Here is a 72,089-nt window from a genome sequence, read left to right as displayed (position 1 = left end):
CAGTTCTCGGTACCACAGTTTAAGAAGGCTGGAATGTGTGGAGTGGAGGGCAACCAAGATGATCAAGGACCTGGAAACAAAGACTTATGATGAACGGTTGAAGGAGCTGGGAAAAGAGGAGACTGAGAGGAGATATGAGAGCCAGTGTGGTGTAGTAGTTAAGAGCGGTAGACTCGTAATCTGGTGAACCAGGTTTGCTTCCCCGCTTCTCCACATGCAGCTGCTGGGTGACCTTGGGCCAGTCACACTTCTTCGAAGTCTCTCAGCCTCACTCACCTCACAGAGTGTTTGTTGTGGGGGAGGAAGGGAAAGGAGAATGTTAGCCGCTTGGAGACTCCTTTGGGTAGTGATAAAGCGGGATATCAAATCCAAACGCGTCTTCTTCTTCTTCTTCTTCTTCTTCTTCTTCTTCTTCTTCTTCTTCTTCTTCTTCAAATACCTAAAGTGCTGTCACATGCAAAATGGATCAAGCTTGTTTTCTCCTGCTCTGCAGGCTGGGACCTGAACCAATGTCTACAAGTGACAAGAAAGGAGATTCTCACTCAAACATCAGGAAGAACAGTCCGGTGGTAAGAGCTGATTGACAGTGGAATGGACTCCCTTGGAAGGTGGTGGACTCTCCTTCTTTGGAGGTTTTTAAGATGGATGGCCATTTGTCATTGATGTGCATGCTGAGATTACAGAGAACTAGATGATGCCTGGGGTCCTTCCAACTCTACAGTTCTACGATTCTATTCTTCCCTGCCCCTCCCACCAAGCTTTTAAAGACTAGGCATGTCTTGCAAGGCTCTCTCGCCTGGTGGGAATGTCAAGATTTCAAGGACATGCTCTGTCAGGTTGGTGGGTCTGCTCCCATCTGAAAAGGTTCTAGGTGATCAGACTGCACCCTCCTGCTCAGTCTCCCTCTTTGGCTGCCCAAAGCCTTCTCCAACCTCCACTAAGACTTCTTCTTCTTCTTCTTCTTCATCATCATCATCATCATCATCATCACTTTTAATTTCTATACCGTATTTCTATCTTACAATACCCACGGCGGTTTACAAGCTGAAGAAACAAAGAATGTACGCCTTATAACAATCGAATGCAATACAAAAATGTGATAATAAAACATAACTTTAAAATAAGCAACCTACATCAAATAGAGTAACATTCAACAATCATTGGAATAGTATAGAATAATAATATCAGCATATTAAAAGTAAACAGAAATCCACTCTTAACAATTACAATAAATAATTTCTAAACTACAATCAATAAAACAACGGCAAGCCGCAGAGCATAAAATAATAATAAAATAATACCTTCCCACTCCACAGGAAGGTTTATGAGGACAGCCCCTTTCTTCCAACCCAAATTCCCATAATTTAGCCCCTGGTCCCTTGATTTTTTTCTTTCTCCTCCATCAGAGCCTGCCACTGCTCGCCCAAGCCCAATAGCTGTGGACTTCATGACAACCTGCATCACCAAAAAAGAAGAAACACATCATGAAAGGAGAGGAGAAAAGAGGAGACAGATTTGCATTGCAAATGTATATAAGTACCGATGCAAAATGAGAAATGATTGCTAAAATGTAAATAGAAATACAATAACTCTCACCATAGTGGTGAAGACTGTGGCTTTTCAGTCTGCTGGCCTGTTGTGCCACTGTATTCTGCTCTGGTCAGACCTCACCTGGAGTACTGTTTCCAGTTCTGGGCAGTTCAAGAAGGACACTGACAAACTGGAACGTGTCCAGAGGAGGGCAACCAAAATGGTCAAAGGCCTGGAAACGATGCCCTATGAGGAACGGCTAAGGGAGCTGGGCATGTTTAGCCTGGAGAAGAGGAGGTTAAGGGGTGATATGATAGCCATGTTCAAATATATAAAAGGATGTCACATAGAGGAGGGAGAAAGGTTGTTTTCTGCTGCTCCAGAGAAGCGGACACGGAGCAATGGATCCAAACTACAAGAAAGAAGATTCCACCTAAACATTAGGAAGAACTTCCTGAGAGTAAGAGCTGTTCGACAGTGGAATTTGCTGCCAAGGAGTGTGGTGGAGTCTCCTTCTTTGGAGGTCTTTAAGCAGAGGCTTGACAACCATATGTCAGGAGTGCTCTGATGGTGTTTCTTGCTTGGCAGGGGGTTGGACTCGATGGCCCTTGTGGTCTCTTCCAACTCTATGATTCTATGATTCTATGATGGGCACCTTGAAGGGCTATGCTCTTCCTTCTTCGGGGTTATATTATTAATTATTTTTATTAATTTCATGAGATTTATTTATTTTTTAGTAATAATACTTTGCCAAATGGTCCCAAGGCAGGTTGCAACATACCACAATTAAAAAGCAAGATGTACCATCATTAAATCTATAAAGTAAAAATTACAGAAGCAACCAGTAACAAAATTAACAACACAGCGGACTAAGCTATGGACTGCATATTTCGGGGATTTCCCCCTCATTTTATTATTGTCATTATTCCCCCAGAGCCTATATGATCAGGTGGGCTATAACACCCGATAGATTCATAAATTAATCCCCCAAATAGCGATTGCCATTTTCAGGCATGCAAATCAGATGCACAAACAGATTTCTTTTTTCAAACACACCCTAGCAAATGTTCCCATCACCATCTCTTTCAAAGTCATTGTCACTTTATTTCCATTCCGTCGCGTGAACTTTTCCAGTAAGCCTGGCACCTGTCCCTTTAATATAGCACACAGGGTTCTTTCCTCCATACTGTACATTATCCTCATTAACACATATCAGTCAAAAGCACTGTTAATTAAACTGGCAAGATGATTGCGCACGCCTCCATGTGCCCCCTCAAAGCATTCGTTTGCCAAGATATATATTTTCCCCTCCCTCGTCTACAGTGGGTGGAGAAGGCCTTAAGTAAACCAGATTTGCTATATATGCCGCAAATAATCTCAAAGTGCATTGTTTTCTTTGGGGGAGGGCAGGCACAGAGAAGCCCTACACATCATTACCACTTGCCCCAAATAAATAAATGCAACATTGACACCAATCTGTAAAACTAACACATACATATTTGATCTAGGCAAACAGTGCCTAGAAGATGACATTTCCTTTCATTCTTCCTTGCAGATGCAACATTCAAATTAGGACACACCACCCTTTGACTGTGTACTAATGAGCGTGTCATAAATAATTGATTAAAGCTGGGCGAAACCCTCAAGTTTTGTACTTTTCAAAATTTTCATGGCACGGAAACTCAAATATTTCCCAAATTTCTCTCCCACGGAACATGTGTGTGCTCCTCTTTCATTCTGAAACTTGGGGCACCTCGTTGGCTTTCTCCTAACTTTTCAAGCTTGCAGAGTCAGGATCTGTCATTTCATTTGGTGAACCGTCGATGGACACCAATGACTTGCTTATCTAAAGCACAACATTCCAGGCCATCTTTCTGTGCATCTTCTGCTGTGAATTATAGTGAGAATCTCTATAATAGAGTGGGAATCTCCAATGTGATAGATCTCTTAGTTCAGCCTTTGAGGACTGATATCTAGGTTTGGGTTTCGCCATCTACCCCACCCCAACCCCATACCCCAAACTAAGAACCAGCAATCCTTTTCCCTATGACAGCTTTGCAAATGACCTACCCACAAGTTTCTTAATTTAATCCCACAGAGCTATTTCCAGGATTCTGAGCAAGGTACCCTTACAGTGCAGTCTGTGCCAACTTGGCCCCTTCCTAATGTTTTGGACTACAATGCCCTAACTACTGTTAGGACTGCAGCCATTCCCCGCCTACCCCAAACAAGGTCCTGTGGCCTTTGACCAATGGTTCAAAGAGAAAATCAATAGCCACAGTTTCTGCTACTGTGGCATCTTCATTTCAGGATTCCCGCTATTGCTGGATTTCTGCATATTGTGCAGCTGTTGGGGACAAGCAGAACTGACAGAAAAAGGTAGCTCCTCTACCTACCAGAGGAGAGAAACCTGGGATGTTTTCCATCATATTGGTTCATGGTTTCTAGAGTTATATGACTGGAGACAGATACAAGCAGCCTCAGGTCTCCCTCCTTGGCGTTTTTCCTCTTTCCACTCATCATTGCAGTTCCGTCTTCTATGTGTTCTTGGGAAAGGGGAGAGGACAACAGTTGGGCAAAGGGGGCTTATTGTAGCACACAGATTCATAAAGACACAAGGTCACGGGAAGCGGGTGTAGGACGAAAAGATGGGGATAGCGAAAGACTGGAGGGAGGTTAGTTGCTGTGTTGCTAACAAATGAATAAATGTCTCCACACAGAGAGAGAAGGGTGCTAAGGAGGCATCAGGTGCACAAATTACTAAATGGGGGGAGAAGGGGGCTGAGTTTCAGATATTGATAAGAAATCACTTGCCATACCTTTGACTACAGACCTCTAGATAGTCATCGTTATTCTTGCATTGTTCAGAAACGTCAGGGACTGGTTGGATGCAGAAGAATGGTGGAAGGAAGCAGCTGGGAAACCATCAAAGGAAGAAGGCTCAGAGCCCAGGAAGTGGTGATGGGATGTCGATGACTGGTCAGAGGGAGAAGACTGGGAAGAGGAGGTGTCGGAAGAAGTAACAGAGCTTAGTGAGCTGGGAGAGTCTGTGGCAGAGAGGAGTCCACAAACAGAAGCTGAAGCAGGAGAGGAGGAAGGCCAAGAAGCAGAGATGGCTCAGGCTTGTGAACAGGCACAGGTGTCTCCTCCTCCTTTCAGATCTCCCAGAACCAAGAGAGGCATGAAACGGGAGGAGACAGGAACAATGCAGGCACCATCTCTGATTCCTTGGAAAAGACCCTGAAGAGGAGGAGGCATAGCTGACTGTAGGGAGGCAGGGACTTTTAGTCCTGGCAACTGCTTCATGGGGGCAAGACCTGAGTTGCTGTGCTCATGAGGCCTGACACTCCGGTACAGAACCTGTTTTGCTAATAAAGAGTTAACTCCAGCTTGCTCAGCGTGATTTACTGCTGGCTTGCTCCTGTCAGAAAGTCATCTAGCAAAAAACTTGGTAATGTTAAAACCATCCAAACCCACCTTCAGATGTGACTAGTGAATACCAGGAATGCTGCTGCATTTTGCTGAACACTTTTTCATGAAAAGCAAATGCATTAATATTCCAGGCTAGAAACTGGGAAATAACCAAAATAGTTTTTGCCTCTCTTGAACCTGATCTCCAATTCCAGTGTGTGTGTGTGTGTGTGTGTGTGTGTGTGTGTACACACCACACAGTCAAAAATTTCCAACCCTCATTTCCGGGCACCTTCTTAGACCCCGAGGAAATTACACTGGAACTGCTTCAATCTGTCCGTGTGGTCTAGAAATTTAGTAAACTGTTGTCATTTTTTCCCCTCAGACCTTGAGCAAAAGGGCTTGAATCCCTCCCACCCCCAATTAAAACTAATAGGCTGTGTGATATCATCACTTTGAATTAATTTCTACACCCCTCTGCAATTTGAGCGGCTGATCTACAGCTGGTACATTGCTTGAGCACATTCGTGCCTTACAAAACCTGCCAAGTCTCAGTCTTCCACAATTATCTGTTATAAAGATAGAGGCACCTATAGAAACAGATTTTCTCTCTCTCCATTGTATGCACACAGCCAGTTTTACTATAGAGTGACTAATATCTTTGGATCATTAATATATTTTTCACTCGGTATATTCATAACTGTAACTAAATTTGCGCATTAAATTACATTGGGCTGCTCCAGAAAGCAGCCTAGCCGTTTTCATGACAGACAGAAATAAAAGGCAATGAAATTATGCTGATTTTTAAACATAATTTTCCAGTAGTTTAAAGAAGAATAAGTTTTTCATTTTAAAAAGCCAGCAGGATCAGCAGGCAACTAAGTTGTGTTTTAGTTGAAAATCAGTGGGAGGGAAATATGAAGCTGCCCCCCCCCCCCCGCAATAGAACTGGAACAGCAGCAAAGCTAACAAGTTATAATAAGCCTTGATTCTTGTCCCCCGCCACCTAAAAAAAAAATGTATCATAGCAAAGACATACTTTAGAAGAAATCTGTTTACAACATGACCATTGCAAAATACATTTGCTTCATCTGTGATTATTGGGAGCGGGTATTTGGGTGGTGGTGGTGTTTTTTTGCAATACAAAAAAAAACACGCAAGGAAGGCCCATAGTCCTAACCAGCATGCCTTTTTTTGTCTCTTTGTCTCTCCAGCTTCCCAGTTGAGAAGAATTCGCTCAGGTTTGTTTGATCCCAGTTTTCCCAGTTTGGCACTCCTGGTGATGTAATGAAATGCAATGGGGTTTGACTGCCACACCCTAATTCAGGGGTGGGGGAACCTTCTGGGTTCCCACAATTGAAGGAGTTGGATAGGTTTGAACAGTTGGGTATGTTTAGCCTGTATAAGAGGAGACCGAGAAGAGATATGAGAGCCATCTTCCAATATCTGAAGGTCTGTCCCATGGAAGATGGAGCAAGCTTGTCTTCTCCTGCTCCAGAGGTTAGGACCCGAACCAATGGCTTCAAGTTGCAAGAAAGGAGATTCCGTCTAGATATCAGAAAGAACTTTTTGATAGTAAGAGCTGTTTGACAGTGGAGCGATCTCCCTTGGAAGGTAATGGACTCTCCCTCCTTGGAGGTTTTTTAACAGGTTGGGTGGTCATCTGTCATGGATGCTTTAGCTAAGATTGCAGGGGGTTAGACTAGATGATCCTCCGGGTCCCTTCCAACTCAACAATTCTATGATTCTAGCAGGCATCTCCTTATGTCATTACACTGACAAAGTGGGTGGGTTTTTTCTATTTCACTTACTATATGTAGGGTTTGGTGTCAGTGTTGCTTGTGCAGGTTCTTTGCTGTTCACTTGTGTTCCTTTGGTGGTGAGAGAGGTTGAGGTTGGCCTAGGGTGTGGTTATTTGTTTGTGGTTGGCTGTGGTGGTCTTTGTTTTCGTGTGTGAGAGGGGTGGGTGGGTGTTTTGTATTGATTTGTATGCTGTTGGTGGATTTTTGTCGTTGTCTTGTTGGGCTGTGTATGTGATAAAGGGGAGCCATACCGGGGTGAAGATGTCTTCTTCTATTTGTCCCCATGTCAGTTTCAGTTTATTGGTTAATTTTTCTAGTAGGGCTGTTTCCTATACTATTTGGTACCAATGGTCCATGCTTACTCCTGACAGGTCTCTCCAGTGTCTGGCTATGATGCTTCTGGCTGCTGAAAGTAGGTGGGTTATAAACATTGCCACCCAACCCCACTCCCACCCATCTCTCCCCCCCCCTCCACCTCTTTCCCCCTTTTCTTCCTAATGTCACAACAAAAGAAACTGGTTTATAAAAATGTTACATGGGGGAAAAACACGAGAGATACATTGCACACTTTTGTAAATCAACAAAACCTTTAATAATAAAAAATGATAATAAAAATAGGTAAAACTTGTCGAGAAACCTGGTCAAGATACCCTCCACAAAACAGATGACCAGCCTTCCCCTGCAATCTTGGCTCCCTTTACCAAGTGCAATAAATGGACTTCCTACTGCTGTCTTTGAAGTTAGCACCAGATTCATACCCAGTCATGAAAAAAAAAAAAAAAAATGGAGAGCAGCATTTCATTCGGAAGTTATCCATTGCTTTTGACCTGTTCAGAAAATACTTTTCTGTTGCTGAAGCCGAAGCTGCGTTGGCAACCTCTACATTTGACATTTATAATTCAGCCGCAGCTGTTTCAAGGTGCTGGGGATAACCTCTCCCGTGGAAAGGCACTGATATAACCAAAAGAGCCACGAATCTTGTGTTATATACTGGGCAATAGCATTTGACATCATTAAGCTTTGAGAATGTCCTGCATGGCTAACCAAACCAAGCCTTTGGCCGCTTTAATAATTTACGAAAGAAATGAGCAAAATCAATATTGCGAGGCTGTAGTGGTTTACACAGTGCATATTTCATGCATGCAAGTGCGGAGGAAGGGGGGTGCAGTGGGAGTGGCCCACCCAGTGCTGGATTTACGTATAAGCTAAACAAACTATAGCTTAGGGCCCCGCTCTCTTGGCCCCCCCCCAAAAAAATTCACTATTCATATACTTCTTCTTAATTGTATTTCAGTTCAACAATTACTTTGATGAAATACATATTTTGTTATGTGCAAATGGCTTTAGATAACTATTAGGTCCATAAAATACCATATAGTATATATTCAACAGAAAAAAGTGACAATTTGTTGTTGACAAAGGACAGCTGGACATATAAAGGGCCCCCATTACCTTCAGTAGCTTAGGGCCTCATCAAACCTAAATCCGGCCCTGGGCCCAGCCCAGGTGTCATCGCTGAGGGGGGTGACAAAATGTCAGATGGCACTCACCATGGGGCCTGTAGCACGCCCGAGCCACACATCTCTCCTGGGAGAGACGCGGTGGCTTGGGCACGTGCAGGCTCCGCTATGCCAAAGGTCCGCCCACTGCCTCCACCCCCAGCTGTAGGGCAGCTGAGTGGGAGGAGGCAGGCAGACTCCAGACACCCCATGGTGTGCCCCACCCCTATGGGCAGCTCACCCCGCCTCTGCCCCACCCCTGGCCATGCCGCCCCAGGCGCCCAAGCAGCTTCCTCCGCCGCTACATGCATGGTCATGCATACTCCTTGTGCTTCTCAATTTTGGAGAAATAAATGATTTGGGGTTTTGGGGGGGGGCAGAGAGAAGGAAAAGTTTCACTAGAATCATTGGGTCCAACACTCATCCCCAAATGTATCCCAGATGAATATTATGTATATTATGTATTAGTGATGATAGGGTTTTAAGACCCATGGGCAGACAGGGAGTAGGGCAGAGGGCAGCCTCCAAGACTCAGGAAAAGGCTGTACTGCAATAGAAGAAAAGAGCTTTGCTAGAATGGAAATAATGTGGAACTGTAATAGGGACCACCTTAGTCCCATAATAATAATAATAATAATAATAATATAACCCACCTATCTGGCTGGGTTTCTCCAACCACTCTGGGCATCTTCCAGCACACATAAAAACAAAATAAAACATCAAACATTAAAAACTTCCTTAAACAGGGCTGCCTTCAGTTGGATAGTTGTTTATTTCCTTGACATCTGATGGGAAGGCATTCCACAGGGTGGGCGCCACTACCGAGAAGGCCCTCTGCCTGGTTCCCTATAATCTCACTTCTCGCAGTGAGGGAACCGCCAAAAGGCCCTCAGCACTGGGCTGAGCGATGGGGGTGGAGACGCTCCTTCAGGTATACTGGGCCGAAGCCATTTAGGGCTTTAAAGGTCAGCTCTGACACTTTGGATTGGGCTTGGAAACATACCCTGACTAGCCCATGCAGTCCACTGATTAAGCCTTGCTGGTGGGTGCACCAGCTTTGGAGTTAATGGCAACAAGACCTTCAGTGTGGTTCCACTAGCATTGTGGAAGTCTGTCTCCTTGGGAATTAGATGGGCACCTATCAGGAGCAGCCAGCAAGAAGGGGGCAGCACTGCAGACCTAGTCTCCCTACCGCGGCATCCCTGCTGTGTACTAGGATGTTGATAAACAGGGTGGAGGGCAAGCTTTGGGTGGTTCGGATACACTGACAAAACCAATCCAGTACCCCATAACTAAGCTAAAATAATATTTCATTTGCAGTGAGTTGGCATTGGCTTAGGGTAGTAGCAGACAACACATGTGAAGGAGGGGAGAAACACATATTGAATTCTTCCTGGGATGTACCATTCAATAATGCAGATAGAAATTTATTTAATTTACTTGAATATTTTCCTTCCTATACCGCTGGTACCACACTGCATCATTTCTTCTGTGAGGAACATATTTATATTTTTCTATGCATGTGAAGGACATCCAGTTCTTTAGATTCTCTAATTCTAAAAATGCCCAATGAACTGCACTATTTTATGCCAGTTGAGAACAAGAGGTCACTCAGGTGCCCAGGGCCAGGGGTTATTGCAAAACACAACGAACTGATTATTTTCCAATATATCCCACCTGCTACGCAGCAATTGGAGCACTCGGGTACAGCTTGTAAAAGTTGTAGTGGCTCTAACCTATTGCCATCAATTTAAACAGAGCTTTAAAGTTACTTGTTCTTGAGTAGAGTGTTGTTGCAGTTCCGTAAATGATACTCTTCAATCCCTAGCCTTTGTTAGCTCCCAGGCCTCTTAAAGACTATACCACACACACAAAAAGTGCATTGAGATTAGAGAGCTAAGCTGTTGATAACTTCCTGTGATATCATCTTAATAAACCTCCTGTTCTTGATTAGCCAGGATAAACATGATATAGATTATGTGTGATAGCCGGCAATGTACTGCTGAACTGCCTGGTCATCACTTTTGAGATAAAACTGTCCATCTGTTTTGAGATAGCCATCAAGAACTCTAAGCTGCTTTTTCAGCCTCTTCTTCCCTGTACTCAATTAAGTTCTGAATGGAAATTTTAAAGAGCATGCCCTCGTTCCTTTAAATGTCTCTCTTGTAGCCATTGTTTATTGCAGAAATTATGGAAAGTCAGAACATGCTTGTCAGGACCGAGAGGTTTCTTAGAACTAAGGACCCAATCAGAGTTCAGGGAGAAAGCTCACGCAGTTAACATTTTAAGGCAAACCTACCTTTCTTGAGCTTTCCAAAACAACATGCAAACAAAACAGGCAGTCATCCTTCGACATGTCCACTTCTCTGAATTTTACAATAAAGTTCCCCAGTTGAGGAATATGGGTAAAAATTCTTCCAAGGCCTTCTTCCACCTGCCTTGCTCCACCCTCTAGTCTCTGCTTCTCAATTTGTATTGTATTATTTTATGTACTGTGGCTTGCCATTGTTTTATTGATTATAGTTTAGAGATTATTTATTGTAACTGTTGAGTGGAATTCTGTTTAACTTTTATATGCTGATATTATTTTATACTATCCTAATGATTCTTGAATGTTCCTTTTGTGATGTAGGTTGCTTATTTTAAAGTTATGTTTTGTGTTGTTTTTATGATGTTAACCACTCTGAGCCCGGCCTTGGCCGGGGAGGCAGGATACGAATAAAAAATTATTATTATTATTATTATTATTATTATTATTATTATTATTATACATTTCCATTCCATTCAACTCCATAAAGTTTACATTTGCCCTGGGTGTAAAGTGGGCACTTCATATGGAAAATGCTTCATGAATCTGGTACCTCTACTTACATACTTTTCAGATAATGTGGGCATGCAGCAATTGTTTGGTGCTTATTCAGCTGTTCAGATGGATCTGGCAATAAATAGCAGTTGGTACCTCCAAAACAAGGTGAGAGGGATAGAAGTCCTCTCTACCTTGCCAAATCAACCCTATCACATCTCTTAACCCTGGAGCCAGTGTGGTGTAGTAGTTAAGAGCACTAGACTCGTAATCTGGGGAACCGGGTTCGCGTCTCTGCTCCTCCACATGCAGCTGCTGGGTGACCTCGGGCTAGTCACACTTCTTTGAAGTCTCTCAGCCCCACTCACCTCACAGAGTGTTTGTTGTGGGGGAGGAAGGGAAAGGAGAATGTTAGCAGCTTTGAGACTCCTTCGGGTAGTGATAAAACGGGATATCAAATCCAAATCCAAACTCTTAACCCTGTCCAACCTAAAAGATTCTCCTATCTTCTCCCACCAGATCTGCTTCCATTTATTTCTCAGATATTGAATTTAGGTTCCCTTGCATTTCACCACTACAGTCCAAGGCAGGCATACTTAAAAACAACAGAATGTATGTAAGAGCCCGACATGACTGGTAAATGTAATTGCTCTTGGTAATTTTGACAGAAGCCAGAAAGATATTGGCAGGGGTCCTTGTGTGCCCTAGTTTTTCTGCTCTAGGAGGTACAACCTCTCCTGAGAGGGACAAGTTCCCTGCCAGGTCAAGGCAACAGTGCTGGGAAATGCAGGCCGCTCAACACCTCCCACTGTCCCTTGTGTGCTGAAAATTTTAAAAAAGCACCAATATTAAATGGTATAAACACTTCTTCTTTTTTGACACGGTATATTTGTATTCAGAGAGTGCTCTTAAGATTCCCAGTGCCTACCCAACAGGAAAAACAAAATAACAAACCGTCTTATAAAGTTTCCCTTTTACAGACAAGGGTCTATTACTGGATTATTAATACTCTTAAAGTTAATTGTATGAGTAAGTGCTGGATTGGAGGCGAGAGTACGTGGATTGGAGGCGAGAGTACGTGGATTGGAGGCGAGAGTACGTGGCTGCATCCTTCAGTCTTGTGGTTCAAGTGTCTGCAAACGCTAACTCACTTGGAACTAACTTGTGGTATTGAGCTACTGGCTAAGCAATGAGTGGACCTGAAAGTCAACCCCATGGAAAATGTTTCTGTAGAGATGGGTTTATAAATAACACATCTTTTTAAACATGAAGACTGATGACTGGGGGAAATGAAAAGCCAACTTGGTGTTGTGTCACTAAGAGCCAATCTACACATTCAGGGTAATCCGTTCAGGTGATACTTCTCTGTTGGGACTGTTACTACTTCAGATGGCAAGTAGAGGTTGCATGCTTGAATGTGCCATTCCTCAAATGGAGGAATCCCTACATGCAGAAAATAAGCATATTAGGACCCAAAACAATAGCTTCAAGTTACAAGAAAGCAAATTCCGACTCAGCACCAGGCAGAACTTTCTATTGGTAGGAGCTATTTGACAGTGGAATGGACTTGCTTGGAAGGGGGTGGACTTTCCCTCTTGGAGGTTTTTAAAGCAGAGGTTGGATGGTCACCTGTCATGGATGCTTTAGTTGAGATTCCTGCATTGCAGAGGGTTGGACTAGATGACCCACAGGGTCCCTTCCAACTCTATAGTTCTTTGATTCTATTAGCTCAATAGAAGAGGGACAAATTTGAAGCTGTCTGGATGCCTTTTATTTGGATTTCTAATGTAGTGGAACATAGATGCACAGCACCTCCCGCATACGCCCATCTTTGAACTTTTCGATTAGGGTATTCACCCGTGTTGTCGACGGGCTACCACTGTGCTTGCAGGTTCTTTTGGACTCCAACCCTGCCTGTCTGTTGTACTTCTTCTTGATCTACTTTATGGTCCATCATAGATTATGCCTATCATTTTCTCTGGCCAGGTTTAATTCAAACCCATCGAACCTCCTTTGGGGAGGGTTCTCAGGCAGGGTGGAAGGAGAAAGAACTTGCCCATGTGAAGACCACCTGGTGGAAACCATTACACATATGGTTCTCAGTTGTAAACTATATGCTGATATCCATCAGCAATTTCTAGATCAACTCTGTATCCCCAAATGGAAACCAGAGTCGGAGGTCATACATTTTCTGTTACTGGGGAATGATCAGGAGCTCACCAAGTTAGTGGTTAAATATATCTATTTGGTTTTTTGTCATTGAAATACTGGAGACCAAGAGATGTGACGATAGACTGCTCTGCCTCCTTTCTTTTAGCAAATGTTTTGTGCCACTGGGGAAGTGGTAATTTTGTATTGATTTGTTTTGGATATTTATATGTGATGCCAATGAAAGGTTTGATGATGATGATGATGATGATGATGATGATGATGATGATGATGATGCCTATGCAGACAATTTCTACTGCAGCCTGCAACCTTGCAACCTTTGGTGGTTGGTATTTACATGTTTGTCTTTTGCTAGCTGTATTTAAAATTTAATAAATAGATAAGTAAAACAAAGCAAAGCAGGACCCACTCTGTGGACCACAGCACTGGGAATGGGGTATAGCGGGGGGGAGGCAGCCTGTCAGGCAACATGGTCCTGAGCTGCATAGGACCTTATAGGCCAACAATAAAATGTTGAACTTGGCCCAATGATACATTGACAGCTAGTGCAACTCCTTCAGCAAAGGTGTTGCGTGGAGATCAGATGGGGGGGAGGGGAGAGAAGGTATACTCTGCAGTCATTAATATCTTCTCTGACTGACTGCAATTATTTTATTGCCTCCGAATACATAGCTGTTAAAATGTTATTAGTGACCATAAAATTAAGCTGCCCTTGTTTAATCCCAGTAACGTGTTTGTCTTGATTATCTCCTGCAGTGCCGCGTTCTGCCAATCGGCTCCATGTTGCTGCACTGAAACTTGTCTGATATTTCATGGTCATCAAAGAGGCTCTTTTTTCCCCCCTTTCACAAACATGGCAAGTACTTACAGCCTAATACAGTGGATTTGCATGCATCCAGTCTCTTGGTTTATATCACTTGTCTGTGTTAGGGGTACGGTTGGAAGGACTTCTTCATTTCAGTTCTCCCATATAAGCATACAAACATATAGCTCAGTTGGTAGAGAATGAGACTCTCAATCTCAGGGTCATTGGTTTGAATCCTACATTGGGCAAAGAGATTCCTGCATTGCAGGGGGTTCGACTGGATGACCCTTGGGATCCCTCTATGATTCTGTGATTTTCTCCTTTCTTTACAATTGTAAATTCAGCCCTCCACATTTCTGCAGAAAATCATGGTTGTTGTTTTTAATCCTCATGAAAAAAATCAGCATTTTAGTGCTAATTTCTCCTAAGGAACACATTTTTATTTGCCTTTTTTTTACGACTGTGCACATTTTTGCAAGCAATTTCCCCTAATAGAATGTATTTTGAATTGTTACTTTTACTAACATAGTCATGCACCCTTTTCTCTAGCATACGTATTTTTGTAAACGTCGTTCGGTTGGAGAACTGCGTCACAAAATCCAGCTAATTACAAATTTGCAAAGGGTGGCTGGGTTTTAGTTCTCGTACGGTTCCGGAAAGCACAGATTTGATAGATTCAGCTTTAAATATGAACTGAGTCAAATTTCTGCCCCAGCCCTAGTTAGGTGCAAGAAAGGGGCTGATGAATATTAATTTACTATGTGTAATTACTATTCAAAGACTTAATATATGGGGAGGGGAGTGTAAAACATTTGCTAGGAGAGAAAGAGTTAACTTTAGCTCCAGACCAAAATTGGTGGATGGGGGTCAAAGGGCAAAAGAGAGAGAGAGAGCACTAAGAGGCCAATACCCCGCTGGGCATAAACTTGACCTGCTTCTGACCTGTAGCTGTCACGAAGTCCTAAGAGTCATGGTCAGGTCCAAAGTGAGGCAATATGACCCTAGAGCTTAGCGTCACCATGACAATGACCTCCAGCTATTATTTATTGACTGGCTTCTCTGCATGCCTGACTAGACCTCTGGTCACCGGTAAAAGATGTATTGATTATACATTAGTCTGCTCGAACTGGCTGGTATCATATGTTTGGAGAAACACATGCCGAACTGTCATACATTATTAGGTTTGGCATAATTCTAAAAGGACACAGAGAATAGTTTTCTTTTTACCTTGTGGCCGTGACGTTCACTAACTCAAAGGACACAATCACAGAATGGGAGTCTTGATGCTTTATGTGGGATTTTGTACCAGTAAAATCCGAAGAGTTCTACACTTTTAAATAAAAAGTGCAACCTTATAGGGCCTTCTTCTCCAACATTCTTTCTGCACTTAGTTTCCCTGTTTATACATGCCCTCCAACATTTCTCCAGTGAATTTTGTTGTTGTTGTTGTTTAGTTGTGTTCGACTCTCTGTGACCCCGTGAACAAGAGCATGCCTTGGAAACTCTCACTTTCTTCTCAAAGCTTCTCCTTTTTTATGACCATGGAGTTTTCTTGGCAAAATACTGGAGTGGTTTGCCAGTTTCTTCACCAGGTGGATCACATTTAGTCTAAACTCTCAGCTATGACCTGCCCATCTTGGGTGGCCCTGCACGGCATAGTTCATAGCTTCTTTGAGTTATTCGACACCCTTCACCACGACAAGGCAGTGATCCATGAAGGGGCCAGTGAAAATAAGGGCATCCTATTCCATACCCTCCAACATTCCTCCAATGAACATAGAGACATCCCCTCCAACATTTCTCTGATGAAAATAGGGACATCCTAAGGAAAAGAGGGACATTCCATGATCAAATCAGAAACTAGGATGGCTTCTCTAAATCAGGGAAGACCCTGGAAAATAGGGGTCCTTGGAGGGTCTGTTATGTCATCACAAACTCTGAAAGTATACAATTCTATTTTTTTATTTTAATTTTTTTTTTTTTTTTGAAGAAGAAGAAGAAGAAAAGTGTGACTCTGATTTTTGAAGGAAACGTGAGATTTGGACACCACCTGCACTATGCATTTAAAATAGTATCATACCACTTTAAATAGTCACAGCTTTTCCCAAAGAATCCTGGGAGCTGTAGTTTGTTAAGGGTGCTGAGAATTGTTAGGGTGCTCCTATTCCCCTCACAGAGCTACAATTTCCAGAGTGGTTTAACAATCAATTTCTCTTCCCGGGGAACTCAAGGAACTGCAGCTGAGGGGAACAATGGTCCTCCACCAACTCTTAGGACTCTTAACAAACTACATTTCCCAGGAATGTCTGGGGGGGGGGGACATGTCTCTATCAAAAGGCATGGTACTGTTTTTAAACCTACAGCACAGATCAGACCAAAACTGCACACATCCCTTCAATAATTACAATAATGTTCTTCTTCTTTACTGCTTTAAATGTACCATGCAGATAGGGGCCATGGTTATCAGAAATAGCGTATGACAGTGGTTTTCAAGCAGTGTGCTGCAAATTTGGGATGTGTACACACTTCACATTGAAAGCATACACACACTCCGAAAGCCCTCAGGAACTGTAGTTTAAGGGTGCTGGGAATTGTAGTTCCTGTGATTTGATTTTTTTTGGGGGGGGGGAAGGAATGTGCTTTAAATATATGGTGTGTAAGCAACCTAAATCTCAACAGTGGTACTTGAGGAGAATTTTCACTTTTTCGTTATCAAAATTGCACCTCCCCAACGCCTTTTCCGCTCATAGTCTGTGGGGGGTGGAAGTGGTTGTTCTTTTCAGTGTGCGAAGTGCTTTACAATTTGTATCTCATTTGCAGCAGATTAAGTAGGAGAAAGGGAGGGGAAATCCACGAATATCTGGCAGTTCTGATTATGGGCTTGTTTTCCCTCACCATCTCCCACAGTGATTTAATGGGAGACATTAAAAGGAGGGCTTGCTTTACAGAGAGCCTGAATTACAGATGATTTTGTTAAATTAATTTTAGTCTTACTGAGCCCAAAGTAAGTTTTATTGATTCTTAACTGAATACATTTAAGCCAAACCATAAAAACCTCAAGCTCAGAGGAAGAAATATTACACGTGAGTGTCCAAGCAATATTTTATCCACTCCTATTAAAGTAAACAAGCAAGAAAACAAGAGTTATTACTACCATATGAAAACTCAGAAGGTGCCGATAGTGGTCATGGATGCTCAAGTCCAGACCATGTTGCACTTGCAACTTGTGCCCCAACAGAAGTGAATCGCCAAGGAAGTGTTGCAGATATTAATATTGTGCAGTTTGAAGCAACTGGATGCATGAAAACTGACTCAAGACCTGTAAGTTAAATTGAAACTTTGCTTGTAGAACTTTCCTCAAAACGTAACAGAAAAAAGAAGCTGTTCAACAGATACACCCAAACAGTTTCATAAGGCCTATGCCAGTCCAAGGCTCAGCACCTTCTTAGAAACAAAATAACCAGAGCTGACAAACATAGTTCTCTTTCACACAGGCTCCATTTTGCCTGCATTCCAGCCCCCAGGCTGTGTGCTCCGGGAGAGCCATTTTCATGCCCTTACTCCATGGAGCCTGGGAACAAAGAACCAATGGCAACTCCCTTCAAAATGGTGATTTGCCATTCAATACCTCTCATAAAGGGACATCCTAGGTGGCGCTGTGGCCTAAACCACTGAGCCTCTTGGGCTTGCTGATCAGAAGGTTGGTGGTTTGAATCCCCACAACGCGGTGAGCTCCCGTTGCTCGGTCCCTGCTCCTGCCAACCTAGCAGTTCAAAAGCACGCCAAAAATGCAAGTAGATAAATAGGTACCACTCCGGTGGGAAGGTAAACGGCGTTTCCGTGCGCTGCTCTGGTTTCGCCAGAAGCGGCTTAGTCATGCTGGCCACATGACCCAGAAAAACTGTCTGCGGACAAATGCTGGCTCCCTCAGCCTGTAAAGGGAGATGAGTTCCGCAACCCCACAGTCATCCACGACTGGACTTAACTGTCAGGGGTCCTTTACCTTTACCTTTTTACCTCTCATAAAATCTAAGGTTAAACACTCACATGTAAGCTAGCAGAAAACAACAAGAGTTTATTATGAATTCAGTTAGAGCTCAGAGAGCCCATTCTTGACTTCAGTATAGCCCCATGGAAAATCCCCATCTTAAAGCTTTTCACCAAACACACAGCCATTCCTATGTCAGTGTCAATTAAACTATTATACTCAACAGGAAGGAGGTTTAAGAACAACAGCCAAGGAAGTTGCCATGCCTGCCCCCTAGCATGTGCGACTTGAGGAGGTCACCTTCCTTTGCTACATGGGAGATATTGCTGGAAACCTCTTGCCCCACCCACCTGCCTGGGACCCTTATAAGATGCCGCTTAAGTATTCATGTATTTTCTGAACATTTTTTGTAGAGAATATTCTTTGCTTTGGAACACAGATGTGTTTGGTTTTTAATACTGATGAAAGGTTTTGAATTTGTATCATCTGTGTTCTCGGTAGTGGCGCCCACCCTGTGAAGTGCCCTCCCATCAGATGTCAAGGAGATAAATAACTATACAACTTTTAGAAGACATCTAAAGGCAGCCCTGTATAGGGAAGTTTTTAATGGCTGATGTTTTATTATGCTGTTATATTTGTTGGAAGATGCCTAGAGTGGCTGGGTCAACCTAGCCAGATGGGTAGGGTACTGTTGTTGTTGTTGTTGTTGTTGTTGTTGTCATCGTTGTCGTTGTCGTCATACCTTGGAAGTCGAACGGAATCCATTCCGGAAGTCCGTTCGACTTCCAAAACGTTCGAAAACCAAATTGTGGCTTCTGATTGGCTTCAGGAAGTTCCTGCAGCCAATCAGAAGCTGCAGAAGCCCCGTCGGACGTTCAGGTTCCAAAAGAACGTTCACAAACTGGAACAATCACTTCTGGGTTTGCGGCGTTCGGGAGCCAAAACATCCAAGTTCCAGGGCATTCAGGATCCAAGGTATGACTGTATGATGATGATGATGATGATATTTTTGCATTATTGTATTTGTATGCATCTTTTTATTCTTGAGAGCCACCTTGAGAACTTTCTCAGCTGAAAAGTGGCATAAAAATTAGTTACATAACATAATGGTAGGGCTGGTCCCGTCTGCTCCCAAACATATTCCAGGCTGGCCAGGCTACTGCTTGAAGTGTAAGAACATGCAGGGTGCTGAGCTACCACTTGAACTACATCATCTGTATACGAGCAAGAAATGTCACAGTCTCTAAAACATCTGGATCCCTCTCCACTTTTACTATGCTGTTGTTTGCTTAGTGTGCTTTAGTCAGTACTAGCTTGATATGGTATGGCAAGGCACCGATTCAAAAAGGCTCCAGGTTTGGGATGAGCATCCTGGTCAGTACAAAAATAGCCTTGCAGTGCATGAACCTGGCCCTTGGGTGTTCCAAGGGTTACATAAGAATCTTCCTGTGAAGTTTAGTGGACTAGGTGACTGGATCAAACCTAATTCGGCAGAGTGCAACATTTCCTAAATCAGGCAATGCTTAAAACAAGCCAGATGAGGTGCAATACTTTTGGGGGTCAAAATATGACAGCATCTTTAGGCTTGAGTTGTCTGCATACCTCATTTGACTTTGTTTAAATGCGCTGAAATGTTCCCAGTTTTCCCCCCAACTTAACCTGAGACCCAAAGACCAGTCCGAATAGGTTACTCATGCAACACTTCTGAAAGGTGCTGGGGCTCTCGCAATAATTCTTTATTTGTGGCCATTCATAGCAACACATAAAAATGAAGTGGGTTTTTATGATACCATTAGAACACATTTATATGGAGCCCACCCTTCTGTTCTGCTTGCACTAATTTTTCATCATCATCTTCTGTGTCGGAAAGGTAAAGAAAGATTATGTCTCCCTGTAGATTCCAACGAGAGCAATACACTTTCTGCACTGCACTTAAGGAAAAGTACAAAGGTGGTTTCTTAGTACTGGTCCTGGAAAGAAATGGAAGTCCGCTGTTGTGTGCAGCCCAAAAACAATGGGTGAGTGATCAATAAAATATCAAGTGTGCTTCAACTAAGTTTAACTAAGTGCTGTGCTTTGGGGCAAATACAGTGCTATTTTTCTAGAAAAAGAGGTGCCAGAACTCACCATGGACACCTCCCTTGTTCTCTTATAATGGCAATAGCGCCCACCAAAGAGGTGCTGGAACTGAGTACCATTGAGTTCTGGCTGGGGGAAAATCCACATATCTCCTAACTCAACCAGAAGAAGCTGTCTCTTTCCCAACCATAAGTTTTGCTGTGGTGTACCAAACCATGAAGAACTGGAGCTCTCATGTGCGTGGATATTACACATTTTGGGCAACTTTCTTGAGAAGTAACTGGAGTAGGAGGGGGGACCTGGTTGGTTTGGTGAGATGATGAAGCAGGGAACTTGAGTCGAGAAGCAGAATGAACCACCTCACCTGAGGCATACCTGCTCAAAGCATCCATGCAGAGAAATCTCACACCACCCTAAATCTAAATATTTTAATATCCCTTTGATTAAACACAGCTGCAGTTGTGATTACAAATATAGGGAATCTACATGAGAAGGAAGAACTTACATCTCACTCTCTTGGCTTACCAAATATGTGTGAGGCATGTGCGGTGTAGCTTTACATTGTCATTATTCTACAATCATTAATATATCTATTATTTTGTGTGTGTGTGTGTGTGAGAGAGAGAGAGAGAGAGAGAGAGAGAGAGAGAGCGCAGAAGAGGAAAGAAACAATTTAGAAAAGTTTTCTTCAATGAATTGCATTTTGAGTCTCACAATGAATTATCCAGGGAGATGGAAAATGCATTCAAAATCACTATAATATTTTCAAGGGTACTAGTCTTGTTTCTTTACAGTAGATCAGTGTTTCCCAACCTTGTGCCTCCAGCTGTTTTTGAACTACAATTCCCATCATCCCTTCCACTGGTCTTGCTAGTCAGGGATGATGGGAGTTGTAGTTCAAAAACAGCTGGAGGCACAAGGTTGGGAAACACTGCAGTAGATGCCAAGAATGTGAAATAAAAGGGGAATGGGAGTGGGGAGCGGGGAGCAAAATACCACCGTAGTAAGTAATTACACAATGTAATGGAATTTCAGTTTGCAACTTCCAGGGGTAGGCCGTTTTATAGGGCTGTAATCGGGGCAATCTGTATATTAACTCTTTCCCTTGTTAAGTACTGCTGCTGTCATTTCAAATATAAACACTAGCTAGCAGCTATCCGGAAGGCTTGCTATAAATCAAGCCTTCACTGAGGGGTGTGTGCATGTGTGTGTGTAGGGGGAAGCAGGAGGGGGGAACCTCTGTTATTTGTGTCCTAATGGGTCAAAGAGAAAAGATGCCCTCTCTGAAAGCTGGAGACCAGCTTCCCCTTTCATTGATCGAGGTTTCGACTCTGGGTGCTTGAGTTTATGACAAAGGAGTTCACAACGCCACTGTCAGGAAGTCGATAGTGTGATAGATACCCTATGCAGTTGGTCCCTTCTCAAGCACTTTAACCACGCTTTTCCTCTGACAGTTATTACTGCTGCAATAAATTCTTCAGTAAAACAAATAGGCTCTCAGTAAATGTATTAGTTCAGGCACTCTGTTTTACTTAATATAACTGCGGGTCTTAAACAGGTAAGTACCCTAGTAAATAGACCAATATATTTAGGTGGAGGGAATTGTGGGTGGGTGGGTGTCTGTATCTCTACTTTTTACAGTAAGTTATCTAAAATTAGGCAACTCTAGCAGTTACAGGTTGGCGTTTTAAAATCCAAAATAACTGACAGTATATGCATTCTTTTCCCTCTCTTTCCCTTTTTTTTTTTTAAAGGAAAATTGTGCATTTAACACCAGTCGGTTTCTTATAACCACCTCTCAGCCAATTCTGACCTAATGTTTGGCACTTGTTGGATGTGATCCTATAACATGCATTAATAATAATTTTATTCTTTATACCCCGCCCATCTGGCTGGGTTTCCCATTCACATGGAAAAGTTTGGAACTGGTTGCATAACTTTCCAAGAACAGTTGAACAGTTCCATTAGTGGGAACCTTGAATTGCACTGGGCTCTGCAAAATGCCCCCCCCCCGAGAAGTTATGTGGGTCGCCAGTCCCATGGGAACATTTTCATGTGCGTGAGCATGCAAAGGGGCTGCTGAATTTGAGACACACGGGCCACTGCCATGCGCAGCTGAACAGCAAGGCCTCTTGTGGGTTGTTCTTTCCCCCCTTCCATTTTGGGATTAGAAAGAAAACACAGTGGTGTTTAAGGATCACAAAATATATTTTAATTTAATATGATGCTTTGTAAAAGAAACTGAAAGTGGCACACTTAAGTGACATTGATATAACACAATAAAAATGGGTCAGATTATAGGGCTGACAAAATTTGAATTTGTTTTCATTTTAATGAGAAACTACTCAATACACACTTCTCAATCCAGCACATACCAAAATACAATTTTCTTTTGAGATTCACAGTTTTCTGAATATTGCGATACAGATCTCCACCCAAACAATATATGCCAAAATTGCACTATTAATGGTGTTTTCAACTGGCTATCTCTTTTATCCACTCTTACCTCATTGTATTTATATTGTTTACTTGCTTTTTCTTATGGATTACATATTCTTGTGGATTGTGAACTGATGTCAGCTACCTGGAACATTTTATTTCTGAAAATTTGGGGTTTAAATGCAGAAAATAAAAACATGACAAACTTTGTTTTCATGTTTTTAAAGCTTTACAGACCACTTCAGACTGAGATTTATACTTCAGAGCCTAAGTGTGAGACTGTGCTACAATAGTGTTTTGTGTGAATAGACCCTCTATTTATCAGATGAGTGCCAGTGCACAATGAACGCTACACACGCACGCACGCACGCACGCACGCACGCCACTTATCTGCACTAAGCAAGGCTGCAGTCTTGAGTTCGATTCAAGAATCCATCTGTGTTCACTCTCAGAAGCACTACTGGTGTGGAGTTATTCCAGGCTGCATTGTTTTGGGTTACAGAAATATTATTTGTATTTGTTGGTGCGTGGAGACTTGTAAACCACAACATAGCAACATGAGAAGCTGCCTTAAAACAAGCCAGATCACTGGTCTACCTCTCTCAGTACCTTCCACACCACCTAGTAGCAGCTCTCGTAAGATTTCAGGCTGGGTTCTCTTACCTGGAGATGCTGGGGTTTGAATTTAGGACCATCTGCGTGTATAGGAGATTGTCTACCACTGAGCTATGGTGTTCTGCAGAGGTCAGGCCACTGTCTCAAGAAACTTACCAAGAAAAATTCAACACAGGAGAGACAACAAATGAAGGGGCGGAACATAGGTGGGGAAATAGGGCAAAAATGTGCATTTATTTCACTTACATCAGGGCATGGCCAAACTTGGCCCTCCAAATGTTTTGGGACTACAATTCCCATCATCCCTGACCACTGGTCCTGTTAGCTAGGGATGATGGGAGTTGTAGTCCCAAAACATCTGCAGGGCCAAGTTTGGCCATGCCTGACTTACATATATACAGGTTCCATTCAGTCTGGTAAAGGAACTAAGGGGGTGACATAAGCTTCTTAGAATGGGAAGGTTTTGAGGAATGATTTGAATGAAGTAAAAAAAGAATGTGATCACACTTCCTTCCAGAGCAGAACTTGCAGGAAGTGACTGTATAGACGTGACCAGTCTTCTTCTTCTAGGGGAAAAAAGGGGTTTTGGCACTCATACTCACGGTAAACTTTTAAAGTAGTGGGACATTCGTAGGAAGGTTAGAAATGACCACCTCTCCGAGAAAAGAAGAAGAGCTGGCAGGTACCTAGTGTGACTGGAAATGCATTTGACTCCTTAAGGGGGGTGGGATTGGAGAGCAGATTGCCATAGCAATGCCCTGCATGGCCTTAGTGGGGAGACAGTGAGGAAAACCACCTGCCTGTTCAGAACAAAACCACTGCCCCATCTTTCCTCTCTGCGTCCCCTTTGTCAAGAAGATTTCAAAAATACGACAGAAGCTTCTGGTGCAAAGCGTTTATATATCCATGTAGATTTGCAGTGGTACCTCAGGTTAGGGACGTTTCAGGTTACAGATGCTTCAGGTTACAGACTCCGCTAACCCAGAAATAGTACCTCGGGTTAAGAACTTTGCTTCAGGATGAGAACAGAAATTGTGCGGTGGTGGCATGGCAGCAGCGGGAGGCCCCATTAGCTAAAGTGGTACCTCAGTTAAGAACAGTTTCAGGTTAAGAATGGACCTCCAGAATGAACTAAGTTCTTAACCCGAGGTTCCACTGTATAGATATGCATACAGATGCACACATTGTTAACTGCCCTGGCATCACTTTAAGAGAAGGGCATTTCCCCCTCACGGTCTCCCTCCAGTAATGCTTCCTCTACACCCCAAGCCTCTTTGCCACTCTGGGAGGATGTCTTGAGACATCTATCCTTCAAGATTAAATGCATACCTTCTGAGTGGCAGTTGCCACAATTGAAGTAAGCATTTACTGCCAGTGCTCAGCCATGCAGCTAACTGCTCTGTAGTTGACGGGAGCCTCTCGAGGTGCCGGACCCTCATGGGGGAACACTGATAATTTTGTTCTACCCTGCAGGCATGCATTTTCTGGATGCACTGTGTGGAAACATTGCAGAGTCCACGCTGAGAGAGCTGCACCTGCTCCTCAGCGCTTCTCATGGCAAAAAAAGAAGCAGCATTAAGAGGGCAGGGGTGGGGGTGGGGAGAGAGATAAGGACTCGCCTGGCCTTCAGTAGGCCAGTTATCATAAGCAGCAAATCTCTGGGACGTCTGCAAAATCCCATTAGGCCAGCGAGTAGGGAGTGAACTTAAGCGAAACAGAGAAATGGAGACACGGAAATTAAAAACTCCGGCAGCCAAAGCCAATGGAAACTTGTTTCCTAGCGCAAGTTTAGCTCCTAATGCTGCTAAAATCAAAAGGGCGCATCTCACACTGCGTCAGCGTTAGGACTATAGGCAACTGGCTACTCTTTATCTGGTGCAACACAGAAGCCAAGGGCCTCATGCTCTGATTATTTGGAGCCAGGAAGGAGAAGCTGCGGCCCTCCTCATGTTGTTTAGACTCCAGTTTCCATCAGCCCCAGCCAGCATGGCCAGTGAGGGCACCATGTTGGCTCCCCATGTCCTAATGTATAGATTTCATCCAGTGGATTAAAATGAAAGATCCTGTCCCTGTCACATTCTCCGAAGGGGCACAACCACTTTTAAAGCTTTATCACCTACACCGTTTTTGCCTGACCAAATGTGGCTGTGGCAAAGCGCTCACTTGAACAGCCTGCCAAGGGCACTATAGGCGAGTCTCAACTCATGCTGGGGTTATGTTCTGGGGTTAGTGCATAAAGCCAAAATTGTGCATAGTCAACACACATTGGGTTCAATGGTGGGTGGGATTGTCAAAGTCTTTCCCCCAGACACCTGCCCTCTTTCCCCCTTTCATTTTTTATTTTTACCAAACACATAAACCTGAATGCACACAAGCTGAATGTGCATAAGTTGTGTGTGTCACCTGTACTGCGGAAATGTCTTAGAAGGATTGATAGTCCACAAAACATCCCTAAACACTCACTACATCTTAAATGACCTAGATCCACTCCATATTGATCTCCCAACTGCTGGACTACATACCCTCCAACATTCCTCAGATGAAAATAGGGACATTTTTCATCTCCCCCCACAACTGACCCTCCTTGGCCCCCGTTTTTTGGTGTCCCCCCTCCCCAGAGCATTTCCTACCAGAAGAAGGGTGAGTGCCGCCACCACACAAATACGGGGCACAGTATGCACTGCTTCTACCATCCTGACAAACCCCCTTAATCCCAGTTTTATTTTATTTTATTATTTGGTAGATTTATGAAAAGAAAAACACACACAAATAAATAAGTTTGGGAAAGATTTGGTAAGATCAGGCATGGATGCACGAAACATTTTTAAAGAAAACAACCAAGGCTATTTGCATTCCTCTCTGCTTCCCCTTTCTTCCCACCCAGGATGGCCCTGCCCCCTGCCTGCCCCTCAGAGCCAACGTGCCACATGGGGCTGGGCCTATGTGGCAGCAGTCTCTCCTCCTCCTTGCCCACTCTCTAGCAGTTGCTACAAGCCCCCTGAGGGAGGAGGCCAGCAGCAGAGGCCCTAAACTGCCTCAGTCCAGTATACCTGAAGGAGCATCTCCACCCGCATCGTTCTGCCCGGACGCTGAGGTCCAGCGCCGAGGGCCTTCTGGTGGTTCCCTCATTGCGAGAAGCAAAGCTACAGGGAATCAGGCAGAGGGTCTTCTTGGTGGTGGTGCCCGCCCTGTGGAACGCCCTCCCATCAGATGTCAAAGAGATAAACAACTACCTGACATTTAGAAGACATCTGAAGGCAGGCCTTTTCAGGGAAGTTTTTAACGTGTGACATTTTTATGTATTTTTAATCTTTGTTGGAAGCCACCCAGAGTGGCTGGGGAAACCCAGCCAGATGGGTGGGGTACAAATAGTATATTATTATTATTATTATTATTATTATTATTATTATTATTATTATTATTATTATATGATCCCACAGAGCAGCAGCAGCAGCTACTATCCTCACCTGAGACAAGCTCTGGCTCATCCTCCTCCCCAAGCTCAGTGCTGGCAGTGCTGGTGGGGAGAATAGGGACATTCCAGGATCAAATCAGAGGGCAGGATGGCTTTTGTAATTTTGTAAAACCAGGGATGAGATTACTAAATAGGCCATAAAAGTCGCCCAAAGATAGGAGCCTCAAGACCCCCTAACACTCAGGGCCGGTCCTATCATTTGACAAGGTGGGTTAACCTGCTCCAACAGCAGGTGTTATTGGGCAGTGGTGGCAGGTTCTGGCTGTTGTTCCTGAGCTACTTAGTCGCTGTGTGACACCTGACCTCTCCTGGGCTTGCTTTGTCTGTCTTGATAAACTTCTTTGTAGCATGTCTAGAACTTCAAAAGAAGGAGGGTTATCAAGAGCCTGGTTATGACAGGCCATGTTAAATTTCTGGGAGACCTTTTTTTTCCCCTCCTTGATGTGTTTTGAGTTGTTCAGTCCTCCCCTAGCGACACACAGGCCTGTGGTGGGTCCCCATTTGATGCTTTGCTATGGGAATTTGATCTACTTAATGTTCTCCACAAGATTCTGACTGGCTGCTAACTTTCTTCCCGAATTGTGATTCATTTCTCCCTATATCTTATCTGTTATTAAAAAGGCACCACAGCTGGTTTGACTGCTAAATGAATAATTGTGGGAAAATCCCCCAAGCGACAGGGAATAACCCCAACATGGAAGACCTCCTAGGCTTAGTAGTATAGAGTGGTATAGCTTTCACTAGTATAGGAAAATCTTCACTCAGCAGGGAACAGACAAATGAGGGAACCAGCATATAAATAAGGCAACACCAATGGCTATAAATAATTTTGAGGGAAGGGGATGAGATAAAATACAACAAATGAGTGTTGGCTTTCTTGCTGAGACATTGCTCTGTTTTAGTTAGTTGGTTGGGTTTTTAATATATATATATATATATATATATATATATATATATATATATACTGCTTAATGCAATAAAACTTTCTAAGTGGTTTACATGGAACATAATCAAAAGAAAAGTCAATGTCAATTCAAGCAAATTCAATAGAAATCTTGTAAAAACCAGAACGAAAAAATTGTATATCACAAATAAAACTGAGCAATGTATAAAGCAAATAATTAGAAATTAAGGGTCAGGGAAGTATTTCGTTCAATTATACTTTTAAAACTGGGGTTCAAAGCTCATTACTGTTCCCACCTCATGAGCTTCTTGAAAGCAAGAACTCCAGGGGGTGGGTGCTACCACCAAGAAGGCCTGATTTCACAACTTCACCAACTGACAATTCACTGGTCTTGGAAAAACCAGTTGGTTCTCCCTGAAAGAACATAAATGTTGGATGGTTTTGACCTGGGAAAGGTGTGTCTGTAGGGACCCTAGCTCCAAGTTATTTAGGACTTTAAACATCAGCAACAAAACCTTGAATTGAGCTCAGGAGCTAAGAGATCTTTCTACACCAGAGTAATATGTGTAAAGCCAGGTGTCCCCCTAAATACCTAGCAGTTGCACACCCTGCAGCTTCCATACCAAGCACAGTGACAACAGCTTCCTTAAACAAGTATGAAATTTCTTCGCATCTAAACAGTCATAGGATCTACCTTCCTTCCACAGTAATTATGATGTCAACTTGGATATATGCTTGATGGGTAGGGCTACCACAAGATGTTTGGCTGCCTGAGGAAAATAATGTAAGAACGTAAGTCCCCCATGATATTCTCGTGAAGAAGCTGGTCAAAATGAGGGTTGAACGAGGTAACTGTTAGGTGTATTTGTAGCTGGTTGACTGACCGAACCTGGAATACTCATTATTGGTTTCCTGGAATGGTTATCCTGGAAAAAAGTGCTTCCTTTCATTGATTCTGAATCCCACAATATTTAGCCAACAACACATAGTGCTGTCCTCCAACGCCGTGCTGGCACTCCTCCTCCTCCTGCAGCATCAGATGCCTGAGGCAGCTACTTCACTCTGCCTAATGGTAGGGCTGGCCCTGTTGGTAGCTCTCTTGCATCAAAGAACATGTATTCTCAGTGAACATATCTGTGCATCATTCCCTTTGCATTCATACAGTATACACCAAACTGCAACCAAACAACAGGGAAGAATCAGTACTATATTATGCCCCCATTAATGTTCCCTATTTTTCCCTGTCTGCCTAACTTCTTACCAAGGGCCAATAATCCATCCCGACCATCTCAGGAGAAATGGAGGAATGTTGTAGATCACCTCTCATACATTAACTCAGTCATTTCCTTTAATTAATTATCCTTCAGAGCCTTCTCTGTTTAGTTAGTGGCTATCAGCACCAAACGCCGGACTCCTCTTTTTTAAACCATACTGGACACATATTCGCAAAACATATCTTTTCAATTAGACTAACCCTGAGCTTCAAAGAAACAGGAAACCACTCTCGACCTCAAACCAATCCAGACACAGGAAACCAGGGACAGACAGAACAGCCTGCAGCTTCATTTGCAGGAGTCAGAACAGAAAACCGGAGACCTTGCAGAATGGTGGCAATGTCCTCCCCCCACTGCCCTGGTTACACTATGCTACACAGCATTTGTGACTGTGTGTGTAACTGGCTAACATAAACAATCAAATATCAGAGATGGCAAGGGAACAGCTTCAGTGGTCTATTTTGCAGCAAGCTACTTAGATTTAAACTAACTTGGCCAGCTGAACTGCAGAGGCACTAAATATAAACTTCAGTCTAAGTGTATTGGTTTAATTGGGACACACACACACACACACACACACACACACACCACAAGATATATGTGCACAGCATTATTACAGTTTTCAGTCAGTTCCCATGAGGTACCCCAAAGCAATTTACAATATATTAAAAAGCATATATAAAACAGCCCCGTACACAAAAACAATTGAAGCAATTACATATATAAAAACTGTGTTTGTGTGTGTGTGTTTGTTTTGAAACAACAACAGCACATCTATAAAATCAATTCACATCTAATAGAGATACCAACTGGGAGAAAGATTTCAGTTTAGAAGACTAAAGGCCTTATAGGATGGCATCAGCAGGATTCCCTCTCCTGCAGAACAAGGTGATCAACTGAGTGAGTAGAGAATGAGTTGACCATTTAGGTATCCTGGTCCCAAGATGCATGCGGCTTTGTCTGTGTCTTGAACCTAAAAGGCTTTGTCTGTGCCTTGAACAAAAGGATGGTGATATTCTGTGAACATGAAATCTGGATATGGGAGTAACCTGTCAGATGCAGGTTACTTCCATATAAAAGATGCTGAAGAAGACTCCAGGTGCTCCACAGATGGGCTCCCCAACTTTCCCTGCCTCCTGGAAAGCCTACGGTAGAATCCCATAATGTAATGTTTTCCCCTGTAGTACCAGATCTGCCCATGTATCTTAGAAACACGAACGCATTCTGCAGGCATGTTTGCAGACAAAACTATGTGGGGAATCCTTGCTGGAGATGATTGCATGCTACAGACAGTATTGGAATGGATGCAATTACTCTGTAAATACCAATATTGCCTTGTTTATTTGGGGAAATATGGAAGCACCAACAATTGCCAATCTTAATTAATGCAAATGTGTATTTACACAAAATGGCAGGCAATAAGTAAAATGGCTTTGCAGCTGCACAGAAACAGAAAACAGAGAGATGGTTAGTTGTTGCACGTTAAACGGGCTACTCGAAAAACCCACACCGCGTGGACCTTAAGCTTAAACAGAGAGATAGAGAAAGGTGGAGGGGTGGCTTTATGTGGAGTGAAGAGGGGCATTAACCAGGCGCAAGAACAGTGGAGGTCTAGACACACTGAGGGGGGGAGTTCAAGTGCAAATGAGAGGGCTTGGAGTAACCTGAGATATCAGGGACAGCAAGATTAGGGAAATGCCGGGGAAGAGACAAGAAGAAGGAGCACAGTGCAAATAATTACCTGTCCCAAGGAAAGAAGGGGCAAAGATGGGGTTTCCTGAGTTGCATCGTAACCTGCAGGTGCAAGGTCATGGCTGAATCTGAGCTTTCTTCAACACCGGTTCAAAACTGAGTGTTGGGTCCTTTCAGCAGGCACAAACATTTAGTTGCCTTTTCTCTTCTGAGGGGAAGCCCAGCAGGCTCAGGCTGCTGACTGAAGGCAGGCGAGTCTTCCTGGGTCAGCCCTTATCTAAGGCCACTGACAAACCTGAGTTCCTTTGAACCCCGCCAATAAGACTCAAAAATAAGTGGGGAGGAGGGTGTGTCCTTTGGGGATAACACTGGATTGTGGTCCTTGCCGGGGCCCTGCCTAATCAGAGAGAAAAACAACAGAGGTGGCTAAGGAACTGAGATGAGGGAAGAGTAAGATGAGGGAAGAGTTGTTTAGTCATTTAGACGTGTCCGACTCTTCATGACCCATGGACCAGAGCACACCAGGCACTCCTGTCTTCCACTGCCTCCCACAGTTTGGTCAAACTCATGTTCGTAGCTTCAAGAACACTGTCCAACCATCTTGTCCTCTGTCGTCTCCTTCTCCTTGTGCCCTCCATCTTTCCCAACATCAGGGTCTTTTCCAGGGAGTCTTCTCTTCTCATGAGGTGGCCAAAGTATTGGAGCCTCAGCTTCAGGATCTGTCCTTCCAGTGAGCACTCAGGGCTGATTTCCTTAAGAATGGATACGTTTGATCTTCTTGCAGTCCATGGGACTCTCAAGAGTCTCCTCCAGCACCATAATAAGAAACTACCTAGGCTGAAAAAGTAGGAGGGCTCCCACAGTCTTCCAAAATGTCAGAGCAGGCTTGAAGGGGACTTAAAAATTCCCCTGTTATAGCAGCTTCCATGGTTCTTTGCAATGGTGTAGGACTCATTGACAAGAGCAGAGCCAAAATGTAAACATGAGGTAGTAGCCAATTAGCGTGTCACGTCAGCATGAGGATTTCCTCTTGTGGAATGATCTCCTCAGATCTGCACTGGAGGGTTGGAGGAAGCGCTAAAACAGATTTGAAGGAATGAATGTGTTAAATGAATGAATGTGTATCCAGGGAGAGGTCCTGACAGTGCTTTTTTTCCAAAAAAATGTTTTGGGGGGGTACTCTCATTTTGACTCAAGAAATCACCATTTTATAGTTCATATTAGGAAAAACAAATACAGTAAATGGACAAAAGTACAAAGATTCACAAAATGTTTAGGGGTATGCGTACCCCCAGAAAAAAGCACTGGGTCCCAAATTTGGGGTGGGGGTGAACACACACCCTCAGGCCACCTCCACGCTTAATTAAGTTAATTAAGTTAAGTGTCATATCCCAGCAAACATGAGAATTTCACACAAAAACCTGTCCCCCTCCATTTACATAGTTTTGGGGTGAGATTTCTTTTTGACCCTGTATACAGAAAATGGGTGGGAAGACATGACCAAAGTTATCAACAAAACATAATCTCAAGATTCTACTTGATGTGCCACTTGGAGATTTGCATGAATCAAGTTGATAGGGGTATATTCAAAGTAACAGCAAAGCTGAATTCCTCACCAATACAACGAAAATATCACTGACTCCAAGAGTATGCCCCCATACTGAACATCAAAGGTGGGGGAGTCTACCCCCTTGAGAAATGTTGCCCGTTTTTTACCACTAGAAACGGGTCTTCTTCATTGTGTTTCATCTGTGCCCCATTTGCTCAAAAGTTGTGTCCTGATTATTAGGAGCTGATCTAGTTTTCCTGATCCAGATTAGAAAAACAACAACTCGGCGCAGCAATCTATTTCTCCTGGTGTGCCCATTTGGTTGTATCTCTGAGCGCAAGAAGTTGCATTAAATTATTCATTTCTGCAGAATGAATATTAATTATGGTGTGAGAAATCCCAAACACATATGGTGACAGTGCTGGTTAGACCTGCCTCCTGCTATGCCATAGAGATTCATATTTGGAGGCACTATATTCTTTCCATGCCAAGACCACCTATGGTTTTCAAGATAGCTGAAAATTAACATTTTCAGCTTGCGCTCTTCTTCCAGCTTTAGGATGAGTCGTCTGCTGTCATCTTGTAACTTTTTGTGATAGAATGAATGTTAACAGCCTATCGGCGTAATATGTTTCTATAATGTATTGGCTGACAGCTCTTTCCTTCATTTACCTTTACACAATTGCCGCATGGAGGGCTTGTTCTAGGAGGTGTGGAATGGGAGCAGGAAAAACGGACATGAATGAGAAGGAATACATTACAATCTCAACTTGATTTCTTTTCTTCCAGAAATACAGATAGACTTTTTTTCTTTTCTTTTTTGCCTTTGGCTGATTTAAAACAACAACAACAACAACAACAACAGGGGCTAAACAGATGTGGAGTGATTTTTATCTCCTTCCTTACCCTGCATTTTTTTTTTAAAGAATGTATGCATACATTCACAGATTGTGTGTGTTTGTACAGTCAGACCAGGACTGGGGACACCCAGATTGAAATATCTGTTCAGCTATGACACTCACAAGGTGACCTTGGAATAAGCTCAATTTCAGCCCAGTCTACCACACAAAGTTGTGAGGATAAAAAGGTGGGCACCCACACTGTCCCAAACTCCTTGGAGGAAGGACAGGATAGGTATATGGTATATAATAAATAATAGCTTCTCTCATTTTAATCAGCTGAGGCCAGAGCTCTTGCTTGCAGTGTCCACAGAGCTTGCAAAGGCTACATTTACTTAATTTCATGTTGTTGAAATGATCTAATTTCAGGGGAGTATATTGACCCACCCACTATTTTATGGCTTAACTACCGTATTTTTCGCTCTATAAGACGCACCAGACTATAAGATGCACCTAGTTCTTGGAGGAGGAAAACAAGAAAAAAAAATATTCTGAATCCCAGAAGCCAGAACAGCAAGAGGGATCGCTGCACAGCTGTTCTGGCTTCTGGGATAGCCGCGTGAAGCCTCTTCAGGGCAGCGGGATGAAGGCTCCCCCTGCCCTGAAGAGGCTTCGCACAGCTAAGCCAGAAGCTAGAACAGTGAGAGGGAGCGCTGCACAGTGATCCCTCTCGCTGTTCTGGCTTCTGGGATAGCTGCGCAGCCTGCATTCACTCCATAAGACGCACACACATTTCCCCTTACTTTTTAGGAGGGAATAAGTGCATCTTATAGAGTGAAAAATACGGTATATGTGGGTTGTTGTTTTTTAAAAAATAATATTGAAAAGAGAAAAGTGCCAAACTTAACATCCCCATTCTCCTCTGCCCTTTACTCAACCTGAAGGCATAGTTCAGATCTAAATAATAGTCAAGTTCTTATGACCACTGAAGTGGAGAGAATCCAAAGGTTGCTGATGTAAAATAATATAAAAATTTTAAAATTTGATGTTTTAGTATGCTTTTATATGTGTTGGAAGCTGCTCAGAGTGGCTGAAGCAATCCAGCCAGATGGGCGGGTTATAAAAAAATAAAATAAAATAATTATTTATTAATATTATTAAAGGAAGACGCTAACATAGCCAGATATTACAGTATGTGGCAGGTACAGTTAGTCCTGTGGAGTCTTTGTTTGCATGCTGGATTCTACCTCTTTTGTGGTTTTGTTTGATACTTCCCAACTTTGCCTTTAACTTTGCCAGTAACTTTGCCAGATGTGGATGGGTAGTTTTGGTTTGGTTTTGCTGTGCTGTCTTTCTGGATGTTCTGCTAAGCAACGCAGAGCTGTATGGATGGTGCGGAACAGAATTTTAAACTAACAGAATAAAACAAATCTACGCAAGGTGTATTTCTTCCCAGAGCCGTTGCTTTAATCTTGAGGGCTGACGTTGGCTCACAGAATATGCATTACAAGGGCTCAGATGAACTGTAACACACACGCATCGCCCCCGCCGACAGCAAGTAGCCCAGTTTCCTAAGTCAGAGCCCCAGATTCGGCAAGCAGCAGCCCCAGCAGGTAGGGATGCTAAGCTGAGAGGTAGCGATCATCCTAATGACCAAGCACTGCAGGGAAATGCCAAACTAAGTACCCAGCTGTCATGGAAAAGACAAAGTTCCCTCCCTGGCCGCCTCCTTCGTTTCCTTTCGCTCAGCCTTCAGTGGAGGTAACACTGACCAATGCCCAGCCCATCAAGAGACTTGGGGGCCGCTAGACTCTGTTGCAAAAGACAAATTCCTGAGGGCCGTGTTGCAAAAGAATAACAACCTATAATTTGCTCTGTTAGTATTTTGTCAGCCAAATAGCAAGCAGTGTGTGCAGGCTGTTTCTAATTCCACTGTCAGCAGGTTGTGGCTAGCAATCAGACTCAAAAAATACCAGGCCCTCTGCTTCTCACTGTACTTACCCATATCATTAGAATCCGCGGAAGGGGAATGAATGAACTCGCAGCAGAAGTTGCAAAGGTGGGAATCTTTTGTTTCACTGTCCTGCTCTCGTGGCTCAGATTTACACTGGTGGTGTTTTACTGCTAATGAAATCACAGCATCTGAGCACCGGAATGGACCCAATAGGTCATCTAAGGACCCTTGTAAAGGGTGACTTTCCCTCACAAGGGTCAGACACTGTGATGCACTGTTGCCTAACACCTGTAAGCAACATAGGCACTGTGCCAATCCTGGCAATGATCGCCGGTAGTCCAAAACAGAGCTTAGGAATTAAATTGTGTAGCATTTTCAAAGACTGCACTATTTCCGAATTAGAAGTCTGAACACGTCTGAATTTTTTTAAATTTTGAAAATCCTCTTTGAGGATCTTTTTCTTAAATTTCCAAAAAACCCTCAAAACATACCACTGCCTTGTGGGACATCTTTGGGCGAATAAGGAATAAACCTTATTGGATGACGCCTTCTATGCCTCATTCCAGCAACTCCTGCAGCCAAGCTGTTGCCAAATGTATTGCTCTGCTTTCCTTTGGACCACGTCAGTGAGGCCGAGGAGGGTCTTTTTATCTGGGCAGCCCAGGACCTCCCTTCACACTACCCAGGCTTGTGCCTGGGAGAGGTCACTTTGGTCCTGGTAACACAGGAAAAACAATGCCACGGACAGCAGTCGCAATTTTCCATTCTCTGCAACCACAGCAGGCACTGTGATTCTCCAGCGGTTTGACTCCACCCCAGAGGCTGACAGATGCCAACAGGAAACAAGAATGCTAAATATTGCCAACTACTTTTGCGCCTTGTTTGAGGGCTACACATTAGAACGTAAGAATAGCCTGGTGACTCAGGCCAGTGGCCTATTTAGTTCAGCATCCTGCCTCTGATAGCAGAGGCAGAGGGTAGCCACCATGGCTAGTAGCCATCAACAGCCATCTCCTCCCTAAATGAACTCCGTAAAGTTCAGAAAAAATGCTTTACCACTCAAATATGCTCATTGTGAAAACCGTGGGGTGGGCAGATGGTAGATTGGAACCTATTGGTAGATCTCTGGCTGATTTGGAGTAGATCAGCAAGCGTTTTGGACATCCAAGATGGAATCTACACACATATAAAAAAACTTTCTGAAAATGATTTTTTTTTTTAAAGGCGTTTGTAAAAATACATTGAATTTTCCATAAGGCTCATCTAATGTCACATTATATATTGCACTTAAAACATTTAATTTGCAGCTGTATACAGTGGTACCTCGGGTTAAGTACTTAATTCATTCTGGAGGTCCGTTCTTAACCTGAAACTGTTCTTAACCTGAAGCGCCACTTTAGCTAATGGGGCCTCCTGCTGCCGGAGCACGATTTCTGTTCTCATCCTGAAGCAAAGTTCTTAACCCGAGGTACTATTTCTGGAGCGTATGTAACCTGAAGCGTATGTAACCTGAAGCATATGTAACCCAATGTACCACTGTAGTGTGTTTAACAATAGCAACAGGAAAATGAAGCGAAGCTGCTGAAATGAAGAAGAAATGGCTAATCAGGAGTGGACTTCTGAGGGCAGGGTCTGTGGGCTCAGTTCTGGTTTAGAGAACAAATTCCCAGGCACAGAACATGCTCAGAGGTACCCTGTCCTTTCATGCTAGCCATATCTCTTCTGCACCTAGCCCTGGTTGGTAGACCTTGGGGGTCCTAGTTTTTAAACACACACACAAAGTAGATCTGACAAGACGGAAGTCTACCTGCCCTGGTAGGAACTGTAAAGAGACCACCGGGACATTGGAGAAGCAAAGAGAACCAACAGAGATTGCGCTAAAAAGGCAACAGGATAATTGTCATGAAATGAGAATGTGAAGGGGTGGTGGTGGAAGGCATTAAATTACGTCAAAAGGAAGAACCTCCAGGAATGTGATTTGCTGTGCTCTTGAATCGGACTTTCCACCAGCTCTTCAGTACTAGGATTACACTAAAGGCCATATTTCCACTCCTGAAATTCCTGGCCCACGTTTCTTCCCTGGCCAGGATTCCAGTAAGGCCGTCTGTTCCCTTTTGCAGCCAGTCCTCAACCAGGCTCAACTGGTTCAGCTATAAAGCAGCCTTGCCAGCTGGACATCATCATTTTCCTGTAAGTGTTCTTCGCAGGGTAGTGAACCACAAGCAGAGCAGTTGGGTTGCTGCCTCTTAAAGGGCCAGTGTTCCAGACAAGGCCCGTTTTAAATAATTGGTGCTATAAAATCAGCAGTCTTTCCCCATTCAGCTGATAATATTATTTTGCCCTCCTTTTATTACGACGACTATGCCAGAACATCACACTCTCCTAAATGCAGATGCAATCTGAAGTTATTTTTATTCCGTTTTATTTTTGGAAGAGCTTTTTGTTTCTTTGGTTTTTTTTTAGTGCTCACTTACCAACAGCCACTTTGTTGAAGAAAGAAAAAATGAGCACCAAAAATATTACGGCAATAATCTTAAAACATCATAATAGGGGCAGATTCAAAGTGGGAGCTGCCTTTAGCAAGAAAAAAAAAAGGGTTATAAAAAGCTTGCCTATGTTACATAACGCTGCATAATGTTTTATTTTCAGTCTCTTTCCTGTTAACTCTCCACACTGAATATGCCTTTTTCATTGCTACAGCCCTTGAAGCAGACTTGGTGGACATGGTTTTTGGAAATCATTTGAACTCCAACAGGGAAAGGAAAGAGGAAGGGTAGCCACAATCAGTGGTGTAGTGTAGGTTGCTGGTGCCCGGGGCAGGGCAAGCTTTGCACCTCCTTGGTGAACTAGGTGGCTCCCTCATGCACCGGAGCCCAGTGGCAGCCTCTCATCCTCTCTGCTGCTTTCACCGGACTGAAGCAGCCCCAGCCCCGAAGGCCCGGACTGGGCATGGCTTCCCTCCCCATAGCTCTGGCCTCGATGATGGAGCCTGCCATGGGGCACCTGGTTCCTCCCCCGCAATAAAGTGCCCAGGGGGGTGGCCCCTCCAGCCCCACCATGCTACGCCTCTGGCCACAATGGCTATGTTCTGCTTCTGCCATCTGAATACCAATTGCTGGGAATCACAAGTGGGAAGAGCCCTGTGGCACTCAGGGTCCTGCCTTGGGGTTTCCCACTGGCACCTGGTTGGTTCCTGTAAGAACAGGATGCTGGAATAGTTGAGTTATGGTCCAACTGGGTTCTCCTCATGTTCTTCTGTCAAGTGAGTGCCTAGCTCCATCTAATTTTAGCAGTGAGTTGCACTCCATAAGAGAAACCTGAGTGAGGGCTGACGCAGCAACGAGAGAATAGTTCCCCATCCAGTTATCCAGTCTGTGAAGGAAGGAAAGCTGCAAAGAAACTATAAGAAATAGCACTACATTGCTGCTGCTGTCAGGAGGTAGAGCAACTTATGGTTCAGTGGGGAAGGAAGCACTGCAAGCAGGGCCGTCTTTAGCAGATGCGGCGCCGGGTGCAAATATCCACCCACTGCCCCCAAATTACCATGGATAGTGTGGGGGTGGCTGTAGCTGCACACTGCCAGCCATCAGGGGGGCAACTCTCCCCAGTGCCGCTGCAGGAGAGCAATCCCTGCAGAGGCTTGGGAGTGAAGTCGAGCCCCTCCCAAACCTCCTCGGGAGAAGAGCGATCCCCGCAGAGGCTTGGGAGGCAAGCTGCACGCCTGCCAGTCTTATGGTTCGTGGGGTGCAGCTGGTGGGCGTGCAGGGAAAGGGGAGGCCGCCAGCAAAGCCGCGCAGCTCCCCCACTTGCTGGGGTGCCCCTGAGAGGCCGGCGCCCTGGCACAATGCACCACTAAGCCCTATGGGAAAGACGGCTCTGACTGGAAGAGAACTGAGGTAACGGGTAACCAGGTATTGTTGAACCACAGCTTTCATCACCTTTGGAGCTGATGGGTATTGAGAGTCCAACAATGTCCAGTTGTTGTTCCTTATCTTGAGAGACCAATGCTGGGTTAAAGTCTAGGACTGGCAGTCTGTGTGTCCACCTGCTTCCAGGCACTGGCAGGACATTGATGAGCAGTGCTATTTTCTCTTAAAAAATGTTTCGGGATACTCTCATTCTGGCTGCTCCCCCTCACATCCTTCCTCCCCCCAACCCCCAGTGAAGGGACTCAAGGTGGTGGCAGTGGCGCTGAGAGGATGGGAAGGCGACGGCAACGGTGGGGTTGGCTTGACTGAGGAGGGGTGCGCGCTCATCAGCTGGCTCTAGCCCAGCAAGAGGAGGAGGAGGAGCAACACTGTTGCCTCCACCACGGCCCCCCAGACTCCCTTCCCCAGGCATCGGCGGGGAGAATGATGGAGCAGCAGTCCGCACTGCTACTGCAGAGATAGCTTGCATGTCTATCTGTCGGTCGGCTGGGGCAACGCGTCCCCCCCAGAAAAAAAGCACTGCTGATGAGTGTGCACCAGGGGAAGAAGGGCTGGAGTCCGACTTAGGAGATGGGGGTCAATGATCTGTGGGGAACTGTATCAGCCAGGAGGTAAGAGTCAGAGGCAGCAGAAGCTTCAGAGCTGGAGAGTGTAGCACAGGATGGTTCAGAAGGAAGAGCCAGGGCAGTCCAGTTAAAGGCCAGGTGGTTCTCCACCCTCTCCTGAACCACTGTCTCCCGGAACCAGGAGTGGATTGAAAATAGATGAACAAACTTCCATGCAGGCTCAGTCTCCAGCTGCATGTGCACAGCCCATTGGGGGAAAGTACATAAACTGGTGGAGGGGTGTGGTCCAACTGTTGCTGCAACTGTTCCATTAAGCACAGACCTGGGAGTAGCTGCCTAGATGCTAGATTGGTGTGCATAGGTACCCAGAGCTGTAGAAACGAACGTAAGTGTTCTCTTTGACAATAGGAGTTAACTATCTGCCATGGGCATCTTTTTGGCTGTGGAGTGCCCTTGACACCTGCTGCCCTTTTATTTATTTCTTTTTTTGCAAATAAAGTGCGGGCACAAGCCCTGCAAGATACCATCTCCTTGCAATGCTACATGAAAGGCTACCCCTGGAACTTCCTATGATTTGGGGATGTGGGAATCCCAAAACAACACATTAAATAGAAGGGCACCAGCAGATGTTATAAAATGGAGGCCTGCTAAGGGATCTGCAACTAATAGAGAAGGAGTTGCCTGAATCTGTAGACCTATCCTAATCTATCTTTTCCTGCCTATTAGGCTGATAATGGGGGACTGCGAAACACAGTCATTATGCACTGTTGTCATTCTTGAGCCAGTTTTATGACCTGTGTCCGAGATGTAGCCTCATTCTCATTAGAAAGCCTAAAATGACCCATTAATCTTTTATGCTGTCTCAGATTGTCAAGGGCTTGTCTGTGGGATTTTTCTTTTCTTTCTTTTTTTAGCAGAGCTTTAAAATAGGCACAGTATAGATTAACAGTATCAGTGCAACCAGAATCACTCAGCAGGCCTGAGATTCTTTCTTTCTTTCTTTCTTTCTTTCTTTCTTTCTTTCTTTCTTTCTTTCTTTCCTTCCTTCTTTCTTTCTCTCTCTCTCTTTCTCTCTCTCTGTATTTCCTTCCTTCCTTCCTTCCTTCCTTCCTTCCTTCCTTCCTTCCTTCCTCACATAATTTATAATATATTCTGAATTAAATAAAAATAAGAACATATTGGGTTGGTTCTAGGATGCACTCCTACGGTTTGTAAGCTGTAAAGTAGATCTGCCATATAATAAGCACTTGGGAACAGTTTTACAGTATTAGTGGCTATGGTGCATTTTCCCAGTGAAAAGAAAATGGGAGTAGTGGTAAATTTTCCTATGGCAGATTGATTAATAGAGCCCCAAGAAAATTTCAAAAAGCTCTTGTATTGACTGATCCGGATAAATTGCCCAAAACAGAAATGCCCCAAGAACATTTTATAAAATGAGCTGTTTCGGTTAACTTTTCATTTAGCATACAAACAAATTATTGGAGATTAAGAGAGGTTGCCAGTGGTAAACCAGCAGTAGCAGCTGAATACTATTTGTTATATTTTCAAGTGCTTGGCTATATAAACTCATAATTTGAATGAGCTGGCTTAACCGTGGAAGATTTTATAGGAGGTTAATATAGAGATCCTCAAGTACAATAGCTGAATCTCAACCACATATTCAGGGGTGTAGTTGAAAATGTGGCAAGCACACAGAGAAGGTTAAGTGTTATGCACTGCTATCACACGTTTGTTTTTTTGGGGGGGGGGATTTGTAGGGATATAAAGCAAGAAATTGTAATGAGCCCTTGTACCCCAGGTGGTGCCATCTAATACCCCTGGCTCATAGACTTTTCAAGCAGACTCTGGAGATCTCCCAAACAATCTCTCTGAAGTAGATGACTGCGCAACAGAATGGCAAATGAAAATCCCAGCTTCACACATGAAAGCTATTGGCTGAAATTATCATCATAATCATCATATCATTTGAATGCCGCCTTTCCACAGTTAAAACAAGGCGGCTTACAATATATGAAAAGATTTACATAATTGCAAACATAGCAAAGTAGTCATTTGTTGTTATTGTCGTTTAGTCGTTTAGTCGGGTCTGACTCTTTGTGACCCCATGGACCAGAGCATGCCAGGCACTCCTGTCTTCCACTGCCTCCCACCGATGGTCAAACTCATGTTCGTAGCTTCAAGAACACTGTCCAACCATCTCATCCTCTGCCGTCCCCTTCTCCTTGTACCCTCCATTTTTCCCAACTTCAAGGTAACTTTTCCAGGGAGTAAAGTAGTCATAAAAATAAATAAAACACATCAAAAACTACATAACCAAACTGAACAATTTCCACATAAAAATAAAGATACAAAAAATTAGTATCAGTAACAACAAAAACTCCTGATGAAACCTTCCCCAAAATACCTCAGTCCTTGCTGGGCAGCAGCAGTTTTTATGAAGGCTGTCAGGCCCCGCCTGGGCCAGGTGGAGAGAGGCAGGAACGAGGCCATCTGGCTCCCAGCAGGAAAAAGATTATGGAGTAATCATCGTGCTTCTGGATCAAAAGCAAACCAGCCACTTGACCCAACCCCATGTTGTGCTTGCATCTCCTTGTCCCACGCCAGCCCAAAATCCATCCATTGCAGGGTAGGCATGTTCTGCATACAATCATGAAGGCTGAGAGATCCTTGGTCTGGACCAACTTTCCAGATTGGTGCCACAGTGACATATAAAGGAAGCGTAAACAAGAATTGGCAGAAAGGTTAAGGAAATGACTCAAAGCATGCATTTGCAAACCATAGCCTGTGTGATGGCAACAATACCGCTGTGCATTTCTACCACCATGAAATGCCTCCAAATTAATCAGCGCTGTGTATTTGTTTTAAAAAAGCATTCCAATGAAAAGCACGTCATCAGTGACTTTAAAAAATGTGTTTTTCCCCTTAAACAGAAGCATAAAAGAGACACTACCGCTAAGGCAACACTTTTAGTCATTCTGTCATATTATAATTACGCATGCTACAGCTTCCCAACATTCTGATGTTTCAAAGGTTCGTAGAATTTCTTAAAATAACCCTCCCCAAATGTGTGTCTACTTCATCCAACCAGTGGGTGGTGAAATCTCAACGTTGGTGCCACAGACCTGATCACCCAAGGTAGTTTGACCACCCACTTTTTTTACACAAGTTCTAGCAAGTTCTGCCTTGTAGCTGCTGCTCCAGGCTAGATTGCAGAGCTATTTATCTGTCATCACACCCAATAATTCCACTCTACTGGGGGAGTGCCTTTGCATAATTTCCCATCTGAGAATGGGTCTTCCCAACCTCATGCATTCCCCCTTCCTCTTCAAACTAGCAATATTACTCAAATGTCTAGGCATGTGGGAGTATTATTGCATGATGTGCAAGAGTACACCAATTTAAAGCACTTAACCAGAGAAAGTGTTTTTTATTGGTAAACACGGAGAGACGAAAGCATCAACAAATGCAGACAATTTTTTAAAAAAGAACTCAGAAGAGAAACATAATCCTAACCGCTTCATTCTGACATGATTCAAGTCTGCTGAGACAGCGCCAATGTTTTAGAAAGTTAGTAGGCTAAAAAAAAACAACCACCAACCTCACATCGACGTTATAATACTTGCATCTGGAATATGAAATGTGACAGACAGCATCTCCTCAAAATGGGTGAGTTCTTACACAAATACAATAGAAGAGAATCCCATTTTCAAAACTGAAGATTTGGGTGCATGTCTCCTTGGATAGGATCAAACCTATCCATTCTTAAGGAAATCAGCCCTGAGTGCTCACTGGAAGGACAGATCCTGAAGCTGAGGCTCCAATACTTTGGCCACCTCATGAGAAGAGAAGACTCCCTGGAAAAGACCCTGATGTTGAGAAAGATTGAGGGCACAAGGAGAAGGGGACGACAGAGGACGAGATGGTTGGACAGTGTTCTCGAAGTTACCAGCATGAGTTTGACTAAACTGCGGGAGGCAGTGGAAGACAGAAGTGCCTGGCGTGCTCTGGTCCATGGGGTCACGAAGAGTCGGACATGACTAAACGACTAAACAACAACAACTCCTTGGATAGAGAGGCTTAGTTTCTCCTGCAGATTTGGGTCCAGCCAACATATGGTGTAGGTACAAATCCAACTCAATGGTGTAACATTGGAAAATGTTGATCACTTGTCCTAGCTGGGCAGTTATCTTTCCACAAGGCCAGACACTGAAATCCAGCATTGCCTGAGCTCTGCAAGGGCAGCTTTCTCCCAACTGAAGTGCAGAGTGTTTGAGGACTGGGGCATTCAAAGGGAAACCAAAATGCTTGTTTACAAAGCTATTGTACTACCAACCTTACTGTATGTTTGTGAAACGTGGACCACTTATAAACGCCATCTCCAACTCCTCGAAAGATTCCATCAACAGTGTCTCCAAAAAAATTTACACATCACTTGGGAAGACAGGCAAACTAATAACAGTGTACTGGAAGAAACAAAGATCCCCAGGGTCAAAGCAATGATTCTTCAACATCAACTTCATTGGACTGGTCATGTTGTGCAGATGCCTGATCATCATCTTCCGAAGCAACTACACTATTCCAAACTTAAAAATGGAAAGTGTAATGCTGGTGGTCAACAAAAGAAGTTTAAAGACTGTCTCAAGGCAAATCTTTAAAAATGTAGTATAAACACCAACAACTGGGAAACACTGGGCTGCGAGTGCTCCAGTTGGAGAACAGCCTTTACCAAAGGTGTCATGGGCTTTGAAGATGCTCAGAATGAAAGGGAGAAACATGCCAAGAGGAAGGCATGATTGGCAAATCCACACCGTCATCAACTCCCACCCGGAAACCAATGTCCCCACTGTGGAAGGATGTGTGAATCCAGAATTGGCCTCCACAGTCACTTACAGACTCACTGTTAAAACTGTGTTTATGGAAGACAATCTTACTCGGCTATGAGTGATCGCCGAAGGAGGAGGAGGAGGAGGGGGAGGAGGAGGAGGAGGAGAAGGAGAAGAAGAAGAAGGTGTAGGTTCATCCAAACCATACATTTAAAGCCCATTTAAACCACATGGCTTCCCCCCAAGAATCTTGGGAACTTTAATTTCTCCATAATATCTGAATCAGGAGAGGTCATGAAAGCATTAGACCAGTTTCTGGATGCAGTGATTTTGTAGGTGTGCAGGGCCTTACAGGGCAGAAGGACTCCATTAACTAGTGGATGGACCATGTAAGATTTTCACCCTTTGTATTTGTATTGTTTCATTGCGCTAGAAACATAGCTGAAGGGTGGCAAAAAAAATACCTTAAATCTATAAATAACAAATATAAATATATCAGTTTGACAACACAAGCAACACACACACACACACACACACACACACACACTGAATTAGGCCATCAGGATCTTTTAAAAATGCATAACACAATAACACTGTGAGTAACAGATAATTTATTGTATTTTTAATTATAGAAATTCATTGTCAGACAGAATACTTGAAAAAAGAAAAGAGGTGAACATATTGTTGTTGCTGTTTCATACTTCTGCGGCAAAATAACCAGTTTAGTATGTGGCAAACAGGCTTCTTCTGCTTTCACAGACACTTAAGCGATTTGTGCAGTGACCCACTAGATTCACTGCTCACTTGGAGACCTCTGTGTATGCATCAAGCCATCCACAGGCATTAACAATGAAGAATCCATAGCAGCCCCAGCTCACATGGAGATCTGGAACTATAGACCTAATTAAAGTTTGACCCAGTAAAATCAGCAACAGCAACGCGGTCCATTTGTGCTATGTATATAAAGCGTCAGTGAGACAATGGAGTTGATTTGTATTCCATACATAAGAAAGAAATATTCATCAGGCATTAGATAAAAGGCATTTTCTAAAAGAACATATTGCATAATTAAAAATGCACCGAAAGGAGAAGAAAATGCAGTTCTGCCACTTCCTCAAAGCACTGTCTGTCCCCTGCAGCCCTTTTATGCTTAAGGCTAAAAGAAAAAGAAAGCCAAACTAAAATACTGAAAACAGGTGTAAGTTGACCCTGTGAAGAGCTGACAAGATCTGACTAGGTCAAAGGCCAAGGTCACTTGAATTGCAAGACTGCCTAGCCGATATTATTTTTGTCACAGCTCCAAATTGTTGAGAGGTAGGGCTTTGAATCTGGCACCTGAGAATCATATGATATGATAGTCTAGTTATTAAATATGACAAGCAGAAAAAAGCTGGATGTTGCACAGCTTCCTTGCGATTAGTACCCCGTATTTTACAAAGTCGCTGCTCTGAGTGCTGTAATCCTGCCAAGACTCCTCCAAGAATTTGTGGATTTGAGAGAGAGAAAGAGAGAGAAGGAAGGAAGGAAGGAAGGAAGGAAGGAAGGAAGATGAGTTAAGTTGCAATGTATAACTCACAATATAAACATAAATGCACATATGTGAGCATAATATCATGTGCACACTGGGTCTTCCTTCCATATCTATTTTATGAATTCTTTACGAATATTATTTATCTATATAGCCTAAGCCATTACAAAAGAAAATATCTAAGTTGTATATCCAGCCCAAGGGACTTTTGTGCAGTCTGTAGAATGGCTTGAGACAGATAGATAGAAAGACAGGCAGACAGGCAGACATGGTTCTGGTCCTCAGCAAAGGCAGAAAGATGCTTGAGGAGTAGAATTTTTTAAAAAAACAACAACCCAGTAACCATGTCAAGTCTCTAAAGCAGTGACTCAATCAATGACTTCTGGGAATCAGCTACGATGAGGGAAGAGCCACAGCTGAATTTGGGGAGCACACACATTGCATCCCTGAGGTCCCCTTTTCAGAATCTCAGAATAGCCTCTGCCTGAGTCCCTAGAGGGCCATTGCCAATCAGTGATGCTCTTGATCGGTGATGTTCATACTGAATCCCAGGGAACATGGAAGTTCCTCAGCTATCCCTGTGTGCATCCTCACAGCTCTAGCTAGAGGAACATGAGGATATAAAGCCTTCAGCCATGAAACTTTTCTAAATTCAGGCCACGATTGTGCAAAGGAAAACCTTGCTCTTGCCCTCTAATAGCACTGACTTGCAAACCATCTTAAAAAAAAAACTTGCAAAATTGACTAAAGAACGTTGGGACGGTAAGGGCCTTTGTAAGGAAAACGGGATCATACAGAAATGGCATCTCTTATTGCCAGGCAGAACTGGTGTCGTCCATTCTGCCACCACAGCCTTCTGCCATCCCTTGCAGTTGCGTGTCTAGACCAAAGTCTCAGTTCATTCAGGGTGATGGCTCTGGCCCCACAAAGGAGTTAGTAGCATTTGAATAGGCACCAGCTTGTAAGAAGGCCACAGAGAGAATCAAAGGGATGAAAAAAGGAAGTTACATGCCAAACATAGATGGTTCCCCCACCTACCCACCTCACACAGCTAATTTTTGAGGAAAGGACTTTTTTTTTTTTTTTTTTGGCAGAAAACAATAATCATATAAGGATTTGTCAAGACAGGCTTTGGCAGCTTCTGTGTAATACAGAGCAGAAGAAGGCAATGAAGATTTCTGTTCTGAAATGGGCCCCCTAGTCTGTGAAGAATGTGTGCATGATGTATAATAGATACCTGTCTGATATAATTAATTATATTTTTCCCTAAATTTAACATTGCCTGAAGGGGAAAATCATTTTGCTTGGTGAAATCCCTCATGCCACACAAAGTCTGTGAGCAAGCCAGATTTAATTGCTGTGATAAAAACCACAAGAAAGACCAGGTTTGCATTAAATCGGTAACCGCATCTAGGGAAGAACAGCTTTAATCACCTTTGAAATGGTGACCACAAGATAATTAAAGGGAAAGTGCTCTCATTAGTAATTATCCAAGAATATCAAATCTCAGTTTTCTCGTGAAGTCCAATTTAAAATGCCTTGGCATGGGCTTCATTTTTCCTCCTCTCTTTTTTGGGGGGGAGGTTATAAATCCACTGGAACTCTTCCGTAGGAGGGTGAGCATGAGTTCAAATAGATTGCTCCATGACTTTCACAACTGGTCAAGTGCACCGCTTGCTGCCTAGCAGTATATTCAAAGCTGTGTCAACCCAGAATTAGTTATTTATTTCCGAGAGAGAGCGGGAGAGAGGGAGAGAGAGAGAGAGTCCTTAAGTAGAGCTTCTGGGGCTGTTTATGAAACTAGAAGACTGAGAGACTAGTGAGGACTTTGCCTGGTACCAAAAGGATAACAAGGTTGGGAAATTCATTCTAGAAACAGGTTGCCAACTCTCAGAAGGCTTATCTCAGGTTGCGACTTGCCTGACCTCAGATGGCAGAAGCACCTGGAGGAGAGCTTCCAGAGATGACATCAGTGTTTGGGCAGGTCGTCATGGGAGCATCGGGTACCTAGGGCCTAAATCATCCCATAAGAGTTTAAAGGTGAGCACGAGCACTCTGCAATGTCCTTTAACCAGAAGCCAGTTAAATTCTTCCAGTGCTAACAAGTGTTGTCCAGGATGACTGGCTGGCCAGTCGACAGGCTGGTAGAGCATGAGCTCAAGTTCTTATGTACCAGTCATTCCCATCTTTCAATCCATCTATCCGGACAAACAGGGAATCCTATACCTGCATTTCGACATGGTGCAGTCCAAGGAAGAATGTGCCACATCCATTTTCTAAAGTGTTCAAATCGTTCCATCTACTGTAGTTCATTTACTGGAAGATATCTCTTGCCCTCTTCTGATCTTTGCCAGATACCCTTCCTTCCTAATTCTTCTTCCCTGATAAGCCTTCCAGCCCTTTGTAAACCACTCGTCAATGCATGGTGATGGAATTATTTTTATTATCTACAGATGGTCCAGTTTATCCCTCCAGGAAGGGCCCACCACAGAGCTTCCTCTTTAGTTAGAAAATGCAGGCTAGCTCCCTTCGCACCTTCTGTGCTCTTTTGTGGTAGCTGATGTGCTCTGTCCCTCACACGTATGTATTTATGCACAATTTGCATTACACACACGTGCACACACACAATTTCTAATATAATGTGCCTTAGATACTACATAGGTTTAAGGTTTTTAGAGATTTAAATTCCCTACCCAGATGAAATCACTGAAATCCCATTGCCAAAAGGATATTTGGTTTGGAACCAAAACCAAGTATCTGTGATGCATTAAAAAAAAAATTGTTCTTGTAATCTTTTAGTACTAGCAGGGAGTTGGGGAGGGCGGAATGTTGTTTTCCCTCCTATCTATATGGTTTGTCTTGGGTGTTACTTCTTGGCTTACGATTTCATATTGGTGAAAATTCTGCCTGTATATTAATAGGAATAATACATGGCATTTATACAGCACCTTCCATAGGAAAAGTCTCCGCATTTCACAAATGGCAAGGAAGTGGCCCCAGATGCCGACAACATGGCCTGTGATCTTTTCAGGCCTTGTTTTCTGAACTTTTACATGCCATATGAGCACATTAAAGTCAGGAAATGAATAAGTCTGGGACTTCACAGCATTAGGCATGCCTTCATGTTGAAATCTGCAGCAAACATGGGCTCTATGCAAATGTGGCCAGAGGGGTGCCTGATTTTTTAAATATATATATCTATATATATTATTTTACAGCAGATTTGAGATTGCTTATTCTGCCATCATGCAAGGTTTTAGGCTTGTCTTGCTAGCCAGTATATATGAGCAACCTCACAATGCGTTGGGAGGAGAGAGCAAGGGTCTCAAAATGGGCATCTCACGCTAGAAAAAGGAATATGGGTCAATCAGATTATGCACTCCCCATAGGGATGGTGATGATACGGTTCACCCCACATGCTGTTAGAGGAAAACATAAGGAGGGGGAAGGGCACAAATGCTGCTCCACACTTTACAGGACTGCTGCAATAGGCTTACAGGAAGAGGGGAAACTGCTAATGGAACTCCACTGCTTATTTTCGTATAAAACACAATGGAGGCCTGGAATCTCTAACTCAAGCTTCCGCAACCTGGTGCTCACCAGAGATTTCGAACTATTTCTTTATTTTATAGATTGGAAGCATTCCTAACCTGAAGGCCCCAGGATAAGAACATACATAACCTCAACCAAAATTAAACAATAAAATTAAAACAGCATAAAACAAAATGCAATTTCATTTTACAAAACAATCAGAGTATTATACTACAGCTACATATACAATAAAAAAACTAGGATAGCAGATCAGCTGGCTAACTTTTCCAGGAAAAAAATGAAATTCTTAATGGTCGGCATGAACCTGGCGGCACAGAAGTGTTCTCGGCAAACATTTAAAATTTAATTCAGAAGAGGCCTGCTGAGACTTCCGCAAGTGCGCTGGCATTTCCCAAAGCAAACATATTAGAAGAGCATTGTTGCATTAGACAAATGGGTCGATGCAGACCAGTATCCTGTTTCCAACAGTGGGTAGCCAGATGCTTCTCTAAAGAGCACACAAAGGCAACATCTCTCCCTCACTGTTTGTCCCTGGCCATTGGCGTTCAGATGTATGCTACACCTGATACTGATGGACTACTATTCTTTGGGCTTGGTTTGTCAAGCCAGCTGACCTAGTGGCCAATCCCTGTATGTTGCGATAACAACAACAACAACAACAACAATAATAATTTATTATTTACACCCCGTCCATCTGGCAGGGTTTCCCCAGCCACTCTGGGTGGCTCCCAACAGAATAGTATAACCACAATAAACCATCAAACATTAAAAACTTCCCTGAACAGGGTTGCCTTCAGATGTCTACTAAAAGTCAGGTATTTATTTCCTTGACATCTGGTGGGAGGGTGTTCCACAGGGCGGGTGCCACCACCGAGAAGGCCCTCTGCCTGGTTCCCTGTAACCTCACTTCTCTAAGGGAGGCAACCACCCTCGGAGCTGGACCTCAGTGTCCAGGCAGAATGATGGGGGTGGAGACACTCCTTCAGGTATACTGGGTTGATACCGTTTAGGGCTTTAGAGGTCAGCACCAACACTTTGAATTGTGCTCAGAAATGTACTGGGAACCAATGTAGGTCCTTCAGGACCAGTGTTATGTGGTATTGGCGGCCACTCCTAGTCACCAGTCTAGCTTCCGCATTCTGGATTAGTTGTAGTTTCCAGGTCAACTTCAAAGGTAGCCCCATGTAGAGCGCATTGCAGTTGTCCAAGCAGGAGATAACTAGAGCATGCACCACTCTGGTGGGACAGTTTTAGCAATAATAAGTGAAAAAATAGAACCATGGCTTTGTCTTAGCTTCATTGTCAGAGGCATAAAACCTGTACAAATGAGAAAATAGAGTTGGGCAGGAATTGCATAAGGAAGACCCTGCACATGGGCTTCCACTTGGACAACAGTTCTCCATCCTCCTCCCACTGGCCCTCCCCTAAAATTGCCTAGAGAATTGGGAGAATCCCCAGAACAGCCCAGCTTTACATCATTCTTCTTGAGCTCTCCATCTGACTGTTGCTCCATAAAGCTTGGGGAGAAAGCTCTACATGATCTTCCCAGGTGTTCTCCCGTTGACACCCAGACCTGATTCGCTTCAAAGGTGAATCTAGTGCAATGTCAGTTTTTCTGATTGGCATTGACTGGTCAGTAAGCTTAAGACCACAGTCACATTTCTGCCCATTCAAGACCTATCTCTAGACACCAACCTGGACTATCCCTGCTTTCCCAATCGTGGCAAACGAACTCGCAGATGAAAACAAAAGCCTTACTCCCCTTATCCCACCAGACAATTGCAGACAAAAACAGTCATCAGAGAAACATGCACACACACTCACACACGCCCTGTCAGCCTAAGCTAGTCCAAATAGCCAAGTGAGGAAACAATAAAGGAGCCAGCATATTGTTTGAGCCGCCTATTTATTAACAGATTTACAAAGAGGGACAGCAACTTGGCTAAAACCTTATTGTTGGAAAGGGGAGGGGGGGTTTGAACGTAATTATGACATTCAATTATTCCATTAAGTGAAATTAGCTATTCTTCTTGGGTCTTTGGAAAGAGCAAAGCTTAAAGCCCATGATCTGAATAATTAGGTCAGTGTAGGTGATTTCTGAAGAAAAGTCTGTCTAGACTGGGATTTTTTTAAAAAATAAAAAGTTGTTTCAAGACTTGAAGGGTAGGACTGTATGCGTGTATATATATGTGTGTGTGTGTGCTCCTTTGAATTCTCAGGGTGGTCATGTTAATAGGTTTGCCCTGGCAGGTAGAGCAAACTCTGGATCAAGGTGTGGCATTCCCGCTTTGATGTTGGCTGTCACGCTTGACTGCATTTGGATCTCTTTGGCTGCCATCAAGTCTGTTGTCCTGGGAGACCAGGTAAACCAGAGCTGTTCTCTTTGACAATCCCTCTTTGGCACAGAGGGATCTTTTATTCAAGGAGGTATACAGGGGGGTTTTGCCATGTCAGGTAAATGAGTACATGATAGCAGCTTTTAACATTTTTTAAAAAAAAACACAACAGCAATCCCAATGCAACGTTTCTCATAAAATCAAGAGGCCTTGGAGCAAGACGGGAGGAATCACAAAAGTATTTGATCAGTTGGTCACGATTAATAATAGGTGTCGTAACAGGAAAGGTGCTATATAATAAAACTGCGTAGAAGTAGGAAATGCAGGAAAGACAGGTCTGTGCCCCAAGGAGCTTCCAGTTAAGGTTAATAGCCAGTTGTGGTATTAAATTTGAAGGGATGGGCTGTAGTCCAGCTGTAGTCCAGCACCTGCTTTGAATGCCGACGGTCCTTGATTCGATCCCAAACACCTCCAGGTCAGAAATCAGAAAGTCTCCTACCTAAACTCTTGCAGAGCCTCTGCCAATCACTGTAGACAATACTCAGCTCAATGGACGGATGGTCTGACTCAGCACAAGACAGCTTCCTGTGTCCCTTTGCTCCTAAACATAGCAAGAAAAGTTTCCTGGCCATAAACCTAATTAAGATCAATATTATAAAGATCAAAAAATTCCAGTTTTTGGCCTGGTCACGGCTGATAAAACAGAGATACCAGCAAAGACTGAGGTGGCAGAGATGTGCTTTTAAAAGTTATTAACACAAACTATAGAATTACAAACCTCAGAAGAATATGTTGAATGTAGGACGAGATCTGACACACAGGAGATGGAAGAATTTAGGTTTAGATGCAGCGTGGAACTTTAATAGTCTATTGTAGCAGACAAGCGGTATAAGACGGAAGGCAGCCAAAATAAGCATTACAGCAGGATAACAGGAAATGATAGAACTAATATATACTAGATTAGCAGACAGCTAATCAGTTTACTCATTAGCTTCTGAGATCAAATGGAAAACCAGCCACTCTTACAACAACATATAAGGGGAAAGAAGGGGAAAAAATAGATATAGTGCTGAGAGGAACTTGTGTTTGAATGGATTGGTGCATTTTGCCTCTAATACTTGTGAGTGGAATATTCAGATTATTACATAAACTCCTTGGGTGATGCAACGTCCCCCTATGCCATGAACACTTATTTGTTTACTGAAGCTCTTTCAGCTGAAAAAATGAAATATTAAATAAATCCTTTCTATCAATTAGTGGTGGCATCTGTTGATTAAAGTACCTCAAGGACGGCCTCTCATCATATCAGTAGACCTTCCACGAGAGACAACATGAGAATTGGCCTTTTCTGCAGTGGCTCCCAACTTGTGGATCACTCTCCCCAGAGAAGCTCACCTGGTACCTTCATCATGTATCCTTAGGCACCAAGCAGAAACATTCGTCTTCTTCCAGGAATCTGTGGCCTTTTAAACTGGGGGAGGTATTTGTTTGTTTCTTTGTTGTTATTTGTGGGGGGCACTATTGGGTTGTTTTATTTTTTATTAGGTATTTTGTGGTTTTATATCTTGATTTTATTCTGTGAATCGCCCTGAGACCCCCGGGTATAAGGTGCTATATAAATTCAAATAATAATAATACAGTGGTACCTCTGGTTGCAAACGGGATCCGTTCCGGAGGCCCATTCGCAACATGAATATAACGCAACCCGCAGCAGCGTGTCTGCGCACATGCAGGTTGCGATTCGCCGCTTCTGCGCATGTGCGTGACGTCATTTTGCAAGTCTGCACATGCGCAAGTGGCGAAACCCAGAAGTAACCCTTTCCGGTACTTATGGGTCGCCACGGGACACAACCTGAAAAAACATATCATGAAGCAAACGTAACATAACGTAACATTATTATCAATAATAATAATAAACGTTTTTTTTTTTAAAAAAAGCACTGCAAAGGGATCTCACCCATCCTTCAATATAGCAAAAGAGCACACATGTAGAGTTTTTGTCATTTGTGAAATCATGGGAACATAGTGTTACAGGAAAAATCCGAGGGCTCCCTTGGACAAAACAAAGACACCAACCAGGATAACTTGGAGCAAAACAGCAGCCTGTAGGCTTGGCCTTTATTGAACTGTTGCAACAGGGTATTCCCCTCACGTGCAGGAGAGAGGAAAGACCCCCAGGAATAGTGTGCAAGGTCTTACAAAAACTTTTGAAATTCCCCTCCTCTAGATCAAGCCCAACCCCAGAAACATCATGCATACATTACAGAAAGGAGGGGTTGAGGGAGGCATACATTACAGAAAGGAGGGGCTGAGGGAGGAGTTGGTGGTAACCTGAGTGTCTTGTCACCTGGCTGGTTCCTCCTTTCCCCCCTCCCCATGAGTCACTTGGGGAGTTTGCAGTTTCCTGCCCCCTGAGGGAAGATCTGATCAGTGTTCTTTGTTTCAGTCCATGCTGAATCCACTCCCATATGCAAGTTCTTTGTGATCTTGATTGTCTTCTATCTGGGATCATCAGGGTTGGCATGGGCAGGGCTCCTGTGTATGTGCTGAGACAGTGAAGGGATTATGGCTGACCAGGACTAAGTCACCCCCCTTTGTTAGTTCTTGTCATATGGAGTAAAATAAAATGGAACAGTGCAAATCCGATGTATGGTTGAATTTCTATGAATTTATAACAGAAATGTGGCATATGTAGTGTGTGAGTGTGTGTGTGTGTGTGTGTGTGTGTGTGTGTGTGTGTGTGAAGTTTATACAAACAGAATGATTGGGGTGGGGGGGGTTCCTGCTACAATAGGAAGATACGTGGCGCTGTGGGTTAAACCACTGTGCCGCTTGGGCTTGCCAGCGGTTCAAATCCCTACGACGGGGTGAGCTCCCGTTGCTCTTTCCCAGCTCCTGCCAACCTAGCAGTTCGAAAGCACACAAGTGCAAGTAGATAAATAGGTACCACTCTGGTGGGAAGGTAAACGGTGTTTCTGTGTGCTGCTCTGGTTTCGCCAGAAGTGGCTTAGTCATGCTGGCCACACGACCCGGAAAAACTGTCCGCGGAAGCGAACAAACGCCGGCTCCCTTGGCCTATAAAGCTAGATGAGCGCCGCAACCCCAGAGTCGTCCGCGACTGGACTTAATTGTCAGGGGTCCCTTTACCTTTACCTTATACTTCCTGGCTCTCCAGAGTTTCTAGATTTTTGGACAGAGTTCTTTTCCAGCGTTACCTGGGCATTTGGGGAATTAAAACCCTGCATACAAAACTCCAGACCCTCCCCTTCAAGCTATGACCCTTCCTCAAATTCATTTACTGCAAATTCTTCAACTGGTTGAAAGTCCTAAATCCTTAGGATTGTTGTCCACCACTTCCCATTTCAGTTACTTTAATGCAGTTGTGGGGAACCATAATGGATTTTTTTTTTAAAAAGTGTATATCTGAACAAAATACAATTAGAACTGTGTACTTTGAGATAAAACACATATTTAAATAAGTATTTTGAGATAAAATATGCACATAGATACTTATTTAAATATGAATCTTAATATGGGTCTTTAAATAAACATCTCGGAAATTGGGTGGAGTAGACTTACACATGAGCACATGCAGAATTGACAAGGACTAGAAGACAGACATAAATGTCCCCCTTTAGGTTCAGACATTGCCACAATAAGAGATGTAACAAGGCTTTCCGTTTCACCCTGTATTCTTCGCATGCAGCACTGTTTCCAATCTGCTGCAGTTTGCCTTCTGCCAAAAGCTATGTCCACCATAATTACATAACTTGCACAACCTGCACAATTAACTATATAAATTGTGCTGTTATTACATTATTCCACCCCATTCATCTCAATGCAGAAGAAGAACAATGCAAATTCAGGAGGAGGGATGTAATAAATGAGGTATCATTTTCAGATTTGCTGAATTAATTTCTGCTCTGGACATGGGACGAATAAGCGAACATGATCAATTCCCCTTCCAGTTCCCACAATTCTCTGACACCCATAATGAAAGGAAGTGGTCTTTTGCAATACTTTCTGAAGCACATTGCTCAGAAGTGCGTCCAATGAGTCGAATGAAACATCCTTAAGTAAGTGTGTAGGAATACAAGTTGATGTGATTGGGCAGTGGCTGTTAATACAGATCCAAATATTCTCCAGACAGCTACAAGCAGATTGTCCTCTGAATATTGGCTCATATTTATTGCAGATACAAATTAGTTAATACAGTAGGCCTATGTGTGTATGAGAGAGACAGAGAGAGAATGGGGTGGGTTTTTTAAAAAAATATCATCAATTTAACATTAATTACCTAAATCTCTTTTAGGATGTACAACAAAAACGCCCGACATTTGTGTCGCGAAGATTATTATATTATATTGCCAAGTCACAGCATCGGCTGCTCTGGCAGATAGGATTCAAATTCAAATCCAGGCTAAAGACACGACAACTGTCACCCTTGCCCAGGAAAGCCCTCTTAGGTTCAAAAAGTTAGCTGTCCCCCTGCTTGCCTGCATCAAATCTGCTGCTGATCCCTAGGAATTGCTAATCCAGACTTCTTCCTCACACAGAGTTGACAGGAAGAATAAAGACATTGTGTCTTCGCAGTAATTCAGACTAATAATCACACATTCGTGAAAGAAAATTAGGGACAAATGGTTAACTCTTTCTCGTTCAGCAGTTTGAGGCCTATTATTATTATTATTTTAAGTGAACTCAACCAAACCCGTTCAAAATTTGTTATAGCAGGAGGTGCAGAAACTGTGGCTATCTGTATGTTGATGGATTCTCTGCTCTCATCACCTCAGCCATTGTCCATGATGGCTTGGGTGGATGGGAGATGGAGTCCAACAACATCTGGAAGGCTACAGAGTCCGTCCATACATATTGTAAGCTAGTATGTCAGAGTAGCCATCTTTGCCCTTGATTCCCTGAGATCATTCTTGGGTTGTGAAAATGATACATTTTTTCTATAGGTTCCCCTGTCCCCCCCCAAAAAAAACTTAGAAAATTCAAGAAAGTTTCATTCAAATCACTTCCTTTGCATGTTGGAAGCATGGTCTAGAAATTCAGAGCAGCAGAATAATCCTCTGGAGAATGACATAATGTACCGTAGATGAGCTAAGTCCTATTAAATTCCATAGGACTTTAACAAGGGAAATAGATCTTCACCTTCTTCCCTGGTCCAACATATACATGCACACCTAACATATAGACATTATTTTAATAACCTGCTATTCTTTGTCTCACAAAAAGAGGGGAACCAGATGGAATGAAAGGGACGAGTTGAAATGTAGCCGGATTTACATACAAATGTTATGTTTTCATTTCATTTCAGACCATGCTTAAAGGTTAATATTAAAAGCATTAGCGCAGTCTCACTATTCCTTTCCAAGATACTTCAGCAAATTGTCAATATATGGGAAACAATGTAGAAGTCAAAGAATTTTTTTAAGTAGGATTCCTAAGCATGAGTATTTACAAAAAGGCATGTATCTTAAAAGTAAAACAAAAACAAAAACAAAAACAGGGAGGGGGTAATATTTCCAATGGGTTGGTGCTGACTGTGAGAGAAGTGAATAGTGCTGAAAAAGATAATACATGGACAAAATGCTCCTCGACATTTATTTATTTATTTATTTATTTATTTATTTATTACACTTTACCAGGCCTCAGGATGTTGTTACTTAATCAGTACGGTGTAAACTCTGCCCAACCCTGTGATAGAGAGGTTTTTTTCCTGCTTCACACTAAACAAAAGTTACCCATCCCTTCTGACATTTGTATGCTGACCTTGCCAAAGCTACAACAACCAGCAAAACCAGAAAAGAATTGTTTAAGTCACAGTGAACTGAGGTGTGCCTTGACATCTCAGTATGAGCGAGCAGGAGAAGAATATGAATGCTGAGAGGAAAAGCTCTTGTTTACAAACATTTCTCTTTAATAATTAACCGCTTATGGAAGGAAATAGCCATAGCTACGCAATTGGCAAATTGACTTATGTTTAAATAATGTGTCTAAAGTTTGACTGAGCACAGAAGTTCAGCTTTAAATAAACAAATAGTACCGTAATGTTATAGTCATTAAATATAAACCAGCCACGGTCATGTTATCCTGGGCTGGTATGCTGAGCTTGTGAAGGCTCATCTGAATTTCCTATTCATTTCCCCGACCACCGCATCCAAATTGTGAAAGGGTTCGTGGCATGCCAGGAGAGAAATCATCCCATTAATCACTTTCTGTTCTTCAAATGGAAAGGGATCCTTACGCCAGCCTGCAGGAGAAGAGCACCTGGACAACAAATTGCAAGCATAAAATAGTTTTGAACAAGCACTTTGAACAGTAGTCAGCTCTCCAGTTTTTCAACATTTTCTTGACGGAGCGACTTCTCCAATTAGCTGGGTGGCTGAAGCAGGCAGCATGATGCTTCCTGCATGATGCCATTCTGTTGGCTGCCCTGTTTAGACCTACAGGACCTCTGACTGGCTCTCCTGCATTTTTTGCCAAAGTTTGAAAGACCTTTCAGGTTTGCCTCTATTTTCTGCGCTCTTCTCTGCATAATGCAGACAGCGCAATGATTTGGCAGCCCCGATAACAGGAATTCAGGCTTGGCCCTGTGGCTGGTGGTCAACTAGATTGGACACTGGCTGAGGGCCAGACTGACCTGGCCATACTGTCACTCCCCACCAAGTCCATTTGAGCCTCTGGGTGGCTGTTTTAGCTCTGGGTGGGCAGTGCCACTTTGGTCTGGGAGCAAAACCAGGCTCCCATCTATGGTGGCTGCCCACCATCTTAATTTACCCAACATGCAGTGCAACGCCGCAGTCTATCAATCGAAAAGCTCTGATCATAGATCTATGAAATCATCCAGAATACCCTCAGCCATTCCATTGCACCCTAATTGTTCATTCCCCCCAAATTGTCCTGAAAATGGTTGAATCCCCTAAATCCATATACCCCATATTTTCCCAGTGGGTTACCAAGTCTAGTTGGGCTCAAAGCACTTCTTCGTTGTGGGGAGCATAGTAATTAGCATCTGCTTGGAAAAGACAAATGGATCATGTGGGCAAATACTGAATTATGTTCCTAGGAAGGAGAAGACAGGAGAAGGTACAAGAGACCACCATTGACAGGGTCACGAGCAGGGAAAAGTATGATACAGGAAGGTCAGAAGAGGAGAGGGGGTGACAGAGAGCTAAAAGGTCTCATCCTCTCTCAGCCCACTCATATCCCACCAGCAAATCTTGGGTAGGTTTGTCAGCTTGCCTCCTGACCTGGTGGTGATTTATCAACCGGCAGGTCAGTCTGCTATAAAACAATCCATCTCAGAGCCGAATGTGTGGTTCTGTACCTGGTGTTGGGTTGCAAAGACAGAACGACTGATGCTGTGATACCGAATGGACTGCATTATGTGCTTTCCATACCAAGGATGCGCTAGACGGCGAGTGCATCATGCCCACTTTTCTGCAATCCTACTCAACCTTTTATAGATGGGAGGATGGTGGAAATTAAACAAGGGTGTATACTACCTGATATATCAGAGACTCTTGGGGGAATGGGAAGCATCAATTTCTACAAGTGATGGTGTAAATCTCCTCACAGCTAAACTAAGTGAGCGATTGTAGGAGACTTGGCAGTATCACAAAACGAGGGTCATGATAAGTTGAGAATCCTCTCTCTGTTAAAGTTGAACAGAAATGTGGACACCATCGCATGGACCCCACTCCCCCAACCAGCTTTCCAAATTTGACTCTATATTTCATTAGAAGAAAAATTAAACGGCTTAATCTGCTGTGATATATTATTATTCAATATTACAATTATTCTCAGCCAATGTGGAATACTTTCTTTTTCTTTTTCCCTTCCTCAAGCCCCATTAATTATTGCTAGTTCAAGGGAAAATCCTGGCAAGGTGGTAGGTTGTGGGGGGAATTATTGCTTCTTGCATCTTGATCTATTCTAATATATTGTAGATTTTTCAGTTGTACAGCTCTTGTGGCAGAAAATCACTATTAGGGCTATTTCTATAATTTGCACATCCATTACTCTTGAATGTTTACTGAATACTTGCCCTCCCACCAATTGTGCTTATTAGAGGTTTCTTATCATAACACCAGCTTAAACAATGTTTCTCCACAATGAGATGCTCACAAAATCACAAGAGTATTTGAGATGTGAAATACAGTCTAGGTTGGCGTTATGAACTCAGAATGCTCAACTATGCAAATAGAGAAGACAGTGGAAGGAGATGATTGGTGTACTGGGTTCTGGCATCAGAATGGCCCTTCACTTTCCATTGAAAGTGTTATTCCTAGAGGGATGAGACATTTGGGGAGTTCCTCAAACAAGCCAGTTACCTTTCCGTTCCTCCCTAATGCTATTTTCCCTGCACATTGTCACAAGGCTGGTTAGGTCATTCTATTTCCCATATTACAGAAAGGGCATTGAGGCCGTGGCATAACTGATTCCATACATTCAAGGCTGGCCTAAAATATTTTGCAGGCAAATGACAAGATGGCACTGTTAAACATAGTGGGCAGTTGAATGTGACATAAGCAATTGTGTCACAGGGCAGCATCCTCCAATGCGTTTGAGGGGGGCAGGCTAGCTTAGGGAGCACAGGGCATGTCACGTGGTACACACAGCCTTGTCTGTTCTGTTCTGGGCAGCTCAGCCAAGCCTATACACTTGGGTTGCCATGCTCAAGAGAGCAGACCCATTGAAATCAATGGGTTTAAGTTAGCCACAAGTAACTTTGGTCCATTGGTTTCAATAGGTCTAACTTGGAGTATGATTTAATTGGATGCAACCCATTGCAACGATAACAAATCCTTTCAAGTTTACAGTTTGAAACGAAGGAAAGAAAAAGCTAGGGAGAATTGAGAATGTGATAGGAACTGCCGGTAGCTTGGATCTGAAGACATCGGGACTCACATTTCAAAACTCACCCTCCCACCCTCCCTCCCCCCTTCCCCCGCTTCCAGCAGATGGCAAAGCTTTGGATGAGCCCCAAGTGATGTCTCCTTGGTAGCGACTGACTTGTGACCTACAGGACAATGGCATCACAAACTATCCAGAGACTTGATTGAGAAACCACTCCAACATTTCCATAAGTCATTCTGCCATTGCAGATCTGTCACAATTTTGTCATAAAGTTTGTAAAATTCTACTGACATCGTGTCATCTCAATAAACGCAATGGGGAGAAAATGAGTTAGGGCAGGTGTGAGCACAGATTTCAAGCTTAATGCGTGGGCTGTTGCATGTCTCCTGCCATAATCTAAGCTCTTGTACTTGATGTTTTTTCTGGAGCCGTGGTGAACTCTTCGGTCCTTTAAAACAATCATTCTCACTTGATTAATTTAAGCCAAAAAAAGAAAGAAAAAAGTTAAAATAACTTGGCTTCACTTCGCAAAAGTTTCTCCTCTTTCTCCTCCCTCCCTGCTTAGGTTAGCTTTTAACAAGCAAAGCAACCTAACACTAATATTAACTCTTGTAGTTATTCTATCACAAGCTTCTTTCCATTCCATTGCTTTAAAGATAATGAGTACTTAAGGGGGTGTGGGGAAGAGTACTGTAAGAAATGGGAGTTGATAGAGCAAATGTCTTCTGTGTGGGTTGGAGGACATGCCTTTTGATGGGCCTCAGATGGATTGACCCATTGCAGCAAATGGAAAACCACTTCTCATCTTCTGCAGTCTTCTGTGCTACCAAGCAAGGCACATAGTCTCATATGTAAGAAAGGAGTGACTCACACAGGTGAGCCAGCTCCATGAATAAACATGGTGTTGACTGGAATACATAAGATGCATCTGTAGTTCTTGTTCTGTGATGCCAACCCTCCCAACGTTTCCATCAACAAGTGATCAACGAAATGGAAACTCACTCTTAGTGATCAGGACCATCAGTTGACTTTGAATAGATTTTGCCACAAATTGTAATCTATGTTTCCATGAATACTTAGAATGAAGATCAATATTTTGATGTTGCCTTGTAGAAGCACAGGTTTCCCCCATAGCTTTTATTATGTTTTATTGAACAGGGAACCTAGCTCACCAGCACCCATAGTCAGAACTATAAGATTCTCTTTGTGGCATTAATTAATAGACATGTCTGAAGTGACTCTAAATAAGGTGTTGAATGTGTCCTGGTACAGTATTCCTCAATGTTTTTGAGTCTAATAGTGCATAAGCAACTAGTGCTGTTGATTTCAAAACTTTCTAAAGTGTTCACAAGTGATTAGAGAGAAATCTACACAACCAAATGTTCTCAACAGAATTTCTACAGTTTATGGCAATGAACTATAATGAGTGGTGTTGAGTGCTAATCCTACTCAGAGGAAATCCAGTAAAGTCAATGGACATGACAAATTTAAGTTCATTAATTTCAATGGGTATACTCTGAGTAGGGCCTAGCTGAAAACAAACCATAATGTATTGGGGAAAAGGCATTTCCTGAATGTTTAGAAGATGATGGTGGTGCATTTGTAATGGCAGAAAACTGAACAGCTGATTTGTAAGGATTACACTTAAATGTTTCTGTTTGGTTCAGAAACTGAACAACTCAAGTAGCATTGGCATGTCTACCAAAACGTAATTGAATTCAAAAGAATTCTGTGGTGGTGATGGTTATTCCAAAAGAAAAATATTTATATTTTCCATATCTTCCATTATTTTTAATTTCAGGCCTTTGGGCAAAGAAAAACTTCCAACTTTGATCACCCCAAATAGTTTGATGCACAACTGTTAAACATACACCGTGCATGAATGACATCACTTACACTGTATGTGTTCACTCCTTACATGTGAATCCAATAACTAGAGGATGATGACAATGATTATTTTATATCCAACCTACTTAAAAGTTTTGTTACTCAGAATCATTCTAAAGCAATGGAAACAATAAAATATTATTGGCAAAGAAAAGAAGCCGGAATTTTGCATATACATTTTGAGAAAATTCTGTCTGCTTAGCATGAATGTCCATATATTTGGTTTAAATGTTTTCCAAAGTAGGCTAAGGGTTTTGTCACGGCACAGTTGACACCATGATAAAGATATTTACATAGCCCCCAGAACAACCCCCACCCCACCCCAAGTAACTTTATCCTAAATTGGCCTTAGGTTTCACTGAATATAAATCCTCAGTTCAATTATTCCACATTCTGTTTTCCCCCTATTCTTTCAGATGCCAAATTATATACTAATATCATGGCTTTTTTTGTACGGTATGTCTCAGATGAACACAACAGGTTTAGATAAACATTTGGTTTCTGCAGTGAAGGCTTTCTTATGGACCACTACTCAAAAATCATTCTCTAGGAAATAAGCTAGAATTTCAGTTTGGCATACTGTAGTGTAGAAACTGGTTGTTTCGTTTATGCTTTAGAAAAGAAAAGCACAGCAGCACTCCTGTGAGATTTTAGTTTTGATATTTCCTGAAAAAGCATGCCATAAGCTAATTTAGTACCTCATTATCGTATTAAACATTGTTTTGCTTGTTTCTGGTTGAAGAATTTTGTGGTGATCTCTAGCAACAGTCCTTAACAAAATATCAGTCTGTCTAAAGCAGATATATATCCCTGAGCAGTTTAGCCCCATTTTGGATAAATTAGCACCTCAAACATTAAGAAAAATACCACAAATATTATGGTTACAAACTATAAACATTTCAGTATCTCTATGGGAAATTTGTATAACTAACCACAGTTTATTTAAAGTACCATATAATTTATGAATTAAAGACTATAACCCTAAAATTAATAGTGTTTTTAACATTTGCAAATCCATCTTTTTTTGCTTTAATAAATTTTGTATTCAGATTCACAGTGTGCAATACAAAATATTGCAGGTTTTCTACAGGAAACTTGGATTCCCAAGCTGGCAAATTAAACTTGAGCATGTTTCTTTTGACCAAATAAAAAATAAAAATAAATTTAAGAAATAGGAATTTGAACAGGTGGCATCTGTGAAATTAATCAGACTCAACTGTGGAAAATATACAGCGTTAATTTTCTCTCTAGGAAGACACTTAAAAAATGCTTAGAGTGGAAAGCAGTAAAAAAAAAAAGGAAAAGGAATAAAGACCGCTATGGTTCTCAAGGCATTTTGGGGAAACTCTTTATCGAGTCTGTTTAGGTGAAATTTGTCTCAAACAGATTTGACAAAGAAGCGTTAAACATTTCTCAGTATTAGTGATGGGAGAGTTCAATTCAGCTGACACTTAAAGGCAAACCTATGAAATTCACACTCCCCGAAACATAGCCCTCCTTAAAAATTCACACTTCTCTGAATTTTGCAAAGCATCTCTCCAGCCATGTGTGCAACAATGTGTACATATACTAGGGGGAAAGGGACTTGAAGACACATACTGTATGTTAGGGAAAATAAGTTATGTGTATCTTAGGCCAAACACACACTAAAATGCTGGTGAGTTTTTATCAGAACAACAAAACACACACAAACTGAAGTGTGGAAGGCTGAACTTTAGGTTGGAAAAATGAGAAACTGTGAGAAACCAAAATGGACAGGTTTGCCCATCCCTACACATGAGGAAGCTACCTGTGCAATTGCTGTATTTGGAGATCTTGTGGCTACACAGATATTGCTGCAAACTTTCCTTGTCAGTTCACTCAGATACACAAAGAATGTGCCAACTTCAGCAACCAAAACCCCACAGCAACACGACTCCAGTCTCTCCACTCTTTACCTGGAATATAAGTCCCACTGCTACAAAGCAAGAATGGATGTTGCGGATCATAGATCAGGCCAATGCAAGAACACATGCATTGCGTGTATAAGGCTCAGTCCCTGATATCTCCAATCAAAACCTGAGCAGGTGACAGGAAAGAGCTTTTCCTGACAGGAAAGAGCCAGTGTGATGTAGTGGCTAAGAGCGGTAGTCTCGTAATCTGGGGAACCGGGTTCGTGTCCCCACTCCTCCACATGCAGCTGCTGGGTTTTCCTGACAGGAAAGAGCCAGTGTTGTGTAGTGGTTAAGAGCAGTAGACTCGTAATCTGGTGAACCGGGTTCGTGTCTCCGCTCCTCCACATGCAGCTGCTGGGTGACCTTGGGCCAGTCACACTTCTCTGAAGTCTCTCAGCCCCACTCACCTCACAGAGTATTTGTTGTGGGGGAGGAAGGGAAAGGAGAATGGTAGCCGCTTTGAGACTCCTTCGGGTAGTGATAAAGCAAGATATCAAATCCAAACTCTTCTTCTGATATTCTGGCAAGCCATTGCCAGTCAGAGTACACAATGCTGGGCTGGACAGAGACATAGCCAGATCTGGTATAAGGCAACTACTGTGCATTCCCGAGCTCAGGAGTTCCCAGCTTCCAAGAGATTGTGATCTTCTCCCACTATTAATAAACTGGCAGTGATCTACCCATTGGACTGGCTAGAGTTTTTTTGGGGGGGGAGAATGACCAAAGCTTTTTTGAGGGGGAAGGAACATAGCTGTTGAGCTTTTTTTAGAGGAAGAGACCATGGTTGTTAAGCATTTTTTAGGGGGAGAGACCAGAGTTGTTCACCTTTTTCTATTTTTCTTTTTTCACACAATCAGCCAGGATCAACCAGGGACACCCGCAATCGACTGGTTGGACAGGTCTGCCCTAGCTCAATGAGCACCAAGTCGAAAAACATTTCCTTGCATTCCAGGCTGCTATAGCTATAGTAAGCATGGCTTATCTCCACATTAAATGGTGCACTAGTTAGCTTGGCAATCATATTCTTCCTGCTATTCAAACAAGCTGGGGGGGGTGGCAGCGGGTGGGGGTGGGGGTGTAATCTTCCTAGAGATTAGTTCTAAGTGGGCAGCAGAGTAATATTGCCCAATATCAGCACCCAGGTTATTCAGATAATCTGCTCGCAAAATATATACAACTGTTAAATTGTACGACGATTAAATTGAAAAGCAATTAATTTATTAAAATAAATGCAAAAGGCCTTACATAAAAGGAATACAAGTGTTTAATGATGGATTATAAAGTGGAAGTTAGGAGGGAAGTAAAAGAGAGAGGGAGAGAGAAGAGTATGCCTGTCTCAGGGGTTTCCTTCACAGCCTGTGATACTGATTTCTGACTTTGCCTTCATGCAACCTGCAAGAGCTAATAAATTCCTGGCTCCCCTGCCTGGGAGCCAGGGCCGATTAATATCTGCCTACCTTGTTACCTAATTCATTATGGAATAGCAGTTAATTTGATTTGATATTATTTTAATAAAATTCTGTAATATATTAGATTGTTTCAGGCTATCAAAATAATTTTCCAATTATTACGGTTACTCAAGCAAGTCTCTCCCTCTCTCTCTTTCCCCCCCTTCATGAGCGGCAGTTGGTCTGACTCAGAATACATTAGCTCCTACAGCTTCATCCTGGCCAGAGGAATACCAAGTATATGCATGATTACACCAGCAACATTATTGCCAGTAATGAGAACCTGCAGATCAAGGGAAAGAGCCTACAGATTGATGGGCAATTATAGCCCCCCTGTGACGTCATGACATTGGCGATTACCCTTCATCCACAACGGCATTAACGCTTCATCAAAAAAAATATTTTTTTTAAAATCTTCCGCTTTGCCGATACCCTGATACTAATGGGCCTGTAGCATTAGACTGGAGAGCTGCCACATAACAAGGGACGACACGTAAGGATCTCAAAGGTTTTCTTCAATGCCAAGCCAGACCAGACATCGGAGGAGTTTTCTTGTAGCTGTTGGTCAAAGATGGGGCTATTTTGTTCTTCTTTCCCAAGTTAGAGCCATGGATAGAGCTTGATCTAAATAGGAAAAGGCAGCCAAAGCAAACTAGCAGGTGAACACCACTTCCGATCCATTTAAAATTGGCACCATGTGTCATAAAATGTCTGACTTGCTACATGAGAGCACATTCATCATATGCTTCTGGAGTTGGCACCGTAATGTGGAAGATCATCACATTCAGATATCTGGGACTTCTGTCAGGATTTCATGCTACCTCATCCTTTCCACCGCATTCATTTCCAGCAATACAAATCCAGTCTGAAGCATCAAGATTTTTCCCCCCTCTCCCCCCCCTTCCCATGTGCAAATACAAAGCAGCAATAAAAATAAAGCCCAAGAGCCCAATTTTTATTTCATGAAGTCAAAATGACGGTTCTAATCAGCTTCATTGACAGATCAGTTGCATCCAAATGCGGGCTGAGCAGGAATTTTTAAGATTTGTAGTACAACCTGAAACTGTATAAGCACTATCAGAAATGAAGGGTGATTAGTTTTTACAAGCATTGTCCCCAGTTAACCTATTTAATTGGTTGTAAATTTGAGGAATATAGTTGAGATAGGTCTGTTAAAAGTGAGAAAAACAGCCCCTGAATAATCATGGCCTCCCTCGTGTCTTTATTTTGATCTTAGTGTAATTGACTACCTAAACAATACCACAGTCAGCAGCTCAGATTGGCAAATCTGGGCAGCGTATTTAAATTAACCAAGGACATGAGAACAAGAGTGGAATAAAGCTGGAATATGCGTTTACCGCTCCATTGAGCTCCCTTGGTTTAGTCCAGTATGGCACTAACTAGTGTGTTCCATCAGTGCAGTGGAACTCTCCCTGCCCCTATGCACCCCCTAAATGTATTCTGGAGTTTTCCCCAACCCTCTGGAGCAGATATGGGGAAAACATAGGGCATGTTTGCGGGGGGGGGGGAGAGGAGAGAGTTCCATTGCATAAGCAGAAATCATTGTACTGGTGGAATACATTGGCTGGACACTACTGTCTTCTGTACAGTTTTTACTCAAGTTATAAATACTAGCAAATTGTCTTTACTAGTCCCAAAACTTTTAACTCCTCAAACTCTAAGCCATACCCTCCAACATTTATCTGATCAAAATAGGGATGCCCTATTCCATAATGATAATTTTACTATTTATACCCCACTCACCTTACTGGGTTGCCCTAGCCACTCTGGGAAGCTTCCGACATACAGTGGTACCTCCAGTTGCGGACAGGATCCGTTCCAGAGCTCCGGTCAGATCCCAAGGTTTCCGCAACTGGGGGGACCACTTCTGAGCTTGCACGCATGGTGGTAGAGCGCTTCTGTGCATGTGCGTGGGGCAAAAACCCAGAAATATATTTCCACGTTTGCCACTTACGTATCCCGAAGTTTACGTAAGCAGAGGGATACGTAAGTGGAGGTACGACTGTATACAAAAATATAATAAAACATTAAACATTAAAAAACTTCCCTATACAGATGGCTAGGGGGTCAGATAACTCCATACCCTCCAACATTTCTCCCATGAAAATAGGGACATCCTGAGGAAAAGTGGGACATGCCAGGATATCTCTCTCTCTATCATTTTTTTATTTCATAGAATCATAGTTGGAAGAGACCACAAGGGCCATCGAGTCCAACCCCCTGCCAAGCAGGAAACACCATCAGAGCACTCCTGACATATGGTTGTCAAGCCTCTGCTTAAAGACCTCCAAAGAAGGAGACTCCACCACACTCCTTGGCACCAAATTCCACTGTTGAACAGCTCTTACTGTCAGGAAGTTCTTCCTAATGTTTAGGTGGAATCTTCTTTCTTGTAGTTTGGAACCATTGCTCCGTGTCCGCTTCTCTGGAGCAGCAGAAAACAACCTTTCTCCCTCCTCTATGTGACATCCTTTTATATATTTGAACATGGCTATCATATCACCCCTTAACCTCCTCTTCTCCAGGCTAAACATGCCCAGCTCCCTTAGCCGTTCCTCATAAGGCATCGTTTCCAGGCCTTTGACCATTTTGGTTGCCCTCCTCTGGACACGTTCCAGTTTGTCAGTGTCCTTCTTGAACTGTGGTGCCCAGAACTGGACACAGTACTCCAGGTGAGGTCTGACCAGAGCAGAATACAGTGGCACTATTACTTCCCTTGATCTAGATGCTATACTCCTGTTGATGCAGCCCAAAGATTTTCAAAAATTAAAAAGGAAATGAAGGAAAGAAACAAGAAACAATAATGATAAAGTTACATCAAAATATCTTACACATTCCTCTGAATCTCCTGACTCCCCCCCCCCATGTCATCCATGGGTCCTCTTAATTCTGTTTTCATCTGCATATCAGTACTTCTCTAACATTTTCTTCTTCCTAAATTATCTGTAGTTTCTATTACATTACAAATTCATTTAAAACCCTGCTAACATTTTAACCTGTTTGCAATAATTTTGTATATACATTATATACCTTTCCCATTCTTCTTTAAATTTCTTGTCTTCTTGGTTCCTGAGCTTTCCTGTTAGTTTTGCCATTTCGGCATAGTCCATCAACTTGATCTGCCATTCTTCCTTGGTCCAGGTTGACTCTTCCTTGAATCTTTGGGCTAGCAGCATCCGGGCAGCCGTAGTAGCATACATGAAGAGTTTCTTCTGATCTTTTGGAATCTTGGTACCTATACAGTGGTACCTCAGGTTAAGAACTTAATTCATTCTGGAGGTCCATTCCTAACCTGAAACTGTTCTTAACCTGAAGCACCATTTTGCTAATGGGGCCTCCTGCTGCCGCTGCGTCGCTGCCATCTGATTTCTGTTCTCATCCTGAAGCAAAGTTCTTAACCCGACGTACTATTTCTGGGTTAGCGGAGTCTGAAACCTGAAGCGTCTGTAACCTGAAGCGTCTGTAACCCGAGGTACCACTGTAATTCCTAATAAGAATGCTTCTGGGGGTTTTTAACAAACGTTAATTTAAACATTTTTTTTCAATTCATTATATATCATTTCGGACATGCCGGGATTAAATGAGAAACTGCGACAGCTTCTCTAAATCAGGGATGACCCTGGAAAATAGGGACACTTGGAGGGTCTGTTATGTACTTCACTGCATGATTCCAAGTTCCTCATTAGGGACAAAGTCAAAAGCACCCGCAGGTGGAAGCCTGTTCCTTCAAAGTGATGTGCAGCTGAAAATGTTTATGAAGAACCACAAGCAGTTTTCACCCTGCTTTAAAAATTTATTTGTTTACATATTATTAACACCAATGCTTCATACTGTAGCTGCTCGTGCTATATGGCTAATGATCATGCCCATTAGACCCTAACCCTAACCCTAACCACTAACATAAGTGGAAGGAAGCAAAAGCTGGAGAGGAGATGGGTATTGTACCAAAGAAACACAGGAGCTAAACAGGACCAAAGAAGAGATAAGCATGTAATGCCATGTATATGGTGGGGAAATTTCTAGCTGGAAAAATACGATTTTATATATACATAACTTGCAGTCCCCTGCCCCTTGGGCGTGATTATAAATGAGAAATGATAACGCCTGGTATTGCTTGAAACTTCCACCAGTGTTGGAATTGTGCTAACATTCCTAAGCGCAATACCCACTGTACCTCGGGTTAAGAACTTAATTCGTTCTGGAGGTCCGTTCTTAACCTGAAACTGTTCTTAACCTGAGACACCACTTTAGCTAATGGGGCCTCCTGCTGCCACCACGCAATTTCTGTTCTCATCCTGAAGCAAAGTTCTTAACCCAAGGTACTATTTCTGGGTTAGCAGAGTCTGTAACCTGAAGCGTCTGTAACCCAAGGTACCACTGTATTATGTGAATGAGCATATATCAAGTTTCCTGAACCTGGTGCCCTCCAGGGGTTGCTAAACTACAACTCCAATTATCCCTGACCATTGGTCGTGATAGCTGGGGGTGATGGGAACTATATTCCAAAACATCTGGAGGGCACCTAATAGGAAAGACTCTTCTACAGCAAAGGTAATCCTTTGACCTTCTTCCATGATCATGCATAAAGTTCATTCAGGAGCCCCACAGTGTCAGACCGTAAGATGGAAAAGAAAGAATTCCACTGCTTAATTGTAAAGCTGCTAATTGCTTCTCCTCACCGCCGCCCCTTCAGCGACAGGAAGGGGTTTCTCCTGCCCATACAGTACATCACTTTCTCTTTCTTTTTGCACAGTCTGTCTCCCGCATGGCAATTCCCATTCCATTCAGTTATCTTAGAAGAGTGGTGGCTGACCCATGGGATGTATGTCAAATATGATTTACAACCCTTTTCATGCTTCAGCAGAACTCAGTAGAAACCTAAATGGATCAGAACAGACCCTACAGATGTGGAGAAACGCAGCTACTTCTGTTATTTTGTTTTAGTATTTGTAAATTGCCTTATTATTTCCATTGCTTAGCTATCATTAGGTGCATGAAATAGCACCGCTAATAGCAGGGGGTGCCACAACTGCACTTATTGGGGAAAGAGTTTATTATTACAAGTAAATTGTATATGCAACCTGCCAAGTGGAAGTGCTATTCTATCAAACAGAAGGGTTATTGTAATATTTTCCTCGGTGAATCATTTTTTATTTTTTACTTTTTAAAAGAGAAGTTTGCTTTTTTTTCTGGCGTGTTTAAAGAATTGAGGCTAAAAGTGGGGGGGGGGACTCTTGTCTACATTGCAGTAAAATATCAAATCAAACAATGGAACTATGATGTTGATAATATACAATTACTGCTTTTGTAGCCCCAAATTCAGCGTGGGGCTTCCTGTTACATTCCCCAAGGGGATTGTCTTTCCAGTGGCAGTTTCTTCTGGCCATAGTCTTTAGGAGTGCTCAAGACATGAAGCTAGACCATAATGCAGTGGGATTCCCTCCTCATGCCATTAGCAGGCCCTGGCAGAGGTAGGAAATGGATTTGTCTGGAGTAGTTCCCCGAATGACATAGCTGGAAGACGGGATAATCACTACAGAGGCCTAGCCATACTGTGAAATATAAAATGAAGCCCATTTCTCAGATATGACCTGAAAAAGGCTTCTCCGTGTCTTGTGGGTTGTCACTTGTCTCCATTCAGTAGCCAAAGGTGCTTCAAAGGACTGCTTGCCATCTTGCACGAACCTGCAATTTTTGTGCTCATAAAGGCATGTTGCATTCCCTAGAGATGTGAACTTTTCCCTCCCTGCAGCAGAATAGGACACTTTTCCGTATTTCAAAAAGTGAAAATACAGACACAGAAGTTGTTTGGGGGAGTTTTTTGGGGGGGAGGAGTTGTTGAGCTTTTCGGCAGCCCTACTTTTACAGATAAAAAGGGGGGGGGTCAGCAGACCTCTTTTCAAGATCCATGGATCCATCCTTATTTTAGGTTTTGATTGAAAAATCCTTATGCCTGTGTAGAACGTGTCAAGGATGACAATATGAGCCTATGTGGCTAAAAACAGCAGATCTGTCAAAGTGAGAACTTTCCTGAAGTCAAAACTTCACAAAACAAAAGTACAGTATTTGTGCATTTCATTGAATTATGTCATTTAAATGAGTCTGAGTGTCCTGGAAAGGGATTGCAGGAAGCGCGAGGGTAAGGGAGTAATTCAGAATAATGCCAGTAATATGATGTAGGGAGCAGGACAATTCAATCAATTTTGTTCCTGACTGTGTCTTGGTAACTTCTTTTATATTGTCTTGCTTTTGGGGGGAGTTTGCCAGTGAATATCTGAAATGAAACGCTTTGGATCTATGCTTATCCCACTAACTAACTTCTCATTCTTTCCTAACTTGGAAGGTATTCTCCCTGATCTCCGATGCAACA

The 72,089-nt window shown here is 43.0% G+C and overlaps 1 long non-coding RNA gene across 1 annotated transcript; it reads left to right on the top strand.

Moving 5' to 3' along the window:
* Positions 1-18,748: 18,748 nt before the first annotated feature.
* LOC309345598 lies at positions 18,749-66,185 on the top strand. Its single transcript, XR_014158320.1, has 3 exons — positions 18,749-18,982; positions 19,905-20,025; positions 65,877-66,185. It is a non-coding gene; the product is annotated as an uncharacterized lncRNA (long non-coding RNA).
* Positions 66,186-72,089: the final 5,904 nt, after the last annotated feature.

This window comes from Podarcis erhardii (genome assembly GCF_964252035.2).
Source record: "Podarcis erhardii genome assembly, chromosome: 1".
Taxonomy (NCBI): Eukaryota; Metazoa; Chordata; class Lepidosauria; order Squamata; family Lacertidae; genus Podarcis; species Podarcis erhardii.
This window is presented reverse-complemented; position numbering and strand designations above follow the sequence as displayed.